We start from the raw sequence: 72,089 nt of genomic DNA on the forward strand, positions 1-72,089 counted from the left end.
AACTTCAGCAGAAAGAGAAATATTGCATAATACCTTAAAAATATTCATTTCTAGTTTACTATTTTAGTAAGCAAAATTTTCAGAAATATTTCTTTTTATTTTTAGAAAAGGTATAATTAATTCTAAAATATTGTTCCTAATGTTATTAATTCCCAATACACAGATCCTATTCTGCTCTGAGTATGCCACTCACAGGTACGAAATACAGTTTTAGAGCAAGCAGTGAAATGTCAGCATGGTCTGATTTTGAGGTAAGCCTGTATCTAAAATCTACCTTTGAATGGACTTCTGCTCCCATCAGCTTGGTTACGCATAACCCTGATGTTTTTTGTGTGATTAAATTTACAAATTCTTTGGTAGACTCTTGAGCAGCCTCCCTTTCTTCGTGACTGTGAGTCTGGAAAGTTGTAACCCAGCTCAGTGTCAGAAAAAGTAGGTGTGGACTTTGAGGGCTGTGCCGCTCAGCAGCTAGAATGTGGTTGGCAGTCTCCTCCCCTTCCTGCACTTGAGCTCTTCACAGTGTGCACTCTGGAATGACAGGCATTCCTATGTGAAGAGAGCCAGCGTGAAGACATATTTGTGAGAAACACCAGTGCCTTGTCCGGGATACAGGGAAACAGAAACTCCTGCAGATTAACTGACTTCCTGCCATTTCCTGATGTCTGGCGGTGACACTGAGAGAGGAGTGCATGTCCCCTCCTTACGTGGATTTATCGTTTAAGAAAAGTTCGCTTTGGTCGGGGACAATTTGTTGTTGTGAGACACGAGACAACATAATCATGGGGCAAGCTGACATCTCCAGACCGGTAAATCCAGATGGAGTTGGTGAGTAATAGAAGGCAAAGAAACAAAATCTTGACAGAGGCAAGGCAGATCTGTAGGTGAAGTTGACTATTTTATAGGAATTTGAATGTGAGGATTTTGATGTTTTTAACTTTGGGATGTTTATCGCTTTGTGAAGAATAAATGAAAAATAAGTTAATTTTTCATTCAGTTATATTAATTTACCACTCATAGTTGTGTTTTACTGGATCCTTTTGGACTTTTTAAAGACAATATTGCTAGTAAACCATCTGTTAATTTCTTGCCCTTGCAGAACATAAGTGCTACAGGAACTCATGTTTAGAAATCAATGGTGTTTTACTGCTCTTTTGCAGGACTTGGGCAGCTGATATATACGTGTGGTATAGAATTAGAATTGTTGGCTTCTATAAACAGGACCTGTTTTGTTTTGTTTTGTTTTGTTTTGTTTTGTTGGCTGCAGCATGCGGGATCTTAGTTCCCCCAACCAGTTCCACCAGGCCCCCTGAAGTGAAGCACAGAGTCCTAACCACTGGACCACCAGGGAATTCCCGACAGGACCATTTTTGAGATTTGACTTAATTTTTTAGACTCAGTTATACATTTTCCAAATAAGTCTCAGGCTTTTTCCATTGTGCTCGTGTTTCCATTTCTCATAAGGCAATACTTGGTATAAACATTGCTGAAGGCAGTGCTTTGCGTTTGAAGTGTTATTGTCTCAGAGATAGCTGGAGACCAGGCTGATAAGTGTAGCCAGAGTTTCAAAGCATATAAGTGAAATGGAAGTCCACTGTCACTAAAAGACTCATTTTCCCAACCTTGTGGGGTTTTGTATAAAATGAAGATAGAAAGGTGGGAAAGATAGATTTAAGTGTATGCTCATTAAAGGCTTCCTAAATATAAACAAAGTGGGGAAAAGCCTGTGAATCATTCCTTGACATTATACTTTTTTTTTTTTTTTAAGATTCATACCTTCTCATACCTTCTCTTTGATTTATGAAGCAGCAGAAAACATGTTCAGTCCCAGGGTGCTTTTTTTTTCCCCCTGAAATGAAAAATGTTAGTGACTTTAAAGAAAACCATAAAGTGTGGGAACACAGGTAACACGCCCAAATGGGTCTCATGATTTAATGTAATTTCATTTCTAAAGGTATGTTTTCCCCTGAGAACTTTCCAGATGAAATTCCTACAAAGTACTTTTCATATTTTATTGAAACTGAAGCACATGGATCACAAAGTGAGTCATTCAGCCACAGATTTTTAGGACTGAAATCAGAACTTGACTTACTTTACTTTGATCACCAGGGCTGGGTCCATATCAATTCAGTAGCTCAGTTGTTTTGTTTTGTTTTTATTCCCTTAATGAAATCGTTCTCATTGGGTTGGCCGAAAAATTCATACGATGTTAACGGAAAAACCCGAATGAACTTTTTGTCCAACCCAATGGCTAGAAAAGGGTATAGAGGAAAATATAAAGGACCCTCTGGGGCCTCTCCTCAGCTTGAGATGAAATTAAAAACAGAGTTGTATCCCACCCCACCCCTCTCTCTATGCCTACATTCCCTTATGATGGCATTTTGCTTGTTTGCTCCCAGAGGTAACCACTCTCCTGAATTTGGTAAATTCCCTTTTGGGCCACTAAATTCTCCTGTGGTTTCTACTACAAAGGTGGTTCTCTGTTAACAAGTCAGGATGTAAATCATGCTAGGCATTTATCTATGAGATGGAAATGAAAGGTCTTTGAAAAGCAAGAAATGGGTAAGCAGGTACAGCGTACTAATGAGTGGTAATATTTATGAAGAATGCCCATTTAACATCTATATACTAGACAAAAAATTTCATCTCAACAGATAAAGTTTCAGATTTTTTCTGCCTATTAAAAAAAAGTAGGGCTCATCATTCATCAATTTTTCCTTCTACCAATAATCCTAATAAAAGTCCTGTGAAGTGGGGAGTTCCCTGGTAGCCTAGTGGTTAGGATTCTGGGCTTCCACTGCCACGTCGCAGGTTCAATCCCTGGTCTGGGAACTGAGATCCCGCAAGCTGTGCAGCGCGGCCAAAAAAAGGATTTACTGAGATAAAACTTTCAAATAATACTTTGTAGTTCTCAGTCAACATAAAAAGCTGTTTCTGTGTTCACTAGAATCCTTTACTATGTATCATATTAAAACAAACAGCTAAAAAAAAAACAGCTGATTTAGCACATGTCCTTAAATTAGGCACAAGACCAAAGATATTTATTTATTTATTTAGCTGAGCCGGGTCTTAGTTGCGGCACACGGGATCTTTAGTTGCAGCATGCGAACCCTTAGTTGCAGCATGCATGTGGGATCAAGTTCCCTGACCAGGGATCGAACCCAGCCCCCTACATTGGGAGCATGGAGTCTTAGCCACTGGACCACCAGGGAAGTACCAAGAATTTTAGTGAATTCTACCCAACCATTTAAGCTGGAACTTTCCTTCTCTCTCTAACTTTCCATTCCCTCTCTCTAGCTCTGTTTTTTTTTTTCCCCATCATATACCTTTCACTCAATAATTAGCCTCTTTTTCCCCCACTTTTCCTTTGTATAAGAATATATTGCTTTAAAAGATGTCATATTGTAATATGGGAATTCCCAATCCCCAGGCTGCATACCAGCATCCCCTCATTCATATTACTGCCTGAACCATCCCCCACGCACCCCCCCCATCCATGGAAAAATTGTCTTCCACGAAACTGGTCCCTGGTGGCAAAAAGGTTGGGGACCACTGTTGTAATATTTCCTCTTTCCTTCATTCCTTTTCCATCAGTATTCGATTCATTTTACTCTGAAATTTGTTGTTACGTGTTCTCCCACATGAGAATAGGAGTGGTTTTGGGAAAGGTGCTTTAGAAATAATTTTGTTATTTGGAGGCAAAGTTAGGAGATTGCTGGATGAATAAATTTTAATATAGCTATAGAACAATATTAGCATAGAAATAAATAATCGATGGATTAATTAAAAATAAACTTCTTCATGAGACTTGAAAGAAGAACACTTGGCATTATTTGGTCACCAGAATTATCAGAGACATTTCTCATACCTATCTAGATCTAAAAATAAATGCTTCTGAGAAAGAAGGAACAGGTATACTTTCTTCATGTAATCCAGGAATCAAGAGAAAGTGTTAGGGGTCTGTCATGTACTCCTTAAAGGATTTTCTGTTGAATACCAATCAAGAATTATTATTCCCTCTTTCTGCTTCAGTAGATTTTCTGAATGGCCTATTGTCACAACAGTATATTCCCTCTTTCTACTTGCAGGTTAATTTTGATAGGTTTAAAGTTTTTTTCCATGAGACAATATATTTTCTGGCACCTCACCTTAAAACCTTTCTCTCAACTTAGAACTTTTATCAAAAAAGTATACATATCAAATTGCCAGAGTAAAGCAGCATCACTTCTTGACGCAGTTACGGTCAAAGATCTCTTTTCCCAGAGTTGGAACCTCAGACCTACTTGTACCTGCAGGTACAGAGAGAGACCTTCTCCCTGGCTATCTTCTTGAGTACTTTGCCCAGTTCTATTTCCCAAAGGTCAGAACTATGCAGTATTTCCAAGGGAAGTTATGGGCCTGCCCTAGACAAAGCCTGCTTTGTTCATTAGTGGCAGGTTTTGCTTTCTGTAATTTTGTTGTTTTCTAAAACAGTTTTTTAAATTCAATAATAATCCTCTTTCAGAAGGCAAAAATGAGTATAAGTACAATAGTGTAAGTACCATAAATTAGTGTTCTCCATTTACAGAATTCTAATGCTGTTAAAATGATTGTATAAAAGCAAGATCTGTTTCAAGCTAGATGGGCATAAAAGATAATTAAACAGAACCATTAGATTATAAAAGTAATTGGCCACAACATATTTAAGTCAAACCATTATGCCATATACCTTAAACTTAAAAAAAAAAAAGATAATTGGTACCTCTTGATAATGGAGTATGTATCTCGTTGCACAAAGCTATGTATTTTTAAGTTTCGGACAATAACTGATTATTAAAAGTTTTGGGGGTAAAATGAGAGAATTTTATACACTTTAAATCTACACATTTTTTAAGACCCGACAAGGTATAAGAAATAGGTGTGGAACTAAGACAGTCCCAGTAATTTTGTTGCTTATTACTAAGCCTAGTGAAGGCTATCTTGAAAACTAAGTTATCTGTCAACTACAATTGCCTGTGCCTTACCTTGCCTTCCAACGTGAATGACTAATTGGTTGTAAATCAGATTCTCAAATGAACTAGGTTTACCGTTTAACCCTGTTTTATCCCTTATCTCTAGCAAGTAATGTGGGTATAACATGTATCTGTAGCAAATAGTTTATGTGAAGATGAAAAGTGCTAAGTTATTTTTTAATAATACTATACATTTATTTTAAAATCACCTCAGAAATTCACCTGGAACAACTAAACTTGAGCTAAAAAACATTGAATTAAATGTTGACCAGGAAAAAACTTAGGGTTGAAGAAAGAAACTGCTAGAACTCTGCATAATATGTGAAATAAGAAACAAGCCTCTGAAATGTGAGGTGCTAGCTACAACTTGGAGGAGGGAGTAAGTAGTTTAAACACCGGGGCATAGTTTCAGGGTACTTCTCAAACTGGAAACTCCAAACTGTATTTAGTTATCTTCCTCTCCTAACTCCACCCCCTCCAAAAAACACCAAGACCTCCAACTCTGTGAATTGCTTTCCTAGTGGCCTGCGGCTGCATGACTTCCTTGGAACACACAATCCTAAAACTATAGCCAGCATTCTACACCCTGTTTTCTGGCAAACAAAGGGAAACAAGGAGGGAAAAGCCACCTTGTTTTGGTTCTCATTGGAAAACAGAATGAGACCATGAGGACATTTTAAATTCCATACTGAGTTTAAATAGAAACAGTGGGGTATCCAAATGTGACTCCAAGCCTGTATTTCTTCTGTCAAATTGGAAATGGGGGCTTCCCTGGTGGCTCAGTGGTTAAGAATCAGCCTGCCAGTGCAGGGGACACGGGTTTGAGCCCTGGTCAATGAAGATCCCACATACCGCGGAGCAAGGCCGTTCACCACAACTACTGAGCCTGCACTCTAGAGCCTGCAAGCCACAACTACTGAGCCTGCATGCCACAACTACTGGAACTGCATGCCTAGAGCCTGTACTCTGCAACAAGAGAAGCCACCGCAAGGAGAAGCCCGTGCACGGCAACGAAGAGTAGCCCCCGCTTGCCGCAACTAGAGAAAGCACGCGCACAGCAACAAAGACCCAGTGCAGCCAAAAATAAATAAATTTTTAAAAATTGGAAATGGGAGGGGATGGTCATAAAATCAGAATTGTTGAGAACAAATATTTGGTTGATGTGCAGGTTTGCTTATGAACAGTTTCAAATTCACCTCCCTAAGCCCTTTATTTATGAGTACAGAAACAATATTTGAGGTGTAATTGTATCATTAAGAATAAAAAAGATCGGGACTTCCCTGGTGGCGCAGTGGTTGAGAGTCCGCCTGCCGATGCAGGGAACACGGGTTCGTGGCCCGGACCGGGAAGATCTCACATGCCGCAGAGTGGCTGGGCCTGTGAGCCATGGCCGCTGAGCCTGCGCATCCGGAGCCTGTGCTCCGCAACGGGAGAGGCCACAACAGTGAGAGGCCCGGGTACCACCAAAATAAAATAAAATAAAATAAAATAAAAAAGATGGTTTCTCAGTACCTGAGTATACTTTTTCTTGTATAATTTATTCATCCATCAGTTTCTCTTTCTATTGCAGTTTTCTAAGTGATGCAAGTGAATTTTCTTAAAGTCAGACAAAAATTCACAGTAGGAAGCCTGAATAGTTTCAGTGGATCCAAGAATGCTACGGAGATTAGTGGCTTCAATTAGATCTAATCAGCCACTGCTAAAACGAATTTATGCATACTTTAAAACCCTTTATTCCACAGCTGAAAAGCTTACACCTGGTGAATTTAGATTACCGTTAAATTTGGTCTCTGGCTCCTTTAGCACAAGGTTGTACTCACGGTGAACAAGGGTGGTATTCTTAAAAGAATGTAGGACTAGAAACTGTTGCTTGGGTGATCCAAACCTACTTACTTTAACATGTGTCACTACCCTAAGAAAATGTCCTTGAATGGTTTAATTTGCTTAATACTTCAGACTATGATTTTTATGTAGGAAATTTTTTTTTTTTTGGCTGCATTGGGTCTTTGTTGCTCAGCGCAGGCTTTCTCTAGTTGTGGCGAGCGAGGGCTACTCTTCGTTGCAGTGCGTGGGTTTCTCGCTGCAGTGGCTTGTCTTGTTGCGGAGCACGGGCTCTAAGCACGCGGGCTTCAGTAGTTGTGGCACATGGGCTCAGTAGCTGTGCCTCGTGGGCTCTAGAGCGCAAGCTCAGTAGTTGTGGTACACGAGCTTAGTCGCTCCGCAGCATGTGAGATCTTCCTGGACCAGGGCTTGAACCCGTGTCCCCTGCATTGGCAGGTGGATTTTTAACCACTGTGCCACCAGAGAAGCCCGGAAATAATTCATTTTTATAGGAACCTAATGTTTAGAAAGAATTGCTTACTTTTATGTACTTATATATATGCTGGCCTTTATTAACTGTTATGATTTGAAAGCTCCCACTTTCAAAGTAAATTTGTTTTTATTCCAATTATAAAAGCCATACATGTTCACTGTAAAATAAAAAAACACACACACAAAAAATAGAAGAAGCTAAAAGAAGCACAGATATCCTGTAGTCCTATCATCAAATTATATTTACATTTTCGTTTAGTTCTTTGCATTCTCCTTTTTTTTTGAATTTTTGAATTTTATTTATTTTTTTATACAGCAGGTTCTTATTAGTTATCTATTTTATACATATTAGTGTATATATGTCAATCCCGATTTCCCAATTCATTCCACCACCAACACCGCTCCCCCCTGCCCGCCACTTTACCCCCTTGGTGTCCATACGTTTGTTCTCTACATCTGTGTCTCTTTTTCTGCCCTGGAAACCGGTTCATCTGTACCATTTTTCTAGGTTCCACATATATGCGTTAATATATGATATTTGTTTTTCTGACTTACTTTATTCTATATGACAGTCTCTAGATCCATCCACGTCTCTACAAATGACGCAGTTTCGTCCCTGTCTGAGTAATATTCCATTGTATATATGTACCACATCTTCTTTATCCATTCATCTGTCGATGGGCATTTAGGTTGCTTCCATGACTTGGCTATTGTAAATAGTGCTGCAATGAACATTGGAGTGCATGTGTCTTTTTGAATTATGGTTTTCTCAGGGTATATGCCCAGTAGTGGGATTGCTGGGTCATATGGTAATTCTATTTTTAGTTTTTTAAGGAACTTCCATACTGTTCTCCATAGTGGCTGTATCACTTTACATTCCAACCAACAGTGCAAGAGGGTTCCCTTTTCTCCACACCTTCTCCAGCATTTATTGTTTCTAGATTTTCTTATGATGCCCATTCTAACTGGTGTGAGGTGATACCTCATTGTAGTTTTGATTTGCAGTTCTCTAATAATTAGTGATGTTGAGCAGCTTTTCATGTGCTTCTTGGCCATCTGTATGTCATCTTTGGAGAAATGTCTATTTAGGTCTGCTCATTTTTCGATTGGGTTGTTCGTTTTGTTAATATCGAGCTGCATGAGCTGTTTATATATTTTGGAGATTGATCCTTTGTCCGTTGATTCATTTGCAAATATTTTCTCCCATTCTGAGGGTTGTCTTTTCGTCTTGTTTGTAGTTTCCTTTGCTTTGCAAAAGATTTTAAGTTTCATTAGGTCCCATTTGTTTATTTTTGTTTCTATTTCCATAACTCTAGGAGGTGGATCAAAAAAGATCTTGCTGTGATTTATGTCAAAGAGTGTTCTTCCTATGTTTTCCTCTAAGAGTTTTATAATGTCCAGTCTTATGTTTAGTTCTCTAACCCATTTTGAGCTTATTTTTGTGTATGGTGTTAAGGAGTGTTCTCATTTCATTCTTTTACATGTAGCTGTCCAGTTTTCCCAGCGCCACTTATTGAAGAGATTGTCTTCTCTCCATTGTATATCCTTGCCTCCTTTGTCGTAGATTAGTTGACCATAGGTGCGTGGGTTTATCTCTGGGCTTTCTGTCCTGTTCCATTGATGTATTTTTCTGTTTTTGTGCCAGTACCATATTGTCTTGATTACTGTAGCTTTGTAGTGTAGTCTGAAGTCAGGGAGTCTGATTCCTCCAACTCCGTTTTTTTCCCTCAAGGCTGCTTGGGCTATTGGGGGTCTTTTGTGTCTCCGTACAAATTTTAAGATTTTTTGTTCTAGTTCTGTAAAACATGCCACTGGTAATTTGATAGGGATTGCATTGAATCTGTAGATTGCTTTGGGTAGTATAGTCATTTTCACAATATTGATTCTTCCAATCCAAGTACATGGTATATCTCTCCATCTGTTTGTGTCATCTTTTTTTTTTTTTTTTTTTTTTTTTTTTTTTGCGGTACGCGGGCCTCTCACTGTTGTGGCCTCTCCCATTGCAGAGCACAGGCTCCGGACGCACAGGCTCAGTGGCCATGGCTCACGGGCCCAGCTGCTCTGCGGCATGTGGGATCCTCCCGGACCGGGACACATACCCATGTCCCCTGCATCGGCAGGTGGACTCTCAACCACTGCACCACCAGGGAAGCCCCTGTTTATGTCATCTTTGATTTCTTTGATCATTGTCTTATAGTTTTCTCAGTGCAGGTCTTTTACCTCCTTAGGTAGGTTTATTCCTAGGTATTTTATTCTTTTTGTTGCAATGGTGAATGGGAGTGTTTCCTTAATTACTCTTTCTGATCTTTCATTGTTAGTGTATAGGAATGCAAGAAATTTCTGTGTATTAATTTTGTATCCTGCAACTTTACCAAATTCATTGATTAGCTCTAGTAGCTTTCTGGCGGCATTTTTAGGATTCTCTATGTATAGTATCATGTCATCTGCAAACAGTGACAGTTTGACTTCTTCTTTTCCAATTTGTATTCCTTTTATTTCTTTTTCTTCTCTGATTGCTGTGGCTAGGACTTCCGAAACTGTGTTGAATAATAGTGGCGAGAGTGGACACCCTTGTCTTGTTCCTGATCTTAGAGGAAATGCTTTCAGTTTTTCACCATTGTGAATGATGTTTGCTGTGGGTATGTCGTATATGGCCTTTATTATGTTGAGGTAGGTTCCCTCTGTGCCCACTCTCTGGAGAGTTCTTATCATAAATGAGTGTTGAATTTTGTCAGAAACTTTTTCTGCATCTATTGAGATGATCATATGTTATTTCTTCTTCAATTTGTTAATATGGTATATCACATTGATTGATTTGAGTATATTGAAGAATCCTTGCATCCCTGGGATAAATCCCACTTGATCATGGTGTATGATCCTTTTAATGTGTTGTTGGATTCTGTTTTCTAGTATTTTGTTGAGGATTTTTGCATCTATATTCATCAGTGATATTGGTCTGTAATTTTCTTTTTTTGTAGTATCTTTGTCTGGTTTTGGTATCAGGGTGATGGTGGCCTCATAGAATGAGTTTGGGAGTGTTCTCTCCTCTGCAATTTTTAGAAGACTTTGAGAAGGATGGGTGTTAACTCTTCTCTAAATGTTTGATGGAATTCACCTGTGAAGCCATCTGGTCCTGGACTTTTGTTTGTTGGAAGATTTTTAATCACAGTTTCAATTTCATTACTTGTGATTGGTCTGTTCATATTTTCTATTTCTTCCTTGGATCAGTCTTGGAAGGTTATACCTTTCTAAGAATTTGTCCATTTCTTCCAGGTTGTCCATTTTATTGGCATAGAGCTGCTTGTAGTAGTCTCTTAGGATGCTTTGTATTTCTGAAGTGTCCCTTGTAACTTCTCCTTTTTCATTTCTAATTTTATTGATTTGAGTCCTCTCCCTGTTTTTCTTGTTGAGTCTGGCTAAAGGTTTATCAATTTTGTTTATCTTCTCAACGAACCAGCTTTTAGTTTTATTCACTTTGCTATATTGTTTTCTTTGTTTCTATTTCATTTATTTCTGCTCTGATCTTTATGATTTCTTTCCTTTTACTAACTTTGGGTTTTGTTTGTTCTTCTATCTCTAGTTCCTTTAGGTGTAAGGTTAGATTGTTTATTTGAGAGTTTTCTTGTTTCTTGAGGTAGGCTTGTATTGCTGTAAACTTCCCTCTTAGAACCGCTTTTGCTGCATCCCATAGGTTTTGGTTCGTCGTGTTTTCGTTGTAATTTGTCTCTAGATATTTTTTGATTTCTTCATTGATCTCTTGGTTATCTAGTAATGTTTTGTTTAGCCTCCATGTGTTTACGTTTTTTTCCCTGTAATTTATTTCTGGTCTCATAGCATTGTGGTCAGAAAAGATGCTTGATATGATTTCAGTTTTCTTAAATTTACCAGACTTGATTCGTGACCCAAGTTGTGATCTGTCCTGGAGAATATTCTGTGTGCACTTGAGAAGAAAATGTAATCTGCTGTCTTTGGATGGAATGTCCTATAAATATCAATTAAATCTATCTGGTCTATGGTGTCATTTAAAACTTGTGTTTCCTTATTAATTTTCTGTTGGATGATCTGTCCATTGGTGTAAGTGAAGTGTTAAAGTCCCCCACTATTATTGTGTTACCCTTGTTTTCTTCCTTTCTAGCTGTTAGCAGTTGCCTTGTGTATCGAGGTGCTCCTATGTTGGGTGCATATATATTTATAATTATGATATCTTCTTCTTGGATTGATCCCGTGATCATTATGTTGTGTCCTTCCTTGTATCCTGTAACATTCTTTATTTTCGAGTCTATTTTATCTGATATGAGTATTGTTACTCCAGCTTTCTTTTGATTTCCATTTGCATGGAATATCTTTTTCCATCCCCTCACTTTCAGTCTGTATGTGTCCCAAGGTCTGAAGTGCGTCTCTTGTAGACAGCATATAGATGGGTCTTGTTTTTGTATCCATTCAGCGAGCCTGTGTCTTTTGGTTGGAGCATTTAATCCATTCACGTTTAAGGTAATTATCAATATGTATGTTCCTATTACCATTTTCTTAATGTTATGGGTTTGTTTTTGTAGGTCCTTTTCTTCTCTTGTGTTTCCCACTTAGAGAAGTTCCTTTAGCATTTGTTGTAGAGCTGGTTTGGTGGTGCTGAATTCTCTTAGCTTTTGCTTGTCTGTAAAACTTTTGATTTCTCTGTCGATTCTGAATGATATCCTTGCCGGGTAGAGTAATCTTGGTTGTAGGTTCTTAACTTTCATCACCTTAAATATATCATACCACTCTCTTCTGGCTTATAGAGTTTCTGCTGAGAAATCAGCTGTTAACCTTATGGGAGTTCCCTTGTATGTTGTCATTTTTCCCTTGCTGCTTTTAATAATTTTTCTTTGGCTTTAATTTTTGTCAGTTTGATTACTATGTGTCTTGGCATGTTTCTCCTTGGGTTTAATGTGCCTGGGACTCTCTGCGCTTCCTGGACTTGGGTGGCTTTTTCCTTTCCCATGTTAGGGAAATTTTCAGCCATAATCTCTTCACATATTTTCTCGGGTCCTTTCTCTCATCTCCTTCTGGGACACCTATAATGCGAATGCTGTTATGTTTAATATTGTCCCAGAGGTCTCTTATCTCTTAGGCTGTCTTCATTTCTTTTCATTCTTTTTTCTTTATTCTGTTCCACAGCAGTGAATTCCACCATTCTGTCTTCCAGGTCACTTATTCTTCTGCCTCAGTTATTCTCCTATTGATTCCTTCTAGTGTATTTTTCATTTCAGTTATTGTATTGTTCATCTCTGTTTGTTTGTTCTTTAATTCTTCTAGGTCTTTGTCAAACATTTCTTGCATCTTCTTGATCTTTGCCTCCATTCTTTATCCGAGGTCCTGGATCATCTTCACTATCATTATTCTGAATTCTTTTTCTGGAAAGTTGCCTATCTCCACTTCATTTAGTTGTTTTTCTGGGGTTTTATGTTGTTTCATCATCTGGTACAAAGTCCTCTGCCTTTTCATTTTGTCTAACTTTCTGTGAATATCCCATTCTCCTTTTTAATGTATATTATAGTTTAGGTAATGCAGTGCATGTAACTTCCTACTGTATTTTTTTTTTTTTTTTTGCGTTACGCGGGCCTCTCACTGTTGTGGCCTCTCCCATTGCGGAGCACAGGCTCCGGATGCACAGGCTCAGCGGCCGTGGCTCGCCGGCCCAGCCGCTCCGCGGCATGTGGGATCTTCCCAGACCGGGACACGAACCCGTGTCCCCTGCATCGGCAGGTGCACTCTCAACCACTGCGCCACCAGGGAAGCCCCCTACTCTATTTTTAACCTGTATTTGAAAAAATATGTTCATGGCCCTGGCCCCTATTCTAGTTCTAAATAATACCTAGTTAGGGACTTCCCTGGTGATCCAGTGTTTAAGAATCTTCATTCCAATGCAAGGGACATGGGTTCAGTCCCTGGTTGAGGAACAAAGATCCCACATGCCACAGGGCAACTAAGCCCGCATGCTGTAGAGCCCACATGCCACAACTAGAGATAGCCCCCACGCCGCAACAAAAGATCTCACATGCCGCAGCAAAGATCCCACGTGCCACAACTAAGACCCAACGTAGCCATATAAATAAATAAATAAATAAATATTTTTTTAAAAAATAATAGGGACTTCCCTGGTGGTCCAGTGGTTGAGACTTTGCCTTTCAATGCATGGGGTACGTGTCCCATCCCTGGTCAGGGAGCTAAGATCCCACATGCCTCATGGCCAAAAAATGAAAACATAAAACAGAAGCCATATTGTAACAAGTTCAATAAAGACTTCAAAAATGGTCCACATCAAAAAATAAATAAATAGAGACTTCCCTGGTGGCGCAGTGGTTAAGAATCCGCCTGCCAATGCAGGGGATGCGGGTTCAATCCCTGGTCCAGGAAGATCCCACATGCCACGGAGCAACTAAGCCCGTGTGCCACAGCTACTGAAGTGACCTGCATGCTGCAACTACTGAGCCCACATGCTGCAACAACTGAAGCCCAAGTGCTTAGAGCCCATGCTCCACAACAAGAGAAGCCACCGCAATGAGAAGCCCATGCACTACAACGAAGAGTAGCCCCCGCTTGCTGTAACTAGAGAAAGCCCGCACATAGCAACGAAGACCCAACGCGGCCAAAAATAAAGAAGGGAAGAAAGGAAGGAAGGAAGGGAGAGAGGGAGAGAGGCAGGAAGGAAGGAAGGAAGGGAGGGAGGGAGAAAGAAAGAATTAGGTTACGTGCAGAGAATGTCTGCCTGTCTCTTTTAACATGTAAAAGTTTTCCAGATAGTAATCTGGAATTGCATTTAACAAGCTGACTAATCATAAGAATTGCCTGAGAAATTTTTTTAAAACAGATTTTTAGGTCCCAGCTCCTGGAGATTCTGTGTTTTGAAAAGGCAACTGGGCTGATTCCAAGTATTTGGAACAGATTTGGGTGTCACGGAAATAATGTTCTGTTTGTCATGAAAGTGAGGAGGGGAGAAGGGGAAGGAAAGGAGAATGTGAGAATATAAGAATATGAATGAATGAATTTGGGATGATAACTGGGTCAGGACTTGGTGTGGCTGAACCTCACTGCCTGATGCAAGAGGCATACCAGTTTCTAAAAGTTTTATGGACATGAGGATTAAACACATTTTCATAAAGCGTCAAAGAAAAAAAGTACTGCTCTCTTTGCTTTTTGTTTTCAGTGCCTTGATGGCAGATGCATTCATTTTTATCATAAGCTGTTGGTATTTTCCACACACACTGTGACTTAATAGAAACTGAACTTATTTTGAGTTCGTATGCTAGCAGGCGTAAATATGTTTGAAAGGATATCATGATTTTCTTGTTTTGAATGTATAAGAGAAAGAGGACAGATAAATTTGTTGTTCTATATAATGAAGAACTAAAAGGGTTGAACTAAATCCTACTTTAGAAGGTCATTAGATATCTAAGAAGATAGTGGAAGCAGGCTAGATTGGATATATTTCATTTTAGGACTTTACAGACAGGAACTTTTCTGTGAATATGTTACCACCTAACATTCCTAAAAGTTTTTGGCTATTTTTCTTTGTAAAAGCGTCACATAGCGCTAATAACCTTTACTTTCATACTGTTAGTTTGGGGTTTTGTTTGTTTTGGTTTGGGTTTTGTTTTTTTATATTATCTTCCCTATTACTTTTAACCAAACAGGCATTTTCCTGTGTGTCTTTTGGAACTCAGTGAATTTCACTCAGTGGGTGGGTTAGCAAGAGATTTAAAGTTTCAGTCCTTCCTTGTCTCTGTAAGGAAGGCTACTCTTTGAGAATGAACAACTTATGATACTTATCTCCATTTCTGAAAGTGTCATCATTAACATATGTTAAATACCAATGTTATGATATCATGAATGCTCTGAAATGTGTCCAGGTCTCATTGACATTCCACAATTGGTAGAATACTGTCTTAGTTAAAGCACTCACTCTTAAAAACAGTACCATGTGTTCACCCTAGTGCCACTCTTGGTGGTCCATCCTGGGGTACCACTGAGGGGAAATTGTTAGGATAGGAGTTATTCTACGTCTCTAGCAACTAAACTTTAAAAAATATGATCCAATGTTATAACCATGTTCTATTGCATTTCATGTAAAGGATTAAAGTAGTTGAGGCCCAAGATGCCCTCAAGTACAGAAAAGAGTCACTGTCCTCTGTCATCTTCATCCGTTGCACTTCAGGAACCAGACCCCTGTTTTGCCTATGTCATCTTAGGCATAGCAAAGTAATGCATCAGCAGCCATTGCTGCAGTCGCTCTGATAATTACTGTTGTGTAAATCTTACCTTTATCAACGGACTTCCCTAGACTCAGCATCTATGAACTGAAAAAAGATTGAATCTGTCAAGTGTTTCTTTAAAAAAATTAATGCTTGTTGATTGTGTATTTTCTCATATGAAAAAATATCTATTGAATTAAGAGGGTTGTTTTGTTTTTTGTGGGGTTTTTTTGCGGTACGCGGGCCTCTCACCGCTGCGGCCCCTCCCGCTGTGGAGCACAGGCTCCGGACGCGCAGGCCCAGCGGCCACGGCCCACGGGCCCAGCCGCTCCGCGGCACGCGGGATCCTCCCAGACCGGGGCACGAACCCGTGCCCCCTGCATCGGCAGGCAGACTCTCAACCACTGCGCCACCAGGGAAGCCCAAGAGGGTTTTTTTTAAGAGTATACATTATGCCCCTTTGTCCTCCCCACCTCCAAATGCATTATTTGCTTCAAATGTGAAATTGTTTACAATAAACATGTTAACTTATTACATGTGATTATACAGCATGTGGTCCTTGATGTATTTCTATAAAGTAAAGGTCCCAATTTAATTCCAGGATTGTTATTCCACATTACTCTTTTTTTTCTTCTCCTCTAGACTTCTCCAAAGAACGCTGGGACAGTAGGTGGAGTGCAAAGTTGTATTGTGTTGCCTTCCTGCTTTTTTTGTTGCCTTCCTGCTTTTTTTTATTATTCTTGGCCCAGTCTTGGCTGCTCCTTTCTCTGCCACTAAAGCTCACTCACTAAACCCTGCATGTGTGGTCATTATGAGGGACTCATGGCCTTTCATTTCGATCCTGCACATTTATCATGTCAGTTATGTTTCTTGTCAAATCTTTAGAATCGGGATTGTCCCTAAAGCAATATTGTAATAAGCAAACTGAAATCTCATCTCTACTTTCAAAAAAGTTTTCCTTTATTTTGAAGCACTAATACCCCTGCCTCACCCCGCCCCCCAAGCCCCTTCCAATACTCCAAAACTACCTAAGGTCTTTTTTTGCAAAGAGGGAAAATAATCTGATAACATATACAAGTAAGGTGTTAATACTTAAGTGTTACCCCCCTCCCTGAACTATTTATATCCTGAAAAAGGAGGGCAAGGGAGGGCAGTGTTTAACAGAGAATAATGACTCACTCACCGATGGTAGAATTCTCTGCTTCAATGACACAAGAGATAGTGGTGTTAGCTGAGACAGGCCTTCCCCCATGCCAAGAGGATGAGCATAGCAACAGCAATAGCCTACATTGGGGCAAGATCTCATGCACATTGGGAAGATATCCACATTTGTGTGTGTGTGTGCCTTTAAGAGACTTGAGCTGGTTATGATCATCTCATTGAATTTTTGTCCTAAAATGATGTCAGCTCCATTTGGTTCCTTTTCCTCCTTAGTAATTTATCTGTTATGGATTTTGATGTTTGGTGTCCATGTGATGTCAAGGAGTCTGTCTGCATGATTATTTTATCATTGCTCTGATCCTTTCCAACTACCACAGGAAGAGAGGGGAAGGGACATTTTCAAGATTGTGCTGAAATAATAAATTGGCTATTCTCTTCCCTTTCTCCCTCTCACCATGCAACAGAAGAAGCAGGTCAGCCCACCGCAGACCCAGGCATGGTCATGGACAGTGTGGAAGCAGGAGACACAACGCCTCCTACCAAAAGGAAGAGCAAGTTCTCAGGGTTTGGCAAGATCTTCAAGCCCTGGAAATGGCGGAAAAAAAAAAGCGATAAATTCAAAGAGACATCAGAAGGTGAGATGTTAAGATTTAAATATATGTTCTGAGTTAGAGAGTTCCCCATTGAAGGTACCTAACTTTATCATTCTCTTCCCAAGTTTCTATAACCCCCTGTTTGAAAAGGGAATTGAATCTTTTAATTAAAAAAACAAGTGGTCACTCACTAAGCCATATATGCTATATCCTCATTCCTAGGTTGGTATTTTGATAGGGTTCATGTTTATCGATTGAGTGGTGAATGGAGCTCCTGAACTACAGCAGATATAAGATGCTTCTTTTTTTCTATTCTGGCCACTTCCTCCCGGAGGAAGTTCATCCATAAGTATCTTACTATTGCAATTTCCATTAAAAAGGGAGGGAATTCTCTGGCAGTCCAGTGGGTTAGGACTCCTCGCTCTCATTGCCAAGGGCCCGGGTGGCGGGCCAAAAATTAAAAAAAAGGAAAAGCTAAACTTATGAAAGGATAGTTCTTTTTGGAAATGATATTTTCCCAATAGCACAGGTTGTGAATGAAATTAAGTTTTTAAATTCAAAGCTAGTTTTTGTGTTCTTTTCTTTCCTAAGAATAGAAAATTGAATCACTTTATTCTTTTACCTAAGGAGGTGAATTTTATCTGCCACATTTCTGAGTGTTTTTTTCCAATTTAATGTTAGTTTTAGAGCGAAAAATATCTATGCGAAAACCGAGAGAAGAGCTGGTTAAAAGAGGGGTTCTGTTGGAAGACCCTGAGCAGGGTGAGTTTGCAAATAGCATATGTCTGTCTCTGTACACTTGGTCTTTGGTTCTGACTAAGTATTTGAATTTTCTTTCTTTATTATTGCTGTTGTTGAGAGGGAAGGGGGCTTAAAAAAACTGTTCATGCATCTAGAATATATATTTTTATAACTTCTGTTAAAAAAGAAAAAGGCAATGCGGTAGAAAAGTCTGCAAAAGCACTGAACAGACAGTTCACTGAAGAGTACATACAAATGCCCAATAAACAAAAAGGTGGGTTTTTTACTTCATTAGTAATTAAGGGATACAAATTAAAACCAAAGTAAAATAGCTCTACGTATAAACTAGAAAACCTAAAATTAATCAGATGACCAACAACAAGAGTTGATGAGGGTATGAAATAAGTGGAATTCACATACACCTATTGATGCAAGTGTTAGAGTGGAAGAATCACCTTGAAAAAAAGTTTAGCATAATCTATGAAAGCTGGAGATATGTAAACCTATGTGCAGTCTTTGGTATATACGCAACAAAAATATGTATACGTGTGTATCAGGAGATATGTATAAATATGCTCATAGCAGCAATATTTATTAACAGTAGAGCAAAATTGGAAACAACCCAAATGTCCATCAATAGTAAAATATATACATAATTTGTGACACATTGATAAAATGAAATATTATATAGCAATGCAAACAAACTATACCTACATGCTTTAATGTGAATGTCATAAGTAATACTGAGCAATTGAAGTCAGTCATGAAAGAATATATATTGTATCATTTCTGTAAGTGTGAAGAAAAAACAGTGTTAGGGGAAAAAAAAATGAGTTTAGTGAGCTGTGTTAAGGAGAAAACTGGCCACCTCACAAAGAAAGGCCTAATGGCAGCAATGACTCTTACAAGATAGGAAATAATTAAAAGTTAAATGTGAGTTGAGACTGAGCTGAGGAATAAAAAGTTCTTCTTGCCCTTTTACTAATTTTTGCTTACAAATTCACTCCAAACATGCTTTTAAAAGATACTTTCTCCCAGTAAATGATCTAAAAAAGTGATTGTTTAGAAAAGTGGGTTGATTCTCCTGATTATCAAAAGAAAATGGAAACGAACTTTTTGGACTAAAGCTCAGGGGGTTTTAGTGAATGAACTGTTGAAATAAATGCCTTCAAAACAGAAAAAAAGGGACTTCCCTGGTGGCGCAGTGATTAAGACTCTGTGCTCCCAATGCAGGGGGCCTGGGTTCGATGCTTGCTCAGGGAACTAGATCCCACATGCATGCCGCAACTAAGGAGCCTGTGAGCCACAACTAAGGAGCCCACCTGCCGCAACTAAGACCCAGGGCAACCAAATAAATAAATATTTAAAAAAAAAAAAAAAGGAAAAACTGTTTGGAGATGCATGCTTATGTGGTTAAACTATAATAACACAAAGCAAGGATTATCATAAGAGTTAGGAGAGTGATTGATTGCTTTGTGTGGGAAGGAAAGGGATGTTACTAGGGAGAGAGAGAGGCTTCAGAGAGCTCTGAAAACATTTTATTTCCTAATGTCCATGATGATCACACAAGTGTTTTCCTTGTAATATGTCTTTGAAATTTACATTTCTATTTTGTACATTTTTCTCTACTGGCATTAAACTTGACAATGAAAAATACTAAATAATGATAAGATATTTCTATGGACTTCAGTGGCATACCATCTATATTTGATTTACTTTAAGAAGGCATTTTTTGTATAATTTTTAAAGATTACTTTCCATTTACGGTTATTACAAAATATTGGCTATATTCCCCATGTTGTACAATACATCCTTGAGCCTGTCTTACACTCAGTAGTTTGTACCTCCCACTCCCCCACCCCTTTATTGCATATAATTGGGCATATATTTTTTGTGGGAATGAAAATATCTAATGAAGAAAAAAATATTAAAACATAAATGAGAATAATTGATTTTTTTGTTTAAGGAATCTCAGCTTAGGGGGTAAACATAAGGGGTAAACCCCTTCCAATAATTGCCGCCTAATTTTCTGTATTAAAGTCCATTTTCTTGCTGAGGAATAAAAAAAGCTTCCTTCACCCTTCCTTCCAAGTACCTACCTTATCTGGCTGCGGTCTTTAACTCTGGAATTGCAGTTGAGTGGTTGGTGAAGGATCCTTAGGACAACCATTCTCTGTCTCTTTGTACATCCTCAGCTTTGTGCCACCTGCAGTACTGTGTCATTTACATTTTTTTTTTTTTAAATACCAGATTTGTCTCCAGGCCCATATTGCTGCCCCTAATATTTCTTGTTTGTCTGTCATAAAGATCATGTTTTGGGGCTTCCCTGGTGGCGCAGTGGTTGAGAGTCCGCCTGCCGATGCAGGGGACACGGGCTCGTGCCCCAGTCTGGGAAGATCCCACATGCCGCGGAGCAGCTGGGCCCGTGAGCCATGGCCGCTGAGCCTGCGCGTCCGGAGCCTGTCCTCCGCAACGGGAGAGGCCACAACAGTGAGAGGCCCGCGTAACGCATAAAAAAAAAAAAAAAAAAAGATCATGTTTTGGTATTTCAACACTCACTGCTGGTTTAATAATGTCAGGACTTTCTCTAATGTGTGACTTTTATGAAGCAGCTTATCAGAAGAGTAAGGCTGTAGTACATTGGTTGCATTTCATTTCTCTTCATTAGAATTACTTAGCATGAGACAAAATATGAAAGCCAAGTTTTTGTTTGTTTGTTTTTTGTGGTATGCGGGCCTCTCACTGTTGTGGCCTCTCCCGTTGCGGAGCACAGGCTCCGGACACGCAGGCTCAGCGGCCACGGCTCACAGGCCTAGCCGCTCCGTGGCATGTGGGATCTTCCCAGACCGGGGCACGAACCCGTGTCCCCTGCATTGGCAGGCGGACTCTCAACCACTGCGCCACCAGGGAAGCCCTGAAATCCAAATTTTAAAAATATATCCTTTGGTTAGTTGAAGAAAGGAACCAAACCGATGAAATACTATACTCTTTAGGTTTTGAACCATTTGAATATATTGCTTGTTTGCAAAATTTAATTAAATTATGTGTTTATTGTCTCAACTATATAAAAGCTTAAGTAGAAAAAACAAGCTTGAAGGAAAAATACTAAAATATTATTAGCATTGGTTATTTCTGGATGTTGGAATAGGAATGTAGGGGATTTTTTTCTTTCTATTTTTCTAAATTTTCATGAGTCTATTTGTTTTTTTACAGTAGGATACAAAAACTTCTAGGTATTTAGGTGGGTAACTACAGTTATAATGCCTCTGTTGCAACGTCTTTGGCCATTGTTTTTTGATAATAGCCATTCCTCACCCTATGCCCTTTCCTACCTCTCACCTTTCTTGCTCACTCACCAAACCTCATACATTACTTCTTTCTTGTTTTTCACCTTCATTCAGTCTTTTTTGCCATATACTTCCTATTGGCTCTTGATCCAAGTTGTTTTCAGCTTAGAAGCAAGCTCAGAGGTCCAATTGCTAAGTGAATTGTAGCCGTTGGACAAGATGTCCCTCTGCCAACCAGAGAACTGACCTAAACTGTACTCTGTAAGAAGAAACTAAGAGGACTTCCCTGGCAGCACAGTGGTTGAGAATCCGCCTGCCAATGCAGGGGACATGGGTTCGATCCCTGGCCCAGAAAGATCCCACATGCTGCGGAGCAGCTAAGCCCTTGAGCCACAACTACTGAGCCTGCACTCTAGAGCCCGCAAGCCAAGAGTACTGAGCCTGCGTGCCACAACTACTGAAGCCCGCACGCCTAGAGCCCATGCTCCACAACAAGAGAAGCCACTGCAATGAGAAGCCCACGCGCCGCAACGAAGAGTAGCCCCCACTAGCCGCAACTAGAGAAAGCCCGCGTGCAGCAACAAAGACCCAACACAGCCAAAAATAAATAAATAAATAAATAAAATTTTTTTTAAAAAAAGAAGAAACTAAGAGATGGGCCTCACAGCCTGGCTTACATATCTCCAGTTTAGGCTAAAAGCAGTATTTGAACCTTGCAGTTCTTTTCATACTCAGAGATGGCTTTTGGCTTGATTATGGTTCTGACTTGACTACATTATAAAATATGTAATGGATTTTCTGAGTTGGGGGTTGAGAGGCACTCATAGATGTTGAGGCCAGATTCTAATTCTATTCTATTCTGTTAGCATTTAGCACAAACCCTTTGCATTAAACATAAGAAGTTTGGGACTTCCCTGGTGGCACAGTGGTTAAGAATCCACCTGCCAATGCAGGGGACACGGGTTCAAGCCCTGGTCCGGGAAGATCCCACATGCCGTGGAGCAACTGAGCCTGTGCACCACAACTACTGAGCCTGCGCTCCAGAGCCCGCAAGCCACAACTATTGAGTCCACGTGCCACAACTACTGAAGCCCACACGTCACAACTACTGAAGCCCATGGGCCTAGAGCTCGTGCTCAGCAATAAGAGGAGCCACTGCAATGAGAAGCCCGCACACCACAATGAAGAGTAGCCCCAGCTTGCTGCAACTAGAGAAAGCCCGCGCACAGCAACAAAGACCCAACGCAGCTAAAAATAAATAAATGAATTTATTTTTTTTTAATATATGTATATATAAGAAGTTTTACTTCAAAGTAGACAATCCTGATTAAGTAACTTGCAAGATGACTGATCACTTTTGCTGGTATGTGCTGAGTAGAAACTAATTAATAATGTGTCTTTACCTTTCACTGTATGTTTTTTAAAAGTAGGGGCTTTGGGCTTTCCTAGTAGCACAGTGGTTAAGAATCTGCCTGTCAATGCAGGGGACATGGGTTCGAGCCCTGGTCCGGGAAGATTCCACGTGCCACTGAGCAACTAAGCCCGTGCACCACAACTACTGAGCCTGCGCTCTAGAGCCCGCGAGCTACAACTACTGAGCCCGCGTGCCACAACTACTGAAGCCCACGTGCCTAGAGCCCGTGCTTCGCAGCAGGAGAAGCCACTGCAATGAGAAGCCTGAGCACTGCAACAAAAGAGTAGCCCCCGCTCGCCGCAACTAGAGAAAGCCTGCACGCAGCAACGAAGACCCAATGCTGCCAAAAATAACTAAATAAATATTTTTTTAAAAAGAAAGAAAGTAGGGGCTTTGAAATGATTCATTGCTTTACATTCTAGAAAGTCCTGTTTTTGTTAAAGGTGCGCTATATTAACATAAGCAGTAACTTACAACATTTGCATAGTTGTTGTCATCTTGCCCCTTCCTCTGTTTTAAAATTTTAAAAATAGTTGTCAGAATACTTCCACTTTAGAAGTACATTTTTCATTCAGTGCTCATTTGCCTTAGACTTATACTACTTTTAGCCCAAGCTCCACCTCTTTCTGAGACTGTATGAAGAATGATACTGTCTAATCTCTTAGTAGGAAGTGGTGGGTTGGGGTGAGGGAGTCTGGTCTATGAGAACTCGAGGGACTAACTCAAGAGACACTAAAATGAAGAGTGTCTCCCTATGGAAAACAAAGAGAGTAACTAGAGAGCAAATAGTTCCAGTTCCCATGACACTAGGAGGTGAGACAGTTTTCAGTCTCTAACCTCAGTGTTTCAGTTCTCTCCTCCAAAGGAAACCTCAGCAGTAACTGGGAACACTTGTCTAATTCCTCCATAAAAGGATCTTGCCTACAAGTTTAATAGCGATGAGTGTTCATCCCAAAGCCTGCAGCCTAGTGATCATTCCTGCAGTTTAGCTTATAGGAATTAATCATGTGTACCGTGTTTTACCTTTGATGTGTCTATCAGTTCTCCCCCTTGCTGTCCACTCCTGATGCCCTCAGGCACCCTCTGCTATTTCTCACCTACATTCTGCTCGTTATTAGTTTTCCTATTCCAATCACTGCCTAATCCATCCTTCTCACAGCTCTCAGAATTAACTTTCTAAAAGACAGAGCAGATCATATCTCTCTCCTACTTTAATTCTTTGGCTTCCTGTTTCCTACAGGATTCAGTCCAGGCTCTTTTACATGGTGCTTGGCACCCTTCATAGCCTGGCTTTTGCTTGCCTTTCCATTCCTATTAACTTTTTCTTATGTGCATCTGTTCTCCTGCCAGGACAAACTAATTGTCAGTTCCCAAACATGTCGAATAATTTCACACCTTCATATATGCTATTTCTTCTTCCTACATGGTCTTTGCTCATCTTATCATCGAGTGGCAGGCTCCTACTCCTCCTTTAAGACTCAGTTTAGCTACGACTTTCTGTGAAGCTTTTCTAACCCCATTCCCACCCCCAAGAAAATTGTTTCTTCATTTGTACCATAGCACATCACTCATAATAGCTCTTAACATTTAGCATTGTAATTATTTGTGTGAAATAAATCTGTCTTATTCATGTAGCAAAGCACCCGGCACATAATAGACAATCAAATGTTTATTGGAAAAAGAGCTACTTATTTTCATTACTACTATAAAATCTAAATAATAAGCTAAAACAGGAAGAGGGTTGGATAAAGGGGATAAGAAAGGTTAGAAATTGCCAACTCTTCTCCCTACCTGACCACACCAGTCCATCAGTTTGCTCTTTCTTTTGGACCTTGCAGGTGGTGAGGATCCAGGGAAGTTGAGCCATGCCACGTTAAAGAATGGCCATACCACCCCCATAGGGAGTGCCAGATCTTCTAGTCCAGTCCAAGTAGAGGAAGAACCAAGAAGAATAGCAAATCTTAAGAAGCCTAGTCCAGAAGAGGACCCAAAGAAGCGACTAGGTAATTAACTCTGAATTTTTTGCGGTTCGTGGGCCTCTCACTGCTGTGGCCCCTCCCTTTGTGGAGCACAGGCTCCGGACGCGCAGGCCCAGCAGGCTTGGCTCACGGGCCCAGCCGCTCCGCGGCACATGGGATCCTCCCGGACCGGGGCACGAACCCGTGTCCCCTGCATCGGCAGGCGGACTCTCAACCACTGCGCCACCAGGGAAGCCCAACTCTGAATTTTTTAGTTTAAGAGCCATGGATCAGTTATTCTAATTTACTTCGGGGGTTTACAAGAGCCAGGGGAGAAATAAAATCCAGAGGGACTTCTGTTCTCCTCTAGCAGTTCCTCACCTAGTTGCCACTTTAAGTACAATTTATCCCCTCATTCTTGTATTCACAAAATACCTAACTGTGTGATTCTCAAGGACGGAAGAGGATATTAAATATCAGATAACTGTAGGACTTTTTCAAGCTACACATTCCTCCTCCTCCACCCAAGGGACCCTGTGTCCAGTTTCCTGGCTCTTGTATGAAGAATCACTACCATAACAAGTCTGTCTTATGATTGAGAAAGTGTCATATACCTTAAGTATGTTGAGGTTGGGAAACTTTGTCCGTAAACCAATCTATACATTAAATAATGGATGGAATTGACCATAAGCTATGGGTGTGTTAGCTTTTTCAGTCTGTCTTGTAACTCTTTCCTTTTAAATCACATCTGTTATTACACAGGCTCAACTGGAAACCAGCCTAATTCTGAAGCAGAGTCCATTCCTGAGAATGTACCCAAACAGCCTTTACTTCCCCCTAAAAGACACTTGTCCTCTTCTCACGAAGCAAATGAAGGGCAAGCAAAGGATGCCACTTCCTCTGGCAGCACAGCAAGACCACTCTCCTCCACGCCCACCACTGCCATCACCACAGCACCTGCTGCCACCACGGCTGCCACAAACCCAGCAAAAACTGTTAATTCCTCTGTCCCCCCTTCCCAAGCACCCAGGACTCTGCCTGCTTCTACTGCCAGCACTAACACTACTGCTACCCCGAGCCTCACTCATACAGTTCCTGCCAAGCAGCCCCCTATCCCTCCCCCTAAACCAGCTCACAGAAATAGCAACCCTGTCATTGGTAAGTAAATCTTTAGATTTCCATTGTTTGGGGTTTGGTTTGGTTTTAGACAGTTGTTTGGGTTTTTTTGCGGTACGCGGGCCTCTCACTGTTGTGGCCTTTCCCGTTGTGGAGCACAGGCTCCGGACGCGCAGGCTCAGCAGCCATGGCTCATGGGCCCAGCCGCTCTGCGGCATGTGGGATCTTCGCGGACCGGGGCACGAACCGGTGTCCCCTGCATCGGCAGGCGGACTCTCAACCACTGCGCCACCAGGGAAGCCCAAGACAGTTGTTTTATTGGATAACTGGTACAATATTGATTTGGTCTGTGAGAGAGTTCTCCATAGCTTGTCCTTATGAATGCCCTCAATATAGAAAAAAGCCTTGAAAATGAGGCAGATGGCTATAAATGGAAACAGTGGGGTTAAATATCACTAAAATTAGGTTCAAGTTTTGGGGGATTAATATTTATTTTCCTAAAACAATGTTTCTGAACTACTGTTTGTAGTTGGGGGACTGTACATGTGAAGACCACAATGGGTTTGATCTGCTTGGAGAAAAGGGTTTTTTCTTTAACCTACTTTAAACTGCCAATGCCTTCCTTCAGCATAAATCCAGTAGATAAAAAGGTGATTGTATAGGTGCCAGTGTAACTTGCGATTCAGTGTCTGGCATAGTACATTCATGGGGAACTTCAAAGATATTTAAATTATCCTGATAAAATCATGTTTTGTCTCAGGAGAGTTAAGAATGCTACTTTTAATAAAATAAGTGGTGGAAGAATGAAAGCAGGGAAGATAACCAGTAACTTTTTATTGGTTTAGTAAATTTTTTATATTTACCTGAATATATTATAGTATATTTAGGTCAGTTTTCCTTATATAAATTTAGAGGAATTTTAAGAAGGGGAGGAAAGGAAAAAAGGTAGTTTTTCAAGAAAAATGATATTAGGCTTAGTACTGCTTAAAGTTTTTGTTAATGATTGGAGAAACAAAAAGTGTGCTCATCAAATGGCTAATTAACCAAATTGTATGGAGTGACTAGAACCTTGAAAAACAGGCTTAGAATTCATTGTGACTATAGCAGGTTGGAGGAGCTTGATAAAAACAGGATGAAGGTTATTATTATTATTATCACTACCTTGGATGGATAGTGCTGTGTTGACTTATCTCTGAGGACTGAGGAGCTTTCATATACTTGTTTTCAAAACCTTGTGAAGTTTTATCTATTTTATCTATTATATAGTTAGGGCAATAAGAATGTGAAGAAGTTGTGATTGACTCAGCTTGCAGTTAGTGAAAGATAGAAACCAAACACAGCCTTTTCAACTCTGGAGTACAGACCTCTGTCCTGTATACTTGTGTTCTCAACCTGTTGTCTAAACAGGGGTTCTCATCATGGTCACCTAGAGGGCTTGTTAAAACACAGAGTGCTGGGCTCTGCCCTTAGAGTTTCCAATTCAGTAAGTCTGGGGTAGTGCCTGAGAATTTGCATTTCTAATGAGTTCCCAGATGATGCTGATGCTCTGTATGTGGGGACCACACATCAAGAACCACTGCTCTAAACCAGTAGTACTCCACCTTTTCAGGGTAAGACAATATTTAAAAATGATAATATGTGTACTGTATCCTGGGCTAAACTGCGGAGGCCACTCTTGGCCTCAGGTGAATAGCCCAAAGCAGTAGGCCCTGTGACTGAGGGACCAGCATCAGTCCACAAGTGGTCCTCAGCAGAAAGAGAAAAATAGGATAGTTCACAGTTTTTATTAAGGTTAAGTAGACTTGATTTAAAGAACTATCCTTTAGGGAGTTCCCTGCTGGCCTAGTAGTTGGGATTCCGAGCTTTCACTGCCGTGGCCTGGGTTTAATCCCTGGTCGAGGAGCTGAGATCCCACAAGCTGCACGACATAGCCCCAAAAAAATAAATAAATAAAAGGACTATCCTTTATTCTGAAATTATGGACCTTCCTAATTCTTTGGTGTTAAAAGACCATTTCTTCCATGAAGGGGTTATGTTCATAAGTGGTTTACTGAATATCAAGCCTTAGTTGAGGGAATTCACTGGCAGTCCAGTGGTTAAGGTGCCATGTTTCCACTGCTGGGAACCTGGGTTCAATCCCTGGCTGAGAACTAAGATCCCACAAGCCACGCAGCACGGCCAAAAAAAAAAAGAAGCCTTAGTTGAAAATAATAAAAATTGACAACCTGAGATTGGTTGAGGATCTTTTTAATAGTATTGGTCCATGAAACCCAAACATTTGGAAACCAATGTTTAGACATTGCTGTGTCTACTAACGGGCATAATAGTATTAGGACTAATTAGTAGTGTTGGGACTAAGGAAGGACCACCATAAATAACTGAACAGATGAAGGGAATTTGTAACCCCTCCAATGAACATTTTGTCATCTTTCCCACGGAACTACAGCCAAATGCCATTGGGTATTTGTACCAGAGGGTATGTGTACCAGAGGTCATTTCCTTTACTTTTCAGGTATATGTTTTCCATAAATTACCAAAGGCAATTTACTTTATCAATTCAAATGTTAAAATACTCAAATTTCGTCTTGTCAGGGGTGGGTTTTGTTGTAGATGGAATAGCTAACCACTGTTTTTAGACAGACAGCAAAAATCCAGTCTACCAAAAAATACCTTTTATTGATCCTGAAATTAACATTTTTCGAATCCTTTTTTATATGTGTATGCAGTATTTTTCTAGAAGGACCTTTTAAATTTTTACTTATGAAGAATGACATTAAAGCATTATCAGATTAGCTAGACTTTTACTTTGAATGCTGCCAATGGAATGGGATTTAGTGCAGTTAAATTTTTAATTTAGGGAAACTTGAAGTGTTGCTCTCTAGGTAAGACATATAAAACCTTTGAAAACAAGTGAGGGGTTTGCGTAGAGGGTTGGAGGTTGGTAACCGAGAGAACTACTATTTAATTATTTTGCAAGGTTGACCTTTTGTGATGTGTTGATCCACTTCTTTTTTTTTTTTTTGCGGTATGCGGGCCTCTCACTGTTGCAGCCTCTCCCGTTGCGGAGCACAGGCTCCGGACGCGCAGGCTCAGCAGCCATGGCTCACGGGCCTAGCCGCTCCGCGGCATGTGGAATCTTCCCGGACCGGGGCACGAACCCGTGTCCCCTGCATCGGCAGGCGGACTCTCAACCACTGCGCCACCAGGGAAGCCCGATCCACTTCTTAAAAGCCATTTGGAGCTCTCCAAAGGGACTTTGTGGAATCAACACCTGAGACGTTGTGGGCTTTGGGGGATCACATAGGGATATATACTGTCATGATACAGGGTAGGGGCCTCTCATCTAGTAAATATGTATTGAGGACCCACTATGTGCCAGGCACTGTGCCCCACCCTGTGAATATGCTGATAGAGACAAGGGGTGCCCTGTTGTCAAGGAGCCCATAGGGTAGTGAAGAGTGGAGATGACAGATTGGACATAAAGGACAAGAAGAGGTGTGGACACTAGTAAGAAACAAAGTCAGTGGGATCCAGATGATGGAGCCTCATAATGAGTCCTAGGAACTAGCTGAGTCCTTACCAGTTTGTAGTATGATCTTGGGCAAGTCACGTAACTTCTGTGGCCTCAGTTTTTGCTTCTGTAAAATGGTAAAGATGATCTCTTGTATAAGAAGAATATGAAGTTAAGGATAGAAAAGCACCTTGCTTTCTTCAAAGGCCTCTGCGTTTGCTATAAAAATCCAAGATATCATTGATAGTTTAATAATAAAGTGCTCTGATATCTAGATATCATTATTTATCAGTATATGGTAACAATGCCTGATAGTGTTTGTTTTTTTGTTTCAATCTGCATGTTTAAATTTTTTAATGGAGTACTGTTAGACAAAAGAATTTACTAGCCACATTTTTTTTGTTTTTTTCATATTAACTTTATCTACACCAAGATCAAGTCATAAAAAATTGTCATGTCTATTATCATAGTAAAGAAGTAAGAAGTTTCTCATCAAAATATTAAGGTAGTGGTCTTCCTACACCTCTGTACATTTATTAGGGCTTCTATATATTTAAATATTAATTTTGTTTCAGGATTAGATAGCTAGGGAATGGCAAAGCCATGAAATGGTATAATTTGCCCGAAAGATTAAGACTGAGCCTAGCTCTAATTCTAGGCCCTGGGCTGGCCCCTCAAAGCACTGTAAAGCCATCTTAAACTGAGGTGTTGCTTTCTCTTTTCCAGCTGAACTATCCCAAGCAATAAACAGTGGTACGTTGTTATCAAAGCTGTCCCCACCTTTACCACCTAAGAGAGGCGTTCCATCAACTTTGGTACCCACCTCAGAGTCTGCTGCTGCCACTGCCACCACCACAAAAGCACCAAGTGATCAGAAAGAGAAGAGCACATGCTCTGTGGGCTCCGAACCCCTGCTGATGATCCCCCCTACCGCCCCATCCCCCCCACTGCCTACTCATATACCTCCAGAACCCCCTCGGTCCCCTCCATTCCCTGCTAAGACTTTTCAAGTTGTGCCAGAAAATGAGTTTCCACCTTCCTTAGACCTACCCCAGGAGGTTCCCCAGCAGGAAAGTCAGAAAAGGGAAGTACCCAAGAGGATGTTGGACCACAGCTTTGGGGAGCCCCATGTACCCTCTAGGCTGCCCCAAGTCCCACTGCATATCCGAATCCAGCAGGCCCTGACCAGCCCACTCCCCATGACTCCTCCCTTGGAAGGCTCTCATAGAGCTCATTCATTGCTCTTCGAGAACAGTGACAACTTTTCTGAGGACAGCAGTACCCTGGGTCGGACCAGGTCACTTCCCATCACTATTGAAATGCTGAAAGTGTGAGTGCCTTTAAAGCTTGCTTCTTGTTCCCTCTTTACTGTAGCTAGTCCTTCTTGGAAAAAATTAGTTATAGAGAGAAAATGTGAATAAATTTAAATTAAGAAGAATACTCAACAAATAGGACATGTTCTTGAATTTGAACTTTTACTCTCCTGATTTCTATAACATTGTTTCCATGGCAGAAATTTCCATGATGATACAAAAATTACAAACTTCTGTACTTGAAAATTAAAATCACTATGTATTTTTATATGATATACGGGAAGCAGTGTAACATGGTGCTTATGAACATTGACCTTGGAGTAAGATGGCTCTGGGTTCAAATCCCAGCTCTGCCTCTGATTTACTAGCGTGCAGTAGTGTATGTTACTTAATCTTCCTGCTCTTCAGTTGTCTAACCTGTAAACAGAAATAATACCTACCTCATAGGCTTGCGAGAATGAAATTAGACAAATCTGAAAGCTCTAGTGCCTGGCACAGAACCTGGTAGAGAGAGACAGAGAGAAGCCTAGAGAAAAAGAAGGGAGCTCTGAAAGATAGCTCAGTATTTCAGCCCCACAGACTGAAACTGCTCATCTTTTCTCTCCCTCATCTGTCCCCAAACACTCAATCTGTTCACAGTAGCATTGGTACTTATACCTATTTTGTCTGTCTTTTCAAAATTCAGACAAATTGTGACTGAAGATTAACACTTCTTGGCAAGTTGGAAATTTGTCTTACTAATAACTAAAAGAATTGTTATAGAGTTGTTGCAGTATCCTACTTTTTGGTTTTTTTGCCATAATCTTTTGTACTTCCTGGTATTATTTACTTTGCATCCTGGAAGGAGACAGTTTAGGAATTTGAAGTAGACTAGGTCATAGTTTTATGCCTCCAGAGTGTAAAGCAAAGAAGTTAGTTTTCATCCGTACTTCTCTTTGCTTCCTTGGTTTAGGAAATGGGTTAAATATTTTTATTGAGTATCTTCCATGAGCCAAGTACTGTGTTAGATGCTGTGTGATCTTCTCATTCAATCAGACCAAGGCAAACTTGCATTTTATGTATTGATCATCAGGGCCCTATGTGCAAGACACTAGTGCATTCTAGAATTTGTCTATTTCATTCTCAGAACAAGCCAACAAGGTAGGTATCATTCACATTTACAGAAAAATTAAATAACTTAACAAGCTAGTAAATAAGTTGTAGATCTGGGATTTGAACCCAGAGCCCTTTAGATTAATAGCTGCTAAAAAGTTTCTTAGCAAGAATGTAAAAATTAAGGGAAATAACTATAAATTATTTCATTTATGGACTTTTTCATGGTTATTCAGTAGTTTGCCTTGCAAATCAGTTATTCTTTATGTCTCTGAAAGGAAAACGTAAAATGTAATTATGTTAATTTGTTAGTCCAGACGATGAAGAAGAGGAGGAGCAGATCCACATATTTGCATTCGATGCAGATGTAGCATCTACCTCAGTCATTCCTAAACTACCGCAGTGTCTGCAGGAGGAAGAAGAAGGGAAAGAGAGTGACTCTGATTCAGAAGGTCCTATTCAATACCGAGATGAAGAGGATGAAGATGAAAGCCATCATAGTAAGAAAGGGAGGGAAAGAGAAGGAGAAAGTTCTCTTACAGATAAAGCTGTGTGCTGGTCTTAGCAAGTGTTAAGATGCATGGAAGCAGGCACCCTCTCCCATCGAATCGTCTGGCTGACTGCTCTTGGAAGGCTCTGTGAAAGACTCTTGTCCCTGCTGTTCCCATTGTTATAAAAAGCCAGTGAGAGGGAGCCCAGTAGGTTGAGTCAATCAGTTTTTTATGTGTTTGGTTTTGATTTGAAAATTATTTACCTTGATGGTGTTAAAGAATGTGGAGTAAAGGAAAGTTGGTATTTGGGCTTTGTGGGAAAGACAAAAATGATGCACTCCTTCAGCCTAGTGAGCTTCCTGTGTTCATGGGGCAAAGAAAAAAAACATGTTCATGTACACACATCTGTGAATAATAGAATCCTGATTCCTAAAAGTGGAAAGCAGCTTTAAGAGTAGGAACCTTATGAGGTGTGTTAGCGCAAATGCCTCTGTGTTGTAATTCAGAGGCTGTCCCCTGCTTAGACCATCCCTCCTCTAGCAACTCTTATTAAGAAGAAAAATGTAGACAGAGAACTGGTAGAAGGGAAAAGATATTTTTAGCCCGTCTGAGGCCATCTGCTAAAAAGATTTTTAGATGTCCTCAGCTTTACCCCCACCTCTCTGTTAGGTGGATCATCAGAGGCCAGCTAGAAAGCTGGGATTATGATATTGTTTATTCAGACTCTTACCTAGCTCCAGGTGAGGCTGAGCTTTAAGCTCCTACATGTTTTTCTTTCCCTTGTACAAAGGTGCTCTGGCCAACAAAGTGAAGAGGAAAGACACACTGGCAATGAAGTTGAACCACAGACCCAGTGAACCTGAAATGAACGTGAATTCTTGGCCTCGAAAAAGCAAAGAGGAGTGGAATGAAATACGGCACCAGATTGGGAACACGCTCATCCGGTAGGCCTTTTCTTAGAATAGATTGATTTGATTTGATTATGCCAGTACATGTCTTAGAGATGGACTTTGTGGTGGAGCATGCAGGTATCTTTATTTTTTTAATTTTAGAAATCGCATAATTTTTTAAAATACATGTTGTACACAGATGGGTATCTTCTAAGAGTTTGGAAATTAAGGAACTAGATGGCTCTCAGAGCTTTAAACCATGAGATAGATCTCACAGCTTTACACCATAAGATAAACATAAGTATGTTTTTTTTTAAGTTTCTAAGGATTTAGGTGGCTCCCAGGACAGCAAGCCTCTTCTGGCTTGCTCAACCATGAGGTGCCAGCCCAGTTAAAAATCACACACATAATTTCCATTGTATCTATTTCACATGTTCCATGTAACTGCCTTCTTTCAACCTGTTAGTATATTTTTCAAGTCAGCTGGAACCAAAAGCATAGAGAGACTGGATGCAGGCCAGCTTCCTGCATATGTACTACACGTAGAGTCTAGGTATACAGACAAGTGTTTGCCCACCTCAGATGTTCCTCTCGGAAAGTGGAACTCCTGGTGTATTCCTTACTAACAATTAAATAAGGATGCCTGTTAATTAAAATATATTTTCCTCTCCTACCTCAGACACCTGGCTTTGCTGATGGCAATCTTAATGCAGAACTGTGGCCCTCTGAGTGTCAGCAAGAGACCATCAAGATTAGGAATTAGTTAAGAATGGGGATCTTTTTTTCTTTTAGTTTTATTGAGATACATTTGACATACAGCACTGTATAAGTTTAAGGTATAGAGCATAATGATTTGACTTGCATACATCATGAAATGATGACCACAATAAGCTTAATGAACATCCATCGTCTCCTATAGATACAAAATAAAAGAAACAGGAAAAAAAAGGTATTTTCCTTGTGATGAGAACTCTTAGGCTTTACTCTTTTAACAACTTTGATATATAACATACATGTTAATTATATTAATCATGTTGTACATTACATCCCTAGTACGTATGTATTTTATAACTGGAAGTTTGTACCTTTTGACCACCTTCATCCAGTTCCCCCTGTCCACCCCCTGCCTCTGGTAACCACAGATCTGATCTCTTTTTCTGAGTTTGTTTGTTTGGTTTTTGGAGTATAATAGACCTACAATACTATATTAGTTCCTGGTGCACAACATAGTGGTTTGATATTTCTATACATTGCAAAATGATTACCACAATAAGTCTAGTTACCATCTGTCACCATACAAAGATATTACATTATTGTTGACTATATTCCCACACTGTATATTTCATCCAAGAATGAGGATCTTTAATAATAGATTCCTTGGGCTTCCCTGGTGGTGCAGTGGTTGAGAGTCTGCCTGCCAATGCAGGGGACACGGGTTCGTGCCCTGGTCCGGGAAGATCCCACATGCCATGGAGCAGCTGGGCCCGTGAGCCATGGCCGCTGAGCCTGCGCGTCCGGAGCCTGTGCTTCGCAACGGGAGTGACAGGCCCGCGTACCGCCAAAAACAATAATAATAATAGATTCCTTTTGCTTTATTGCAATGCTAGTTGCTCGTCTTTGAGTGTTTTTTCCCAGGTCATAATCGTCTTAGAAGAGCTTGTTGGACACTAGCAATGAATAGTCTAAAATTAAAATGTAGAAATACAAGAGATTAACATTTACAATAGCAATTTACAATACCATCAAAACTCTTTAAATACCTGTGATTAAACCTGATGAAAGATTGTGTAAGACCTATGCACTGAAAAGTATAAAATAATGCTGAAGAAAGTAAAGAAGACCTAAATATATGGAGACAAATAACATATTCATGGATCAGAAGTCTCAGTATTATCAAGACATCAGTAGATTTAATGCAGTTCCAATCAAAATACCCCCAGTAGGCTTTAATTGACAAACTGATTCTAAAATTGTTACAGAAATATAAAGCAACTGTGAAAAAGAACAGGACTGGAGGACTAACACTGTCTTATTTTAAGACATATTATAAAGCTAAAGTAACCTAAACAGTATGGTATTGATGTAAAGGCAGGATAGACAAAGAAGTCAGTGGAACAGAAGAGAGAGCCCAGAAATAGACCACCCATATATGTGCAACTCATTTATGACAAAGGTACAAAGACAATTTCATTGAGAAGGGATGGTCTTTTCAATAAATGGTCCTGGCACAAAAATAACTTCAATTCATTCAGTGTATCATATAAAAAATTAACTCAAAATGGATCATAGACTTAAATAGGAGAGCTAAAACTGTAAAATTTCTAGAATATGGGTTAAAGAAAGATTTCATAGATATGATCTCAAAGCATGGTTCTTAAGAGAAAAACATTGGTAAATTGCACTTCATCAAAATGAAAATTTTTTGTTCTGTGAAAGACACTGTTTAAAAATAAAAAAGTAAAAATAAGCCACAAACTGGGAGAAAAATATTTGCAAACCATGTATCTGATAAAGGTCTTATATCTAGAATATATGAAGAACTCTCCAAACTCAGTAAGAAACAACCCACTTTTTAAACGGTGGGGGAAGCAAGGACTTCCCTGTTGATCCAGTGGGTAAGACTCTGCCCTCCCAATGCAGGGGGCCCGGCATGTGGAAGATCCCACATGCAGCACAGTAACTAAGCCCATGTGCCACCACTACTGAGCCTGCGCTCTAGAGCTGCGTGCCACAGCTACTGAAGCCCACGCACCTAGAGCCGGTGCTCTGCAGCAAGAGAAGCTACTGCAATAAGAAACCCGCACACTGCAATGAAGAGTATCCCCCGCTCGCCGCAACTAGAGAAAGCCGGCGCACAGCAACGAAGACCCAATGCAGCCAAAAATAAATAAGTAAACAAATAAATTTATTTTAAAAAATAAAATAAAATAAATAATAAAAGACTGATAATATTAAGAGTTGCTGGGGCTTCCCTGGTGGCGCAGTGGTTGAGAGTCTGCCTGCTAATGCAGGGGACACGGGTTCAAGCCCTGGTCTGGGAGGATCCCACATGCCACGTAGCAACTAGGCCCATGAGCCACAACTACTGAGCCTGCGCGTCTGGAGCCTGTGCTACGCAACAAGAGAGGCCACCATAGTGAGAGGCCCGCGCACTGCGATGAAGAGTGGCCCCCGCTTGCCACAACTAGAGAAAGGCCTTGCACAGAAACGGAAACCCCACACAGCAAAAATAAATAAATAAAAATTAATTTTAAAAAAGAGTAGCTGAGGATGAGGCCCAGCTGTATTCTCACATGGTGGTAAAATAGACTGGGAGTGTAAAATAGACTACTTTGGAAAACAATTTGTAAGTTTCTTTAAAAAAATCAAACAACATATGATCTAGCCATTCCATTATTTCTAATGGTCCCCCAAAATAGAAACAAGCTAAATGTCCATCAAAACATAAATGGATGAATATGAACATAGTCCTGTGATGGAATACTACAGAGTAGTAAACAGGAATGAACTATTTATAATGCCACTACTTGGGTGGATCTCAGTAATTATCCTGAGTGAAAGAAGCTAGACAAAAAAAGAGTACATACTGTATGATTTTATATAAAATTTTAGAAAATGAAAACTAATTTATAGTTACATAAAACAGATCAGTGGCTGCCTCGGGGCAGGGTGGTTGAGAGTAAATAAAGCAGATGAGTGTTTGCTTGGAGGCAGGGAGATAGAGATTACAAAGGAAATGAAATTTTGTCAGGGAGGTTGTAGTGGGTAGAGTTGTATGTTCCAAAATAAATCCTAATCTCTGGTACCTTTGAATGTGACCTTATTTGGACAGAGGGTCTGTGTAGATATAATCAACTTAAGATGAGGTCATACTGGATTAGGTAGGCTCTAATCCAATGACTGGTGTCCTCATAAGAGGAGGGAAATTGGGATGGATAGACACAGACACACACACAGAGAACCCTGTGTGACTAAGGCAGATACTGGAATGATGCATCTACAAGCCAAAGAACGCCAAGGACTGCTGGCAACCACCAGAATCTCGGAGAGAGGCATGGAACAAATTCTCCCTCTGAACCTTCAGAAGGAACCAACCTTTCTAACACCTTGATTGTGGACTTCTGGACTTCAGAGCTGTGAGAGAATAAATGTCTGTTATAAGCCATTCACTTTGTAGTAATTTGTTACAGCAGCCCTAGGAAATCAGTCCAAGGGTGATAGACATGTTCCTTACCATGACTGTGGTTATGATTTTTTTTTTTTTTAAGATTTTTACCCTGAGGAGCTAAATCGTTTAATGCACTCTTTTTTTTTAATATATTTATTCATTTACTTATTTTATTTTTGGCTGCTGTGTTGGGTCACCATTGCTGTGTGCAGGCTTTCTCTAGTTGTGGCGAGCGGGGGCTACTCTTCATTGTGGTGTGCAGGCTTCTCGTTGCTGTGGCTTCTCTTTGTTGCAGAGCACGGGCTCTAGGCACGCAGGCTTCAGTAGTTGTGGCACACAGGCTCCATAGTTGTGGCTCACGGGCTCTAGAGCTCAGGCTCAGTAGTTGTGGCGCACGGGCTTAGTTGCTCCGCGGTATGTGGGATATTCCCAGACCAGGGCTCAAACCCGTGTCCCCTACATTGACAGGCAGATTCCTAACCTCTGCGCCACCAGGGAAGTCCTGGTGATGATTTTATAGGGACATACCTATGTCAAAATATCAAATCATGCAATTTATTGTATGTCACTTATACCTTCGTAAAGCTGTGGTGGTGTTTTTTTTAATGAACACTGAAAAAAGAAACGCTTTGAAATACATAAAGTTGTAAATTGTATATAAAATGGGGGTGGGAGTTTTCCATGCAACTAAAGAGTTTCTAGCACACAGTTCAAATACTGTCAGAGCTATACGTTAAAAGTAAGAAATGAAGAACTTTCTGATTCTAGAAATGACAAGTTGTCATTGGTGAATAACATCTCAGAACTGGGAATGAGATGAGAAACTTCATCAGATATTTCAGAGAGGACTGAAATTAAAATCATAGGTTTTACAGAATATAACTCCAAAAGAGACAACTTTAAATTCCAGTAGTTCCTAAAACACTGGTTTAAAAATCAAAAGAGAGGCTTCCCTGGTGGCGCAGTGGTCGAGAGTCCACCTGCCGATGCAGGGGACACGGGTTCGTGCCCTGGTCCGGGAAGATCCCACATGCCGTGGAGCGGCTGGGCCCGTGGGCCATGGCCGCTGGGCCTGCGCGTCCGGAGCCTGTGCTCCGCAGCGGGAGAGGCCACAACAGTGAGAGGCCCACGTACCGCAAAAAAAAAAAAAAAGAAGAATCCACCTCCCAACGCAAGAGACATGGGTTCGAGCCCTGGTCTGGGAAGATCCCACATGCCACGGAGCAACTAAGCCCGTGTGCCACAACTACTGAGCCCACGTGCCACAACTACTGAAGCCTGCGCACCCTAGAGCCCACGCTCTGCAACAAGAGAAGCCACTGCAATAAGAAGCCTGTGCACCACAACAAAGAGTAGACCCCGCTCGCCGCAATTAGAAAAAACCCGCTTGCAGCAATGAAGACCCAACACAGCCAAAAATAAATAAATAAATTTATTAAATAAATAAATCAAAAGAGGACTTCCCTGGCGGTCCAGTGGTTAAGACTCCACGCTTCCAATGCGGGGGGCGCAGGTTCAGTCCCTGGTTGAGGAAGTAAGATCCCACATGCTGCACAGCCAAAAAAAAATAAAACAAAATAAATAAAATAAAAAGAGGAACATCAGAGTCATATGGGAAGCATTATACACACACACACACACACACACACACACACACACACACAGTCTCATTCTGGTTTCCTAAATGAGAATTTTTATTAATATCTTTGAGGATCTGTGTTAACCCATATGCTGAAGGAGCAAATCTGTTTGGTTGCCACCAGAACAGTCCAAATCTTCATTTTACACATGAGTAACTCAAGGTCTAACTGAGCTTTTTTGTGGTGATAGGGCTTGCTGGCATCAAAGCTAGAACTAGAATCCTGGCCTCCTGTTTGCTTGTACAATTCCTTTTTATGTTGTAATATCTGTATTAACACTTTCAGTGTGAAAAGTGTTTTATAAACACTTTTCATAAGGTGTTTCAAAAGTGTTTCATAAACAGATCTTTATAAACAGGACCGGGAGACTTAACATTGACAATATTCTTATTTATCTCCTTTTTAGACGACTGAGTCAAAGACCAACACCAGAAGAACTAGAACAACGAAACATACTACAACGTGAGTCCAGCTATGGAAATGAAGTTGTATAGATTTTCTTTGTGTGTTTCTGACTTTAATATACATGACAGAAAAGAGAAGCATTTTTCAACAAGAGCCAAGGAGAGAGTATTCTAGCCAAGGAAGGAGTATTCATACTTTTTACCCCTGAAGGAACATAGTTCCCCCCAAGCTTCCTTTACAAGATATCATTATGATATTGTTTAGTGTACTGGGATACTCCAGAAAATTGTATTTTAATTTTCTCATAGTATCCTGCACCTACCTTGGGCATTTGAGAGGTTTTGACAGCGTGTGCTGCCCAACTTTTCTCTGCCTTAAGAGAGGTAAGGTAGTGGTTGTATATTTGGAGTGGACCTTCCTATTCCTAGTGTCTGAGAGCTGGGACCCAGAACAAGTCTCAAATGCAGCGGTTGTTCTGCCTTTTTCATCTCTTAAGGCTTTCATACCTCCGGAGTCAGAAAATAGGACCATGTATTTAATTTGCTTTCTGTTTATGTAAATGACTAACTGAAATAGCATTCTAATCCAGTACAGATTTATTTTTCCCGATTATAGGGTGAAATTTGTCCTTAAATACCTCCACAGTGAAGAGGATTAGGCTTCATAGGGTTACAAGTGTGGGAGCCTTTATAGACTTATCATGTGAAACCTAGTGTGAGCTCTATTCTCCATTGTTAGTGGTTACTCTTGAGCAAAGGTCTGCGAAGTTTTTCTTCCAGGGCACATAGTAAATATTTTCAACTTTGCAGGCCAAAGAGCACAAGGAAGCTATTATGTAGGTACTTATCAAACCATTCAAAATGTAACCATTTAAAAATGTAAAGGCCATTCTTAGCTCATGGGCAGGAAAAGTACAGGCAGCTGGCCAGATTTGATACCATAGTTGGCTGACCCATGCTCTTAAGTATTTGACTACACCAGTTGACAAGAAAATTGTCTTGATTAACCAGTCCCAAAGTAAGTATTTTATTCTGACTTGGAGCCTATAAGAAATATCTGTGTATGGGACTTCCCTGGCAGTCCAGTGGTTAAGACTCCAGGCTTCCACTGTAGTGGGCCTGGGTTCAATCCCTGGTCAGGGAACTAAGATCCTACATGTCATGGAGTGCGGCCAAAAAAAAAAAAAAAAGAAATATCTGTGTGTAATTACTGAAACGTTTGATATGCAGATTGCCGTTTTGAAGTAATATTTTTTGTTTGTGCCTGTCAACGGTAGCTAAAAATGAAGCTGATCGTCAGGCAGAAAAACGAGAGATTAAACGTCGGCTCACTAGAAAGGTACACTGTCTCAGTCTGTCCACTCACTGTGTGTCTTGTATTTGAATGACCTATTTGACTGGAAAGAAATAAATTTGACTTGAATTGCCATAGACTGCTGTGAAAATAGAACACGATGAAAATACAGAAAACACAGCATTATAAGAACTTTTTTTCCCCATTTTTACTGTTTAAAGAAAGCCTGGCACAAGAAGGTGCTCAATAAATGTTTGCACAAGTTTTGACCTTTTATTTGGTAGACCTGGGATTTTGGTGTAGACTATAAAAGCTGTTGATGTATGGAAACGGTAACAGGAGGAGCGTGTAGAATTCAATTTTGCAAGGCAAACTGGTGGTTTTCTAAACAGAGAAAGAACTGAACTTGACCCTTAGTAACACCTGAAAAGTATGAAAAACCAAATAGGATTTTCTCATTGGTCCCAAATCAGTTAGGGTAGAATCTTTTCTGTACCAAACTTGTGTTAACCCTTAAACTCTGGGATTAAGCCCTTTTTCCTTTCCCTCCCTCCATAATAGTTGGTAATTACCTCCTGTAGATTCTTGGAGTTGGTCTGAGTTCTCTAGACATTTCTTAAAATGTATAAGAATCCCCAGGAGAGCAAGGAATCTAGGCATTTTCCTCCTGATTTTTCCCACTTCTCCCCTTCCCCAGGACCAGAGGAATTATCCTTGATAGATTGGGGGTGGCTAGAGGCCATCACTGGACTTAATGCCTTCAGATTGAGCAAGTTACCTGATTGTTCAACCTTAAATCATGATTTGTTACAGAATCTGATATCTTGGGCATTATTCATGGTGAAAGGAAATTCACCCTTAATATTACCCATTAATAGATATTGCTTTCATATTAAATGTATTCACTTTCTAATGTATTAGATATGAATTTGTAGCCCTGACCCTTTTGCTACCCAAAATGTGGTCCATGGAGCAGAAGCATTGGCATCACCTAGAGTTTGTAAGAGATGCAGAATCTCAGGCCCCACCCCAGATCTGCTTAGTCAGAATCTACACTTTAACCACATCCCCAAATGGTTTGTATGCATGTTGAAGTTTGAGAAGCACTGGTTATACTGGTTTATAGCAATGGTTCTCTGTCTTGGCTGTGCACTGTGGAGCTTAAAGAAACAAACAAACAATCTCCTGATACCCAGAATCTCTGAAGATGGACCCAGGGATCAGTCACGTTTAAAGGTCCCCAGCTGATTCCGATGAAGCTCTGCGTTAGAGGCAGTTTGAATGCATGATTGATGCCTAACTCCTGGCATAGTGAACTGAGAGCCTCCATTTCTTTCAGCTCAGTCAAAGGCCAACTGTGGCTGAACTACTTGCCAGGAAGATTCTGAGGTTTAATGAATACGTGGAGGTAACAGATGCTCATGATTATGACCGGCGAGCTGACAAACCTTGGACCAAACTGACCCCTGCTGACAAGGTGTCTGTTGTCTGTCTGTCTCTCTTTCTTTATTTGAAGGGTACAAGACATTAACTAGAAGGGGGAACCATAACAAAATTTCTTCTTCTCGTATAATGTTAAATATCTAAGGTACAAAATACCAAGATGTACCAACCAAAACTTTATACTAATGACTTCACCACCACCACCAAAACTGAAACAGAAGAAAATTCCTGCTACATCACAGAGTACAAAATCTGGAAATACAACACATTTTTAAACAGTGGTTATGTTTGGTTGGAGGGAGTTTGGATGGTATATTTTAGTAATTACCCATATTTCACTTTTATAGCAGGAAAAGTACTTTTACATGCTGTGGAAGCTATAAAAAGTACAATATCTCTTTGGAGGTCTTCAAGTGTTTCGATTTAACTGGAGATTTCAGGTTTATTATGAGATGAAGGGTGTCAGGAAAGGCGATATGCATCAGGCTCAGAGCTTCACTCAATGTGTTGACCTGGCTTCCTCCCTCCCTCTGGGCTGCCTTCCGGGGGTCGCAGTCACTCACAGAGTTAAGCACAGTAGAGACTAGATGGCAGATACACTGCTGTACTCTAGCAGACAGAAGATGCTGAAGCGTTTTTGTTTCTACTCTGCAGGCCGCCATAAGAAAAGAATTAAATGAATTTAAGAGCTCAGAGATGGAAGTTCATGAGGAGAGCAAACATTTTACACGGTAAGACCCAAATACTGTGAGCTAAGTAGAGCTCCACCAAAAAGCAAATGTAGCAGAGTTGTTCAGCTAGGAAGAACTCTAATGACATAGTTAAAAGAACAACACTCAGTGTTAATTGCAAGAAGACTACGTTAAGAGAAACAGATGAGAACTAAGAGGCATAGTTCATGCCTTATTGAGTATGGCATTTTATGTATATTATTTAATCCTTGCAGCAAACATACCAGGTGTGTTCATATCCCCATTTTCTTGATGAGGAAGTAGATTCAAAAAGGTTAAGTAACGTGCTTGACTTGCACAACCAGGATGTGGGGAAAGGAATGAAAGACTAAAAGCCACTGGGTGCTCTCTTCTCTGCACTTCACTGTCCCAGGTTATGGATGAGGAACTGTTGCTGAGCTAGACAACAGCCTGCCCTCTCTGGTTTCAGTCCTTTCTAGCACACTTGATCTTACCAATTTAGTGTATAAACATCATGAAACAAGCCAAGAAGCATTTTGATTTGGAATTACTGTTGTGATTAAGGACCCAGCCCATACCTAAAGACTCAGCGAGCCACAAATGGAATCAGTGAAAGTATCTAGGTGACTCCCAGAACATTTATAAAAGGAAGCTAAATGAAAGAAGTTATAATGAAAATTACAGTTTGCTGTTAAAAAAAAAAAAGGAAGAAGCAAAATTGGAAATAAAATATTGTTAAACATTTTTTCGATCACGGTACAGACAAATGGTTATTTTAACTACAGAATTTTTTTTGTACTGAACTCTGACAGGATTAGAGAAGGCAGATTCTTTGAACAATAGTAACACCATTCAGGGTGCTGTAATATGAACTCAAATAACAAACCATACTTGCCAGCAAGGAGATTATAGTCTAATCCAGGAAGAGACCTATGTACCACTGTGTACAATCAATATGATAAATGCCTTAGTCATTCTGAGGCCTGAATCTGTCAGGTTTCATATCCCAACTCCACCATTTCCTGACTATGTCAGTGTTAGCTATTTTTTAAAATAAATTTGTTTGTTTGTTTGTTTGTTTATTTATGGCTACGTTGGGTCTTCGTTGCTGCACGCGGGCTTTCTCTAGTTGCAGTGAGCGGGGGCTACTCTTCGTCGTGGTGCGTGGGCTTCTTATTGCAGTGGCTTCTCTTGTTACAGAACACAGGCTCTAGGCGCACAGGCTTCAGTAGTTGTGGCACATGGGCTCAGTAGTTGTGGCATGCGGGCTCAGTAGTTGTGGCTTTCAGGCTCTAGAGCACAGGCTCAGTAATTGTGGCGCATGAGCTTAGTTGCTCTGCGGCATGTGGAATCTTCCAGGACCAGGGCTCGAACCCGTGTCCCCTGCATTGGCAGGCAGATTCTTAACCACTGCGCCACCAGGGAAGTCCAGTGTTAGCTCTTTTTATTAGTAGTAGTATTAGTAGTAAAGTACCATATTGAGCAACAATACAAGAAAGAGAGAAGGTGACATTTAGGCTGCATCTTAAATTATGTAAAATAATTTATTTGGACAGGAAGGAAGGAAGGAACATTGTAAGCAGAACTGCCAGCTTTTAGCAAGACTTTGGGAGGCAGGAAAATGCGTGCTCTGAGTAATAGAACATGTAGCTGGAGCAGAGGATGGATGGGGGCAGCATGGTGAAGGTGAGACTAGCAAGAAGGGTTACAGTCGTGTTCTGAAGAGCTTTGACTCATGCTAGGATATTGGAACCATTGGAGTTCTGTGTATTTGGGGAAAAGCCCTGGTGGAACTATGGAAGGTGATTTGGAAGAATGACGAGACCAGCAGCAGGGAGACCAATTAGGAAGCAACTAAAATAGAGTGAGCATGCTGCTAGCTCAGACCAGGGAAGATAGGTTTGAAAGACATTTCAAGCATAGAGTCAACAAGATTTGGCAATCTGTTGATTCCAAGGATGAACTAAAGGAAGTAATCAAAATGACTCAGATTTCCAATGTGATTTTTGAAGGCTGTTTAGTTAATAAGGAGTTCAGGCAAGCAGTTTAGGACATTTATTCGGTGAATATTCAGCACCCACTACCTGATAGATACAGTGCTAGGTGCTTGGGATATAGCAGAGAACAAGATAAAGTCCCTGTCCTCAGGGAGCTTTTATTCTAAAAGAGGAAGGCAGACAGTGAACAAACTAGAAAGTCAATTATATATGTTGAGTCTGATGAGCCTGTGGCACATGGAGGGGGAGCTGCCTAGAAGACAGTTGGATATTCAGCCTAGAGTCCAGGGAGAAACGCAAGGTATAAAGATTCAAATTTACGAAAAAAGATAGTAGTTCTTAAGGAGAAAAGTGTTTTGTGTTTAAAGGGTGGACAGAGGAAAATGAACCAGGAAAACATTGAGGAAAAGCAATTGAAAAAGAGGGAAAACTAGGGAAAAGATAGTGTTACAGAAGTCAAAAGAAGAGAGTTTCCAGAAGGAAGGAAGAGGATCAGGAGTATCGGCTGCTACAGAAACGTTAGGTAGGATTAGAGTGGAGGACAGGTGGCCTTTTCAGTTGGACATTCATTTCATTACTTTTAAGATAATACAGTTGACCTGTGAACAAGGCAGGAGTTGGGGCTCCCACAACCCTCTGAACAGTTGAAAATCCACATATAATTTATAGCTCCCCTCCATATATGTGGCACCTTGGTATCCATGGTTCCACTTCCTACACAGGCTATTCAGTCATGTAGTTCTGTGGTATTTACTATTGAAAAAACTCCACGTACAATTGGACTCGCACAGTTCTAACCCTTGTTATTCAAGGGTCAATTGTAATAGCAAAGAAATCTACGATATTTGGTAACTCAGCTCTTTTTGATCATCCGTTTTAGCTACCACCGTCCATGATGCTGAAGTTTGAGAGAGGATCTAAGCAACCCCCTAAAACAGGGCTGCCTTGCTGCTTCAGTCTCCAGAGCGACATGGAGGGAACTTCAGCACTTCTCAGCGCAGCCAGAATTGAGTCCTCTGGGATATAGTTCTGGGGTGAGCAGCACTTCTGTGAATGTAGCATTTCACTGGAATGGATTCTCATACGCTGCCTTGGGCAAAGCTGAGCACTTTGTCAGTGCTTTCGAACCTCTTAATATTGCAGCGTACCTGAGGGCTCGTCCCTCACCAGCCACCAATGTTCTGAGTCACTTGCAGGTTCCAGGGTTTATGGGCTGCACCTCACCCTCACCCACGGTGACTGCCTGTGCTGAGGTACAGTTTGCACGATTAGGCTTACCTGCCCTGTCCTGTTGTGAGACCCACCTGTGTAGGCGCTAAATTCTAGCCATCACGTCTAGTTGGTGGTGGGGGAAACCTTCTGGAGGCCCCCAACCTTCTGGAAAAAGTGGCCCCCACCTCCAGGGGAAGCCTTCATACCACACTGGCATGTCAGCTGAAAGCACTGCACTATACCTCTTCTGACACAGCAGGACAGTCCTCTTCAGGCAGTCCAGCCCAAGAGAAGCTCAGGATCTGACATGTTCTTCCTTTTGGCACAAGTCATTCTGACTATTATCTGTAAAAAAAAGAAAGAAATCTTGAAGAAATGATGGGAACTTATGTTTTTCCTGTCTGTTAAACAGTCTGAGCTGCAACCAGATTCCAAGTTGGGAAAATGAGAAAGCATATATGTTTTCTATATATAAAAGCAAAACCAAAAAAGGCCTTTACATTGAGGCTAACTTGGCAGAAAACTGACTCATGGCTTAAATTTTATAGGCTATTGTACTTTTGTTGTACCAAATGATACCCTAACTCATTCTAACCAAGAGATGTGTTTTCCCCCATAAAGCAGAGTTGCAGCAACTCTGGGAGCACTTGTGTGCTGTCAGCCCCACACTTCCAGCCAGAACACAGCAAGGTCCTGGGGATGTGGAGTGCTAGATAGAAAAAGGTCTTTGGAGAAGCAGTTAGGAGGGGCAAGATCATGACCCACTGCTCCTCTCTTTTCCTCAGTACTGTTTGCCTTCTCCTGCTATGTGCTTTGTCTTAACTCCCAACACTGATCTTCCTGCTGACCCTCTCTGGGAGCTTCCACCTCACTCACTCCTCCTCTTCCAAGCTGTAGCCAGTGCAGCTGGTGCCTGGGCATCGACTCAGGCCCCACTCCTTTTTGTATGTGTAATATATGTTAATACGATTTCCTAAAACAGAAGATTCAGTTGCTTTCTTTGAATTTTTACTGAAAACCATACAGCCTTACTATTTCCCTCTAATTCCTGTACATTCTAAGTGGAAGGGGAAAAAATAGTTTCTACTTAACTGATGAATGTGGCTTTTTCCCTTTAATGTTCAGAAAATTGTGGCTATCTTACAGATTTCTTCTGATTTCTTCTGCAGTCCATGTTGTTCTGTATGTGATCTTTAAGTGGATTTTTCTCTTTTCCTCCTTTCATGTCCATGTAAGATTTGCTGAACAATCAGAATATCAGGTTAAAACAAAGCTAAAGTGACCTTAAAAGGTAGTATCTTCCCTCCATATGGGGAATAGGGAGGTATTTGGATTTCTCAGTAAACGTCAAGTGCTTTATGGCTGTGGAGATACACTGGGCCCACATCTCCTTCAAATTCATTAACATTTGGTATGACCAAGGGAAGATAAGTGACAATTCTACAAAGTTGTTGGAGGTCTGTATATAAGGTGGCCACCCATTAAGTGTTAACTTCTTCTAACCTTTCTGTCTTCTTGTTTTGGAAACTATTTGGCTTATGCCAGCATCCTCTGTGGCTTCAGATGACATTTTTCAAACCCCTTTCACCGCCTTCCTTTCCCTTAATGTGCCAAGCTTGAAACAGGATTTGATTTCCTGAGCCACTTGTCTGCTTTCTATGTGCCACCAAGGAATCTAGTTCATCTTTCATCTCATTCATGTTCTTTTGAAGCAAGATGCTTTGGGAGTCAAGTCTTTCAGGTGTTTATATAAATATATATATAAAGAGGATTTTGTGTTCTCTTTCCGTGTAAGTAACAATTCACAATCATAATGTAAAGAAGAAATAAAAGCCTGTTGTATTGTACTTCAAGATGCTTCTCTGATGTACAGAATCTCCTTGTAAAATAAATAATTGCATTGTAAATCAGTCTTCCTATTAATATTAATTATTAATGTATTTTAGAATTAAAAAAAGTTATACTATTCTGGTATGTAGTGTTTATTTTTTATGTTCTACTTCACTCCAAATGATTTAAGGTTGCTTAAAAATGCTCCCTAAGGGACTTCCCTGGCAGTCCAGTGGTTAAGACTCCGTGCTCCCAATGCAGGGGGCATGGTTCAATCCCTGGCGGGGGAACTAAGATCCTGCAAGCTGCACAGCGTGGCAAAAAAAAAAAAAAAAAAAAAATCCCTAAAATATTGCTAGACACCCTAAATGAGAAGTAGATGAGGGGGAAAAATTATAGTAAGAACATTAAATGTAGCCAGAGAGGAAGGTCATTGATGTTTGTGTCTGTCTGTACAGAATTGTGGAAAAAGAATAAGCTGCAGAAGGGAAAGCCAACTGCGAACCCCACACTGTGTAGCAGGTGCAGCTCTAGGTTTTATTAATCCCACCTAGACTGGGAGGTAAGTGAAAGTACACCCATTTTAACAGTGAAGAACTTGAGAGATGAAGTTACCTCCCCCAAATCAAAGATAATTATGTAATCACTCTTTACATATATTCAAGGAAAAGCAATTACATCCTAATCAGTTGTCCCTGCAAGGACTTACTGTGTCTGGACCACATATAATTAGACCTCAGGCTGACATCACAGTAGGACAGATCGTAGCTTATGTACTCCTCTCTGGCAAGCAGCCCAGTTTCATTCGAGGTGGCCCCACCAATGACTCACTTTGTACTTGCCACTTCAGAGACTGGCCTTGATTATTGTACCACCCTTTACCAAGGGTTAAGGGAAACCATGAGTCAGAACTGCTCATGCCATTGGCCTCCACCTGCTCCCATATTTTCCTTCTACTAGCCCTCCAAAGAGGCCTCAAACTGCCATTACCCTTTTGAGGTCACGCATTGTCTCTAGAAGGGTATTTTGAAGGTACACATTGCCCAGTGTTTGCTGAAACAATGAATTTAGCGTCCATAAGGATTTTGATTACTGTACCCCAGGAGAGAGAGGACTACAATTGCAGAGAAGGGGTTTGGAAAACCACCATCAGAAAGGGCAAGTCCAGTGGATATTGAATGGGAGGGGGTGGGATAGGAAGTCTACTTATAAAAGTTGAGAATGTACAACAAAAGCCAGGTGCTGAAACCAAAACACAGCCTAAACCACTGTTTCAATTCCATCTGTAAGAGGTGTGAAGGGAAGAGAAGGAAACACCAGCAGCCTGGACCGCTTGCTCCATCTTTCTCCTCTGTGGGTGCCATTAATTTGTTCCCCCAAGAATTTTTGCCTCCTTCATAAAGCATAGAGGTCATATGACAGGAACAGACACCCTCAACTTCTCTGTATCTGGTACTGAGGAGACACACACACACCATTAATTCATTTATTTGATCAGCGTTTATCTCCTTCCTGCCCCACCAAGAAAAACAATCTTCCCCTGTTGCTCTGTCACCTACTTTTCCCATACTCCCCTCACATAATCTATTCTAACATTAACTTAAATTCCTGTACAGTCCAAGCAGTTGAACTAAATGAGTGACAGAGGAAAAAGAAGCAGTGCAGATGTAAACATTGCATTGAAATTGACATTGACATTCGTGTAGGACCTCTGGTCCATACATGCTGTTTTCCATTTCTAAAGCCATGTTCACTAAACTCATTAAAATATAAACTAAAACCAAAATAAAATGGATTTCCCTGAGGTTACCAGTGTCTTCTTGGTTAACTGCCACATCCAAGGCCTGTTTTCAGCTCAAAACGTATCCGACTGCTCTGCAGCATGTGATGCTGTGGGCCATGTTCTAATCCTCAAAACTTCTGTGGCTTCTCAGACACCACTCACTCTCCTGGTTCTCCTCTGATCATGCTTCCTCTGTCCCCCGGCTTCTTCCCTGACCAGCATTTAAATGTTGGGTTTTCATGTCCTCTCATCACTCTCTCTGCTCTTCCAACATGACTTCAGTCACCACTCTTATTCTGACAACTTCTACATCTTTATTTACAACTCGGATTTCTTGCTTGGAGTCCAGCCCTATATCCAATTACCCTGTAGACATATATACACCCACATGTTCCCAAGGTACGCACCTCCAGGCTTCCTTTTCAAGGGGGTGCTGAGAGAGGGGTCGCAATGAGTGAGACTTCAGCAGCGTTTGCAGCAGTTCACAATTCAATAAACAGTGAGGTTAACAACAACAAAAAAACTTATATTCACCTCCTATGCAGACATTACTCACTACCCCTACCACCTACTTTCTCAGTTATCAGAGTTAGAGACCACAATATGTTCAGCATCCCAAATCTGAAACTTTGATATTATCTGCAAGTTTCTCTCTTACCTCGCAGGTCCAGTAGGACAATAAAGTCTGTACATTCTCTACCTCAGAAATGTCTCTCAATTCCTTTATCTCCTCTTGCCTTGTTTACCATTCAAGTTCAAAGCCAACATAATTTGGGCTTCCCTGGCAGTGGGCAGTGGTTGAGAGTCCGCCTGCCGATGCAGGGGACACGGGTTCGTGCCCCGGTCCGGGAAGATCCCACATGCCACGGAGGAGCTGGGCCCGTGAGCCGTGGCCGCTGAGCCTGCACATCCGGAGCCTGTGCTCCGCAACGGGAGAGGCCACAACAGTGAGAGACCCGCGTACCGAAAAAAAAAAAAAAAAAAAAGCCAACATAACTTAATGGGACTTTATAACCTCCAGTCTCTCCAATCTATCCTCCGACTTTGCCACTAGAGTTACCTTTCTAAAATGCAGAGATAGGGACTTCCCTGGCGGTCCAGTAGTTAAGACTCCGCACTTCCACTGCAGGGGCACAGGTTCAATCCCTGGTCTGGGAACTAAGATCCCACATGCCCTGTGGCACAGCCAAAAAAAGATAAAATGCAAAGATAGAGCAATCCTTTACTTCAAAACTATTGACCCCTAGTTACCGGCAGGATAAAATTTAAACTTTGTCTGGACCACAAGATACTTTGTATTCAGCTCTTGCCTATTTCTCAGGCTCATGAAAAGCCCAGGCAGTTCTCCCTTTGATGTTCCTAATCAAGCTGACCTCTCACCCTTCCCGGGAGACCACAGGCCTGCTAGTTTCCTCACTTGGAACGCTGTCATCGTCCACACTCCACCCTTTTACTATTCCTTCAAGTTTTAGCTCAGATTTTAACTCCCCAGGAAAACCCTCTCAGCCTTTAGCCAATTGTTCAGTTGCTCTGTCCTCAGAATACATTATTCATGCCACACAGAGCTTATCAAGTAGTAGTATAATTTGCTGTCATGTCTATTTCCCCCACTGTGAGTGCTCAAGGACAGAAAAAGTGGTTCATCTCAATCCCCAGTGTCTAGCACAATGCCTAGCAAATTAAGTCATATTCACTAAGTAAATGTTGAATGAGTGATTGAAAGGCAACTGAATACTCGTAATATCACCAGAAAAGTAGCAGAATTATTTGTCTCTCTTCCTCTAAACTACTGGTTCTCAAACATTTTTGTTTCGTGACCCCTTCATAATTTAAAAAATTACTCAGAACCCCAAAAAACTTTCTATCTGTTGGTGATATCTATTGATAGTTACTGTACTAAGATTAAAACTGAGAAAATTTTTAAAATATTTATGATACATTTCAAAATAATAATCCATTACAGGTTAATTAACAATATATTTGTATGAAAAATAACTATTTTCCAAAAATAGAGAAGAGTGGCATTGTTTTACATTTTTTGCAAATCTCTTTACTGTCTGGTTTAATTGAAGGCAACTCAGTTCTCATATCTGCTCTTGCATTCAACCTGTAACTATACGGTGTTTTGGTTTAAGTAAATGAAAATCCAGTCCCACACAAGATATATAGCTGGTAAAGATGTCAGCCATTCTTTCAAATAAAACAGTATTCCATGAAAAACGTGGCTTTTTCAGCTCACAACTCAAACAATGTCATAAGTGCTTTTCCTGCAGATCAGTTTTCACATGCAGCATAAATGCTCTATGTGTACTTCTCACTTTGTCACATAGAATATTAAAAAGACAGATACTCAGGACTTCCCTGGTGGCGCAGTGGTTAAGAATCCGCCTACCAATGCAGGGGAGACAGGTTCGAGCCCCAGTCTGGGAAGATCCCACATGCCGCGGAGCAATTAAGCCCGTGTGCCACAACTACTGAGCCTGCGCTATAGAGCCCATGAGCCACAGCTACTGAGCCCACACACCTAGAGCCTGTGCTCCACAACAAGAGAAGCCACCGCAATGAGAAGCCCGCACACCACAACGAAGAGTAGCCCCTGCTCACCACAACTAGAGAAAGCCCGTGCATAGCAACGAAGACCCAACACAGCCAAAAAACTAAATAATAAAAGACAGATACTCAAAAGGCAAGAATTAGTAAAATTAATGATTTTTACTTCTTCATCAAGGACGTCCTTCGGTGAAACTGACTTTTTAAAAAATTTTAAATTTGTGTTGATGAAGAATACAATGACCACCAGTACAGTTTGGTGACAGGGCTTTGAAGCAAACTAAGACAGCAGCAGTTTAACCCACAATTTCATTTTACATCAGTGTAGACTCAACATAGTGAAGGAGGCAGAAAAAGTCTAAGTATTATTATGAAATAGTTTTGACCTCATGAACCCCCTAAAGAGTTTCAGGGACCCCCACAGTTGGCCAACTACACTTAGAGAACCACTGCTCTGGGCCTGTTTCGCATCTTAAAACCTGGGTAATAGGGCTTCCCTGGTTGCACAGTGGTTAAGAATCTGCCTGCCAATTCAGGGGATACAGGTTCGAGTCCTGGTCCGGGATGATCCCACATGTCGCAGAGCAACTAAGCCTGTGCACCGCAACTACTAAGCCTGCGCTCTAGAGCCCACGAGCCACAACTACTGAAGCCCGTGAACCTAGAGCCCGTGCTCCACAAGAGAAGCCACGCAGTGAGAACCCCGTGCACCGCAATGAAGAGTAGCCCCCACTCACCACAACTAGAGAAAGCCTGCGCGCAGCAAGGAAGACCCAACACAGCCAAAAATAAGTGCAAGAAAGAAAATGCATGCTATTAAAAAAAAATTTTTTTAACCGGGTAATAATACCAATGTCTTAGAATTGCTGTGATGGTAAATAATGTATTTAAAGCACCCAGCACAAAATCTTATGGGAAGAACACCATAAATGTTTCTACTCGTTATAGCAGAGCTTTGATGGCTCTACGTCAATTTATCTAACATTTATTCGGAATTCTATCGCATTTGCAATATTTCACATGTAACATTTATCTTCAGGATTCTTTGCTTGCCTTCTTTATATTAGGTGTCTATATGTGTTAAAATACACGTAACATAAAATCTACCAGTTTAATCATTTTTAAGTGTACAGTTTAGTACTCCCGACTTATTTGCCAACGCGATTTATCAAATGCTTATTTCACACGTAGCAGGGTAAATTCAATCCCTTTAGAGACTGCATTTCTCTAGATGCCTTTTTCTTTTTGTTTTTTTTTTTCAGACAAGGCTTAAATGCCTTTTCTATTCAGAACACTTATTAATCCAAAGGTTTTTTGACTTTATTTAACGGCTTATCCTCCAGATTGGTGAACTGATCGTAGAGCCGTAAATACCCGATCCAGCACTTACCCATCAGCCCAAATACTTCAAAACCTCTCTTTCTGTAACTTGCACTTTCAAGGTCCCGCGCGAAGTCTGTAGTATCGCGAGATGCCTCTACGCCAGGTAGGGGTGGGGCTTAACCTGCGGTGGAGTCCCAGCACCCTTAGCGAATTTCTAACTCCCTAACTGCGCATGACGCGGCGCAGGCGCAGTAGAGATTTCGTGACTTCCGGGGGCTTCAGAAGGTATAAATACCGATGCCTTGAGACCGTTTGGTCTTTTCGGGGAAGGCTGTTATTCTCCTCGGGTGTTAGGTGAGTGTGATTAGATGCCTGCTTCTTCAGCGTTTTGTCTGGTACTGGGTCCGCAACTCAGCCTTTTCTTTGGGGATCACACTATTTAGAATGATTCCGAATCTTCGGCGTCCATGGTGACTACCCTTTCTCGCAAAAATAGGGCCGGGTCGGGTGTGGGCGGGGGAGGCCTCGCCGGCCGTGGGTCTTGGCCGTAACCAAGGGTCGCTAGCGCGGGAATTCCCTGGCGTGCAGGGCGCGACCCTTCGCGCCCACAAGCTAAGTGCGCAGCGCCCGCCCTCATTTCCTGTTGCGCCATTATGTTGCTTCCTAGGAGGCGGGTTGGCGTCTTCAGTGGAGTTGAATGCAGGCCATTTTGTTCCCGATTCGGGTTATTTTTAATTCTGGTGCCATTTATTTTTTCTTCTGGGGCAATTTTTTAATTTCAGGCGATCGGGTTAAAGGTAGGAGCCTTTACTGGCGTCATAACGGCTGTTATTTGCTGTTCTTCGGCAGCAAGCTAATCGCCTGTTGGGGTTCCTAGATGCCTTCGGAGTACCTGGTTGAAAATTCAGATTATTGATGTGTCTGCTCCTTAGTCTTGCGCTCAACTCTTGCTGACACTGGGGTGATTGGGATCTAGTCCTTTATAGATACTCCTGCGAAGTAGCTGTCAACTTGGTGAAGTTAATTTCTAAAGTATAGTGACCAACGTGGATACCCCGGGAGGTCACTCTCCCCGGGCTCTGTCCTGGTGGCGTAGGGGAGCATAGGGCTCTGCCCCATGATGTACAGTCCCTTTCCACAACGTTGGAGATGAAGCCGGGCCTTGAGTCTGCGCCTGCATATTCCTACAGCTTCTCAGAGTCCTGTGGACAATGACTGAGGAGACAAACCATGCAGGAAACAGCTCTCCAGAGCAGCATATCTGAGTCTAGGTTGATCCGAAGTGAATGAAAAATTTGTTTTAATCAGTTTGGGTGTACTGCTGGATTAAAGCTCTTACCTGCTTTGTTTTGCAGCATTTGTTTGGGATTCCAAATAATTTGATTCGGGGTAAGTAAATCTACGAATTCCTTTTGACCTATCAGTGTTTGCCTGCCAACATTTTGCATAAGACATTTGATCATTTTGAGCTCACTCCATTTCATGAAGATGCTGCCGTTCAATGCATCTAGATATTTTGCTACTTTTTTTTGTAGGCATGTTGACAGTTTCTTAGATGTGTGCTCATATTCCAGGAAGATGGCTTTTTAAAGTTTATCTTCACATCTTTAATACTCACGGTAGAGGAGAGATTTCTGTTTTGCAAATGGAACAATTTTGAATGACTTAACCAAAGACAGCAAAGCTGTCACATGAGTCATGTAATGTGTGTACCCTCTCGATCTTTCCAGGGCAACTAAGGGTTTGGTCTCTTGTACAGTTCCCTTCTGTGATGTGGGGGGTTAAGTTGCACCAGCATATGCAGAGCGTATGTCTACAATGACGGTAACTATGATAGATAAAGCATAACTTTTGGAAGTGAGTAGAAACAGTTGCTAATCCTGGTGGACTTGAACTTCCCTCAAGTCTACATGTAGTATGGGATGAGGAGAAATGAAATGTCTTGAAAACGGGTACAGTGAGTCCTTTACATACAAACCTTAAGATGCGAACATGTGTGCACATGTCCAGTCACGTAAGTTAATTCAGGTGTCTGGTGTACATTGTCACATGCGTGCATCCTCTACAAGTGGTTTTGTTTTAGTATACTTTACTGTACGGAGTACAGTAGGACAGTATCTGTATTTTAAGCCCAGGATGTCTGGAAGCAGGCATAAAAGCAGCAGTGACATAGGTGGTACTGCTGAAGAATGAAAGAGATTCATGATGCAGGAAGTGGTAAGGGGGTTTTCTTTATTTGAGGAGGCACTGTTAGTTTTTGAGGCAGAGGACCCGGACGTAGAATGGTACACGAAAGTTGCAGCAACCATTCAGAATGCAACGCAGTGCTACTGTGTCATCTGATGAGAAGAGCTAGTACCCAGATATCACTGGATCGTTTTTTCAGGAGGGTAGATAAGAGTTGAATCCAGCAAGGGAAAGGGACCAGAACCTGTGCCATCAGTGTGAGGCATGAGTGAAATTGCAGCTTGCCCTCCATCTCCTGATGCTAATGATCCTTCAGCTCTGCCATCTCCTTCCTCTCCCTCCAGTCAGTAACTCATGGCCTGTTCACTCGAGGCCAGCCCCTGTATGCTAGCTGTTGTACTTTTCAAGGTACTGTAAGACTTAAAATGTTCACTTTATTTCTTTGTGTTTGTTTTTTATGTATGTGTGTGAAAAGTATTATAAACCTATTACAGTACAGTACTATATAGTCGATCGTGTTAATTGGGTATCTAGGCTAACTTTGTTGTACTTTGTTCGCTCTCAGAACGAAACTTGTCCGTGTGGGAACTTAAAGTAACTGTTCAGTCAGACATTCCAACGTGGATACCCCGGGAGGTCACTCTCCCCGGGCTCTGTCCTGGTGGCGTAGGGGAGCATAGGGCTCTGCCCCATGATGTACAGTCCCTTTCCACAACGTTGGAGATGAAGCCGGGCCTTGAGTCTGCGCCTGCATATTCCTACAGCTTCTCAGAGTCCTGTGGACAATGACTGAGGAGACAAACCATGCAGAGAGACATCTAGTATACCAAAATTTAAAAGTGAAATAAGATTGTTATGTATGAATCTAATTCTTTTTTTGTCCTTTTCCTTCAGGAGAGAAGAGGAGCCTTGCCTGACTTGTGCAGTTAACAATGCTTTGGGGGCCTTTATTTGGCAGGGAGATTAGTAAAGTGAGTAATACACTATTTTTGGAAGATAAGCCTGGGCAATTTGAAAATGTTAAGTTTCGCACAATGTTTAACCCTGGAATTGCACCTTAAAAACCAGCAGAGTAATAGTGTTCTGTTAACCAGGTGCCTTTAGAAATTTAGAAGGAATTCCAGAAGACACTTGTGTGGGCAGGTCTGTGGACAGTATAGTGACCTGGGAGTCCCAAGAGACCCTTTCAGGTTTCCTATGAGGTGGAAACTTGATGTACTGATACTAAGATCTTGGCCATTCTCAAGTAAACTGGATTTTCTTAAAAGTGGAAAGCAGGTGCCCGTGAGAATCTACATGTGTTAATAAAGAGATCCATGTCAGTTTCTGATGTACTCGGGTGAATTACAATAAAGGTGACTATATACATAATTGTGTGGTTCTTTTTTTTGGCTGCACTGCAGGGCTATAACGGCTATGTTCTACTTTGGTAGAAATAGGGCTGAATTGATGCCCTGCCGTTAGGCCGCAGCGCTGCTAGGATTGCATTGATCTTCCTGTTTGTACTGTTTGTAACTATGGCCCCATCTTAAGTATTTCTAATTGAGAAACAAAACCTCAGGAAACCGGTACTTAACCAGCCAGCCGCTCTTGCTTCTGTAACTATGCTTGCTGAACCCCCTTTTGCAACCATCCAACCAATCAGACGGTGACTAGTGTCTTTGTTTAAAAGTTAACCAATCAGTGACTAGTATCTTTGTTTAAAAGTTAGCCAATCAGTACTCCCAACCCCTGGAAAGCCCCGCAGAAGGTCCCGAGCTTGTTTGTACCTGTCTATAAAAGAGCTGTACTAAACTCCATCGGGACCTCTTAGCGTCACCGGCAACGAGTGCGCGGAGGTCCAGGTTCGAACCTGCAATAAATGACCCTTGCCGTTTGGCTTTGACTCTCGTCTCTGGTGGTCTTGTGGAGGGGTCTCGCGACCGCGGGCATTTCATTTGGGGGCTTGTCCAGGATGCCCCCAAGCCCACCAGACGTCAGGTCAACGGGTCATCGCTGGCTCAAGGTACCTTCTGTTTTGGGGACTAGGACAGTCCTGGCAGACGTGCTATAGGACACCTAGTCGGGCGTGGTTGGAGACGTCCACCGTGACCCATCTGGGGGTTGACAGCCCATCTGAAGGGCGCACGCGATAACCTCCCTTCCTCCTTTTACAGGCTCCACTATTGGGACTGCTCTTAATCACTTTCGTTTTCAGAATAACCTTTTCTAACCAATCTCTTCCAGGACCTAAACATGGGCCAAACACAGAGTATCCCTCTCTCCCTCCTCCTCACTAATTTTGGGGATGTGAAATCCCGAGGACATGACCTCAGTCTGGACATCCGGAAAAGAAAACTTATTATACCTTCTGCCGCTCTGAATGGCCAACTTTTGGGGTTGGTTGGCCCACCGAGGGTACCTTTTGTCTTCCTATAGTCCTAAAAATTAAATCTAGAGTTTTCTTACGAGGGAAAGAAGGCCATCCGGACAAAATCCCCTATATCTTGGTATGGCAGGACCTGGTAGAAAACCCACCTCCCTGGATGGCACCCTTTTTGTCATCAGGGACATATAAGATCCTTATGGCCCGACCAACTAAACCTCCCAAGCCTCAGACCTCAACCGCACCCATACTTTCTGATAGCCAAGACCTCCTTCTCTTAGAACCCCCCCCCATATCAACATCCTCCTTTGGCCCAACAACCGGTCCCCCTTCCTGCTCCTGACCCTGCTCCTCTCCCCTTGGAAGAACCTCCTGTGGCCCCTCCTGAGGGGCCACCCAGGTCAGAACCGGAGGACCGAGAGGCAGAGGCACTGCCGGCCCTCCTGCGCAATGAAAATAACCCCTGGGCCGGCTGGACGCACCCGTGGACGCACTCAGCGCGACCCAGGGTTCCGCCATCCAGATTCCACCACAGCCCTACCCCTACGAGAAATAGGCCCTCCCGATGAGACAGGGAACCCCCGACTCCAATATTGGCCATTCTCTACCAGTGACTTATATAATTGGAAAACCCAGAATGCTCATTTTTCTGATAATCCTAAAGACTTGATAGCTCTTCTAGATAGTGTTATGTTTACCCATCAGCCCACCTGGGATGACTGCCAACAGCTTCTCCGGATCCTGTTCACTACCGAGGAACGAGAACGAATCCAGCTGGAGGCAAGAAAACTGGTTCCTGGAGATGGTGGTCAACCCACCGCTAACCCTGATCTTATTAATGCAGCCTTTCCCTTAACTAGCACCCCGCAGGATGATTGGGACTATAACACCGGAGAAGGTAGGGGACGACTGCTCATTTATCGCCAGACTCTAATGGCGGGTCTCCGGGCTGCCGCGCGCAAGCCCACTAATTTGGCCAAGGTATATTCAATTGTACAAGGTAAAACAGAAAGTCCCTCCTCTCACTTAGAAAGATTAATGGAAGCCTTTAGGCAATATACCCCTATGCATCCAGAGGCCCCCGAAAATCAGGCTGCCGTTGTAATGTCCTTCGTTAACCAGGCAGCCCCTGATATTAAAAAGAAACTCCAGAAGTTAGAAGATCTGGAGGGCAAACAGATACAGGACCTACTCCGTATTGCTCAGCGCGTCTTTAATAACCGAGACGCCCCAGAGGATAAACAAAGCCACTGAGAAAATGACTAAGGTCCTGGCCGCCATTGTTCAGAAAGATCAAGGGGGCCCCCCAGCCACTGGACCTCCCAGGCGACCATTGGACAGAGATCAATGTGCCTATTGCAAGGAAAAAGGCCATTGGGCTCGGGAATGCCCCCAAAAAAGGCAGCCGCGCCCCAACCAGGGGCAATGGCAACCGAAGGCCACCACCCCAGTCCTGTTTACACATGATGCAGAGTAGGGGGGATGTGGTTCGGACCCCCTCCCCGAACCCAGGGTAACCCTACAAGTGGAGGGGAAACCAGTCCAATTCCTGGTGGATACAGGGGCACAGCATTCGGTCTTGGTTAAGGCCCACGGGAAAATTTCTGACAAAACCTCCTGGGTCCAGGGAGCTACGGGAGTTAAACGTTACCCCTGGACCACTCAGAGAACTGTGGACTTGGGCACGGGAAAAGTAACCCACTCCTTTCTGGTCATTCCCGATAGCCCTTGCCCCTTACTGGGGAGAGACTGACTTACTAAAATGGGAGCACAAATTCATTTTCGGTTAGAGGGGCCGATCATAACAGACCCTCACAACCAACCCATATCTGTGCTCACCCTGAACTTGGAAGATGAGTACCGACTTCACCAGGAACCACCCTCCCAAAATCAAGATATAAAGTCATGGCTTCAGCAGTTCCCCGAAGCATGGGCAGAAACAGGTGGGATGGGACTAGCTAAACATCGCCCAGCCCTATTCATAGAAATCAAACCAGGGGCAGATCCTGCACGTGTCCGACAATATCCCATGCCCATAGAGGCCAAAACTGGTATCACTCCACATATTCGCCGGCTTCTTGACCTAGGTATACTGCGTCCCTGCCAGTCGGCCTGGAACACACCCCTGCTGCCAGTCTGCAAACCTAACAGTAAAGACTACCGCCCAGTACAGGACCTGAGGGAAGTTAACAGACGAGTCATAGACATCCATCCTACTGTATCCAATCAATATATTCTTTTGAGCGCCCTTAGTCCAGAAAAACAATGGTATACTGTGCTGGACCTCAAAGATGCCTTTTTTAGTTTACCCTTAGCACCCAAAAGTCAAGAACTCTGCCTTCGAATGGTCGGATCCCGAGAGAGGCATAAACGGACAACTCACCTGGACCAGACTTCCCCAAGGATTCAAGAACTCACCTACCTTGTTTGATGAGGCCCTACACGAGGATCTCAGTGAGTACCAGAGACAAAACCCCAATATAACTCTCCTGCAGTATGTTGATGATCTCTTAATAGCTGCTGGGACCACTGAAGCCTGCCTGCAGGGAACCAGAAACCTCCTACAGACTCTCGGCACCCTGGGATACCGGGCCTCTGCCAAAAAGGCGCAGATCTGCAGGCCTGAGGTAACTTACCTGGGATACCTACTGAAAGGGGGGCAACGATGGCTCACAGATGCACGGAAAGAGACTGTCCTCCGCATCCCCAGACCCACCACGCCTCGACAGGTGAGAGAATTTTTGGGGTCAGCTGGGTTCTGCCGTTTATGGATACCCAAATTTGCTGAAATGGCCAAACCACTATACTTAGCCGCCAAAGAACAGACGCCCTTTGAATGGACAGAGGAGGCTGAGCAATCGTTTCAGCAGACCAAAACTGCCTTGCTATCCGCACCCGCCCTGGGTCTCCCTGATGTCTCCAAACCCTTCCACCTCTTTGTGGATGAAAACAAAGGCATAGCTAAGGCCGTGTTGACCCAACCCCTCGGTCCTTGGACCAGGCCTATCGCTTACCTATCAAAGAAATTGGACCCCGTGGCTGCAGTCTGGCCTCCTTGCCTCCGGGTGATCGCCGCCACAGCCCTAATGGTAAAGGATGCCAACAAACTAACTATGGGACAGGAATTACATGTCACCACCCCCCACGCCATCGACGGGGTTCTCAAACAGCCTCCCGACCGATGGATGAGCAATGCTCGATTGGTCCACTACCAGGGTCTACTGTTAAATCCTCTCAAAATCAGCTACACTCCACCACGGGCTTTAAACCCTGCCTCTCTATTACCTGACCCAGACTTAGACTCCCCACTCCATGATTGTGCAGAGGTACTGGCTCAGATCCATGGGGTTCAGGAAGACCTACGTGACCAGCCCCTATTAGATGCACAAGTCACATGGTTCACTGACGGCAGCAGTTTTGTCCAGCAAGGTCAGAGGTATGCGGGGGCAGCGGTAACATCAGAAACTGAGGTGATATGGGCAAAGACTCTCCCCCCAGGGACCTCAGCCCAAAAAGCTGAATTAATTGCCCTGACCCAAGCTCTCAAGATGAGCAAAGACCAAAAAGCCACCATATATACAGACAGCCGGTATGCTTTCGCTACCGCACACATACATGGGGCAATATACCGAGAGCGGGGACTACTCACAGCAGAGGGCAAAGACATCAAGAACAAAGAGGAAATCCTGGCCTTGCTAGCGGCCACATGGGAACCCAAAAAGTTAGCCATTGTACATTGCCCAGGGCATCAAAAACCCACAAATCCAGTCGCCCGGGGCAACAATTTGGCAGACCAGGCGGCTCGAAAGGCGGCATACACTCCAATACCATTACTTCCCCTACAACTGCCGGATCCAGGGCCCCGGGAATTACCGCCCCAACCCGACTACTCGGAAGATGACATTAGATGGGTAAACAAACTCCCTCTAACCCAGGTTAAAGACGGATGGTGGCGGGATGCTAAGAACAATATCCTCCTTCCAGAAAAACTAGGAACCTTGGTCCTTGAACAGATCCATCGTAGCACCCACTTGGGCGCCCGACGGCTACAGGATCTCATCAGACAGACTGGACTTAAAAATGTCTCCGAAAAAACTGAACGACTGGTTGCTGGCTGTGCAGTCTGCCAACTCCATAATGCTAGCACCCACCCACCAACCGCTGGCATCCGGGAAAGAGGGAACTAGCCCGTAGCCTACTGGGAAGTGGACTTCACAGAGGTAAAGTCTGGCAAATATGGATATAGATATTTACTGGTGTTTATAGATACCTTTTCAGGTTGGACCGAGGCATTCCCGACCAAGAATGAGACAGCACAAATAGTAGCTAAAAAGCTACTAGAAGAAATCCTGCCCAGGTATGGCTTTCCAGTTATGATAGGGTCAGACAACGGGCCGGCCTTCGTTTCTAAGGTAAGTCAGGATCTGGCTTCCATACTTGGGGCTGATTGGAAATTACATTGTGCATACCGCCCCCAGAGTTCAGGACAGGTAGAAAGAATGAATAGAACTCTAAAAGAGACCTTGACTAAATTAACCATGGAGACTGGCGCTAACTGGGTAGTCCTACTCCCCTACGCTCTGTTTAGGGTGCGAAATTCCCCCTATAAGCTAGGATTTACCCCCTACGAAATAATACATGGTCGGCCTCCTCCTATTATCCCTAACCTAAAGACTAACCTTATCCAATCGGACCCAGAAAATAATCTCCTGTCTTCCCTCCAAGCCTTACAGCGGATACACGAGACAATCTGGCCCAAACTAAAAGAGCTATATACAACAGGACCCCCGCCTACTCCACACCAGCTCCGACCAGGTGACTGGGTCCTTGTCAAACGCCATCGACAAGAGACCCTAGAACCCAGGTGGAAAGGACCTTACCAGATCATCCTGACAACGCCGACGGCCATCAAGGTGGACAGCATAGCTGCCTGGATCCATTACACCCACGTCAAGCCGGTGGACCCACTTTCTGACCTCATCAAGTCCACTAAAGCTGACGTTACCTGGACGGTTGATCGGAGTAAGGACAATCCCCTCAAACTGACCTTACGCCATACCCTCCCCCATGAGGACCAAGGTACTGCTGATAGCTCTAATGATAGTCCTAACCCTCAACCCTCGGGTCACGAGGGGAGGATTCGACCCCCCCCCCAATAAGAATGCTTTAATGCAACAACTATATGGTGCACCGTGCGAGTGCAGGGGAGGTACTAGCGAGACTCCTGTTGTTCCCCGAAGGTATACTCATATGCAGGATTGCGGGGGAATAACTGCATACCTTGTTCAGGTATATGGAGGCACCGGGGTCAAAACCAGCTGGCAATGCTACCATAAGCCTAAACCACTCACCCCCCGAGCTATTTGCCCCTGTTCTACTTTTCAGGAATCAATGCATAGCACGTGCTATTCCTCTTACCAGCAATGTATAGGGACCAATAACAAGACTTATTTCACAGCCACACTACAGAATAATAAAAGTCCCACCATTAGTGATAATAATAAATACCTTCAGGCTGGATGCATTGGCACTCCCGGGACCCCGGTGTGCTGGAATACCAGGGCCCCCATACATATGTCAGACGGTGGAGGGCCCCAAGACGAAGTGCGCCAGATAGAAACCCGAAGGCAAATAGAAAAAGGCCTATCAGAATTTGTACCCACAGCTCAGCTACCACCCCCTAATTCGCCCTAAGGTCAATCCCTCTGAACTGGACCCCCAAACCACGACTATACTAGAAGCTACTTTTGCGCTTTTAAATACCACCAACCCCAACTTAGCACAAGATTGCTGGCTCTGCCTTCCTCAAGGACCGCCCTGCCCTATAGCCATCCCCGTTTTCGCCAATTTAAACATCAGCAAACAATGTAACCCAACTTCACTCCCCGAGCCGTTTCCCATACAATTTTCAAAGTTTTCAACTACCTTTAATACCTCATGCTTTGTCAAGAACGATTCCCTCTGTAACGCCAGTATTGACTTGGGAATCCTTTCATCTACTGGATGTAGTTAGTATATCCCCGTAAACTCCTCCCTCTGTAGTCCTAACACCACTGTCTTTGTCCGTGGAAATAACCTAGCATACACCTATTTACCCCAGAACTGGACAGGGGTCTGCAACCTAGCCACCCTCCTCCATAATGTAGACCTGATCTCAGGAGACACTCCATTGCCCATTCCCAGCTTTGACCTTTGGGCAGGAAGAACCAAATGAGCCATTACAGCCATACCCCTCCTGGTAGGACTAGGAATTACAGGAGCTGTGGCCACAGGGAGTACAGGTCTTGGGGTCTCCCTTCACTCCTATAATCAGCTGTCTAGACAATTAATAGAAGATGTAGAAACCCTCTCTGGAACCATTCAGGACTTACAGGACCAATTAGATTCGCTGGCCGAGGTGGTCCTACAAAATAGGAGGGGCTTAGACTTGCTGACAGCTGAACAGGGTGGGATATGCCTCGCCCTAAAAGAAAAATGTTGTTTTTATGCAAATAAATCAGGCATTGTAAGAAACAAAATTCACCAGCTCCAGGAAGACTTAGCCCGCTGCCAGAAAGAATTAGCGGACAATCCCCTTTGGTCAGGATTTCATGAGATGCTTCCCTTCCTCCTCCCCTTCCTGGGCCCTCAACTATGCCTCCTTTTCCTCCTCACTATAGGCCCCTGTATATTCAACAAAATCATGGATTTTGTCCGGAAAAGAATAAACACAGTTCAGCTAATGGTATTAAGATCACAATATCAGCCATACGAGGACTTAGAAAATGAAGAAACTGAGCCTTGAGGACCCAAGATTGGCTTCTCTGGTTCATGAAAGAAGGGGGAATGAAGGGCTATAAGGGCTATGTTCTACTTTGGTAGAAATAGGGCTGAATTGATGCCCTGCCGTTAGGCCGCAGCGCTGCTAGGATTGCATTGATCTTCCTGTTTGTACTGTTTGTAACTATGGCCCCATCTTAAGTATTTCTAATTGAGAAACAAAACCTCAGGAAACCGGAACTTAACCAGCCGCTCTTGCTTCTGTAACTATGCTTGCTGAACCCCCTTTTGCAACCATCCAACCAATCAGACGGTGACTAGTGTCTTTGTTTAAAAGTTAACCAATCAGTGACTAGTGTCTTTGTTTAAAAGTTAGCCAATCAGTACTCCCAACCCCTGGAAAGCCCCGCAGAAGGTCCCGAGCTTGTTTGTACCTGTCTATAAAAGAGCTGTACTAAACTCCATCGGGACCTCTTAGCGTCACCGGCAACGAGTGCGCGGAGGTCCAGGTTCGAACCTGCAATAAATGACCCTTGCCGTTTGGCTTTGACTCTCGTCTCTGGTGGTCTTGTGGAGGGGTCTCGCGACCGCGGGCATTTCAGCACCATGTGGCTTGCAGGATCTTAAGTCCCCCAACCAGGGATCAGACCTGGTACCCCTTCAGTGAAAACACCAGGGAATTCCCTATGTGGTTCTTTCTATGCAAATATGACTGCTAAATGAGTATTCTATAAATGAAGCTGCTTGTTCAAGCAGTTAATACCTGATTGATTCTGCACTAATTAAAGGCCCTGAGCTCTTGTGTTTAATATTGGCGTGTACTACTACTTGGGAAAATGCATGTATCCTAACCCGTTGTAAATAGGTAACTTAAGGTATGGTCTTAGAGACTTACACATTAGGCCACTGGACATGGGTGCTGAATGAGAGGTCTTCATGAGAGACCTAACCATCGTACAAGATGTGGTGCAGATGTTAAAAAGTTAAAAGCAGCTGTTGGGGTAGTTAATCCTCTCCTGTGTCAAAGAGCTATGCTTGAGTCACAGTAGGACTTTGTCAAGCCTATGTACAGGCTGCCAGCATTATAGGGAAGTCATAAGACTGAAGGATGGGGACTAGCGGGGAACCGTCTAAGAAGGTAGAGTCTAGATCTTGGGTGGGGCTATTAAGTGAATTTTACAAGATGGGGAGGTAGAATAACCCATTTAGAATCCATGGGGGTCAGGTTTAAGGGGGGGATTTGGGGGTTTGGTGGGTTGTGGCTCAAACACATGGAATGTCCAGATGTACAGTTTTACAGCGTTCAGGGACGAGAGGGTACAGAATAGCTAGTTTGTGGCTATGATTATTGGAGAACCTCGGTTGCTTTACCTAAGCAAGTAGCAACACGTAGTGCTTACCTGTGCCAGGCTCTTCTAAGCACTTGGCATGTGTTAATAATCACAGCCCTGAAGTGGTTATTAATCTGTCTGCTTTGATAGGAAAACCCAGGAGGAGAAAGGCTAAATAATTGCCCAAATCTACAACTAGGAAGTGGACTGGTCCTGTATCCCCAGGGTTAGCCCTGTGTCCAGCGCACATCTTGGCATTCCCACATAAATAGTCTTTGGATGGTAGGTGCACAGTAAAGTCTGAACAATGTTTTTAGTGTAAATTCTCAGGGTAGGGCTGGGTGCTAGGTGGGGAATACATCCATTTCTCGTGGTGTCCAGGTGTAGCTGAAGCAAAGCTGTCAGCAAGTATTCTAGGTCACACCCTTTGCTGAACTTCAGGTTGCAACATACCTACCTGTAGACTTTTTACAAACAGGTTATTCTGGCTTTTTTCTCCAAGTAGGCCTTAATAGTCATAGCAGTAGTTGCTAAAGTGAGACTGCCTGGGTTTGAATCCTGATACCGCTTGTAGTCCCTGTGACCTTGGGCAAGCTACTTAACCACTCTGCCTCAGTTTCCTTATGCATAGAATGGGGACAATAAAAGTACCTCTTGGAGTTGTAGTGAGAATTTAGAGTTAATATTTGTAAAAAAGCTTACAGTCTCGAGCTTCCCTGGTGGTGCAGTGGTTGAGAGTCCGCCTGCCGATGCAGGGGACACAGGTTCGCGCCCCGGTCCGGGAGGATCCCATGTGCCGCGGAGCGGCTGGGTCCGTGACCCATGGCCGCTGAGCCTGCACGTCCGGAGCCTGTGCTCCGCAGTGGGAGAGGCCACAACAGTGAGAGGCCCACGTACCGCAAAAAAAAAAAAGCTTACAGTCTCATAAGTACAGTGAGCTTGTGAGAAAATTCTCTGACTTAAAAGCAAACAACTAGGGATATAGTATCCATTAAAGTTTTGTTTAATAAAGTTTGCCACCACAGATAAATGATCTACTAAACCAGGCTTATCTCACTCAGAACCCTACCTATTCAGGAGAGAAAAGGGGAGAAGATGGAGGGATTAGTATTGCCCAAGATCACCGAACTAGTAATAGAACCAGGATTTGAACCCCAAAACCGTATCATGATATACTGTTACCTTTGAACAAGGCAGTGTGGTAAGATACGTACATTATTTCATCTAATATTCTGTGTACCCCTGTAAAGTAGGTACCCTTTGTGCCCATTTTGCAGAGGAGACTGAAGTTGGAGTTGAACTTGCACGAGTTATATAGCCAGTAAGTGGCAGAACATGCATCTGAGCAAGGCAATAGACTGCAGAGCCTGTGCTCAACCCACATCATACCATGCCTTGAGAAAATTAGCTATTTACACTTTATATTCAGCTAATTAGTACCCACTACACCATAAAAACTCGGTTTCAGTTGTAACAAATAATAAACCTGCTATGTGCCTATGTCTGCTTGGCTCTGGATAATACTAAGACATGAGTGCAGTTTCTTGGGGAGCGGGAGCCCTTCCTGGCTGTTACTTCTGTCTTTAACCACTTTCTGTCTTTATGCATGTCTTTCCCTCTGATGGATGGGATCTTAGTTCCCCAACCAACCAGGAATCAAATCTGGGCCCCTGCAGTGGAGTCTTAACCACTAGACAGCCAGGGAAGTCCCAGAACCTGTCTTTATGATGGTATCTGACATTTGATGAGGACTTACTATGTGCTAGGCATTCTTTAATCCTTACAACAGCCCTATGCAGGGCAGGGACATTTTTTATATCCATGTTATAGAAAAGGAAGACAATCAAGGTTAGATTATTTGCCCAAGGTCACACATCTTTAGATGAAGGTCTGCATCTTTAGAGCCTGAACTCAGCCACCATGCTCACCTCCCCTTCCCTAAGCACCCATAATGGCTTCTCTCAGAGGTAGGGTGGGCACCTTGAGCATTCCATCATGGTAACGTTATTAGCATTCTGATGTGCTTATTTTTTAGTTAATGTCCATCTAACCTACTAGTTGAGTTATCCTTAAAGAATGGGACCATATATGTATGCTCAGGACCTAGTACTGGGCCTGGCACATAGCAAACGCTGGTTGATGACTTTATTGTTCTTCTGTGTTCTATTTCATTGATTTCTGTTTTGATCTTTATTATGTTCTTTTGTTTATTTTGGGTTTAGTTTGCTCTTCTTTTCCTAGTTCCCTAAGGCAGAAGCTGATTAATTTGAGACATTTTCTTCATTTCTAGTTTAGGCATTTAGTGCTATTAGTTTCTCCCAAATACTCCTCTAACAATACTCCACAAGTAAAAAACAAAACAAACAAACAAAAATATTCCAGAAGTTCTGCTATGTTATGTTTTCATTTTAATTCAGTTCAAAATACTTTGAAATTACCTTTTGATTTCTTCTTTGACCTGTGGACTATGTAAAAGTGTGTTTTTATTGTTTTTATTTTTATTTATTTATTTATTTAGGCCATGCCAGGTGGCTTGCAGGATCTTAGTTCCCCGACCAGGTATTGAACCCAGGCCACAGCAGTGAAAGTGCTGAGTCCTAACCAGTGGACTGCCAGGGAATTCCCAAAAGTGTGTTTTTAAATATTTGGGAGTTTTCCAAAGATCTTTCTGTTATTTGTTTCTACTTTCATTCCATTGTGGCCTAAGTATATGTTTACTTTGTATGATTGAATCATCTTAAATTTAACAAGACTTTTTCTATAACCTAGTATAGCCTATCTTGGGAAATGTTTCATGTGCACTTAAAAGGCATGAGTATGGGGCTTCCCTGGTGGCGCAGCGGTTGAGAGTCCGCCTGCCGATGCAGGGGACATGGGTTCGTGCCCCGGTCTGGGAGGATCCCACATGCCATGGAGTGGCTGGGCCCGTGAGCCATGGCCGCTGGGCCTGCGCGTCCGGAGCCTATGCTCCGCAACGGGAGAGGCCACGGCAGTGAGAGGCCCGCGTACCGCAAAAAAAAAAAAAAAAAGTCATGAGTATGTTACTGTTGTCTGAAAAAATCAAGGTGGAGTGTGAAGAAAGGTTAAGTGTTCCATAAATGTCAGTCAGTTCAAATTGATTGAAAGTGTTGTTCAAGTCTATTCTATCCTTGCTGGTTTTCTTCCTACCTGTCCTATCAGTAATATTGAGACTGGGTTATTGAAATCCCCAGCTATAGTTGTCGATTTGTCTATTTCTTCTAGAAGTTCTATCAGTTTTTACTTCACTTTTTTTTTTTTTTTTTTTTTTTTCAGTACGCGGGCCGCTCACTGTTGTGGCTTCTCACGTTGCGGAGCACAGGCTCAGCGGCCATGGCTCACGGGGCCCAGCCGCTCCGCGGCATGTGGGATCTTCCCGGACCAGGGCACGAACCCGTGGCCCCTGCATCGGCAGGCAGACTCTCAACCGCTGCGCCACCGGGGAAGGCCTACTTCACGTATTTTGAAGCTCTGTTATTCGTTGCATATACTGAGGATTGTGCATTTTGATTGACTCCTTTACCATTGTGAAATTACCTTCTTTATTTCAATAATACTCTTTGCTCTGAAATCTACTTTGCTATTAATATAGCTGCTCCAGCTTTCTTTTGACTAGTGTTACCAGAGTTTGTCTTTTTCTGTCTTTTTACTTTTAATCTATTTTTTCTATCTTTTTACTTTTAATCTTGAACAACACGGGAGTGCTACTGAAAATCTCCATATAACTTCACAGTTGGCCCTCCGTATCTGTGATTCTGCAACCACGGATTTAACCAACCTTAGATCGTGTAGGACTGTAGTATGTATTTATTGAAAAAAACCTGAGTATAAGTGGACCTGCATAGTTCAAACCTGAGTTGTTCAAGGGTCAACTGTATTTATGTTTAACGTGTATATCTTGTAGGCAGTGTGTGGTTGGGTCTTGCTTTTTCTATTTATTATGACAATCTCTGCCTTTCATTTGGAGCGTTCAGACCACATTTATTTTACTTTTTTTTAAAGCTTTTTTTTTTTGTATTGATTTATTTGGCTACATCGGGTCTTAGCTGTGGCATGCGGGATCTTTAGCTGCAGCGTGCAAAGTCTTAGTTGCGGCACGCGTGTGGGTCTATTTCCTTATCCGGGGATCGAACCCGGGCCCCTTACATTGGAAGTGTGGAGTCTTAGCCACTGGACCACCAGGGAAGTCCCAAGACCACATTTATTTTTAATCACAGATCTGTAGGTTTATAGTTTATAGGTTTATAGGTTGAACATTTTTTAGCCATTATTTCTTCATGTATTTTATGTCCCCAGTTCCTCCTTATTTTCAGGGTCTCCAATTACCTGTAGAGTAGGCTACTTATTAAAGTTATTCCATAGTTCACTAATACTATTTTCACTTAAAAATTTTTTTTCTATGTTTCATTTTGGATAGTTTCTTTTGCTGTGTATCAAGTTCACTAATCGTTGCTTTTCCAGTATCTAATCTATTGTTAATGCTATCCAGTGTATTTATAATCTTAGATATTGTCGAGAGAGAAAATCACTTTGGGTCTTTTTATATCTTCCATGTCTCCACTTAACTTTTGGACATATGCCATACAGTTATTTATTTATTTTTTTAATGTAAGTCTTTTTTTTTTTTTTTAATGCTTTTAGTTCTTTTATTTATTTATTTTTGGCTGCGTTGGGTCTTCGTTGCTGTGCACAGGCTTTCTCTAGTTGCGGCGAGTGGGGGCTACTCTTCATTGCAGTGTGCGGGATTCTCATTGCAGTGGCTTCTCTTGTTGTGGAGCACGGCCTCTAGGCTCCCGGGCTTCAGTAGTTGTGGCATGTAGGCTCAGTAGTTGTGGCGCATGGGCTTAGTTGCTCTGCAGCATGTGAGATCTTCCTGGACCAGGGATCAAACCCACGTTCCCTGCATTGGCAGGCGGATTCTTAACCACTGCACCACCAGGGAAGCCCTGCCATACAGTAATAATAACTTTTAATATCATTTACTTCTAGTTCTATCATCTGTGTCATTTCTGGGTTGGAGTCAACTGATTGTTCTTAACTATGGTTTGTGTTCAATAAATAAAATACAACAATAATAGAGTGTGAAAAAAATGAATATTTGCATTCAAAGAAGGAAGAGATAAGTAGGGCTGAGGAAGGCTTCATGGAGATGGCAACTGAATTGAGCCTTAAAATATACATATCAAGAATTCAGCTAGGCAGGATAGAAGGCACCTGGTAAGAGAGGTGAGAAAGGTAAGAAAGCAGGAATGAGCGTGGGCATGCTCAGAGTTACGGTGCAGACGCCAAGGGGGAAATAGGAAGCCAACAGCTTGGGGCATTTGCCCCAAGAGAGGTAAGAGAGGTGAGAAAGGTAAGAAAGCAGGAATGAGCGTGGGCATGCTCAGAGTTACGGTGCAGACGCCAAGGGGGAAATAGGAAGCCAACAGCTTGGGGCATTTGCCACCTGGTGCTCCTAGCACAGCACTGGAGAAGAGTCTTTAAAGATTTTTAAGCAGGGCAAAGTCTCACAGCCATGATTTAGGGAGATTAACCTTGGGATCTTGGTGGACTGAAATGAAGGGGAAAGGATGAGGGGTGGGAGCAGAGGCCAGGTGGGTGGTGCTTTAGACCAGAGGGGCAGAAATAAAAGATGGAGAGGAGAGGGAAGAATCAGAAAAGATATGAAAGTTTGAATCTGTACTTCTCAGAGAACCTTAACCTTGGCTTGAAGGATGAAGGGGGGTGGGGGTGGGGGGTCTAGATCCAAGGAAAATGTCTTCCGGGTAGAGCCATAGGACTCTAAAGTCCTATGAGTCTTCTGGGTAGAGCCATAGGACTAAAACTTAGGGTAGAGGTCAGAACCAGACCAGGTGGGCTGCCCTCTCAGTTAAAAGGCGATGGCTCGGCCCTAAAGAATATTTCTGATCTCCTTCTACCACTTGTATGATGACCCCAGAGAAAACTTGCTTAACCTCTTTGAACCTCATTTTTTTCATTTTCCAACTGTCGAGGGTT

At 42.3% G+C, this 72,089-nt stretch overlaps 1 protein-coding gene and 2 non-coding genes across 3 annotated transcripts; all 3 read left to right on the forward strand.

The window, feature by feature from the left end:
- The first annotated feature begins 561 nt into the window (after nucleotides 1-561).
- PHACTR4 (phosphatase and actin regulator 4) lies at nucleotides 562-47,909 on the forward strand. Its single transcript, XM_065882286.1, has 13 exons — nucleotides 562-825; nucleotides 17,155-17,325; nucleotides 17,965-18,045; nucleotides 24,564-24,728; nucleotides 25,446-25,841; nucleotides 30,037-30,640; nucleotides 32,028-32,215; nucleotides 32,997-33,150; nucleotides 39,311-39,366; nucleotides 40,586-40,647; nucleotides 41,942-42,079; nucleotides 42,700-42,776; nucleotides 45,615-47,909. The coding sequence occupies exons 1-13, from the start codon at nucleotides 690-692 to the stop codon at nucleotides 45,628-45,630; spliced, it is 2,244 nt and encodes a 747-aa protein (XP_065738358.1). The 5' UTR covers nucleotides 562-689; the 3' UTR covers nucleotides 45,631-47,909.
- A 6,564-nt stretch (nucleotides 47,910-54,473) lies between these two features.
- On the forward strand, nucleotides 54,474-54,677 carry LOC136140684 (small nucleolar RNA SNORA73 family). The gene has a single exon (XR_010657647.1). It is a non-coding gene; the product is annotated as a small nucleolar RNA SNORA73 family (small nucleolar RNA).
- Nucleotides 54,678-56,234: 1,557 nt separating this feature from the next.
- On the forward strand, nucleotides 56,235-56,439 carry LOC136140690 (small nucleolar RNA SNORA73 family). Its single transcript, XR_010657648.1, has one exon. It is a non-coding gene; the product is annotated as a small nucleolar RNA SNORA73 family (small nucleolar RNA).
- The last annotated feature ends 15,650 nt before the right edge of the window (nucleotides 56,440-72,089 follow it).

This window comes from Phocoena phocoena, chromosome 1, assembly GCF_963924675.1.
Source record: "Phocoena phocoena chromosome 1, mPhoPho1.1, whole genome shotgun sequence".
Classification (NCBI taxonomy): Eukaryota; Metazoa; Chordata; class Mammalia; order Artiodactyla; family Phocoenidae; genus Phocoena; species Phocoena phocoena.

Bases quoted from the DNA above. Each gene is read 5' to 3' on its own strand.
- PHACTR4 (XM_065882286.1), top strand. From the start codon at position 690: ATGTCCCCTCCTTACGTGGATTTATCGTTTAAGAAAAGTTCGCTTTGG. The intron at 826-17,154 runs GTGAGTAATAGA...ACCATGCAACAG, and splicing joins GGTAAATCCAGATGGAGTTG to AAGAAGCAGGTCAGCCCACC. The intron at 32,216-32,996 runs GTAAGAAAGGGA...CCTTGTACAAAG, and splicing joins TGAAGATGAAAGCCATCATA to GTGCTCTGGCCAACAAAGTG.